This window comes from Schistocerca serialis, chromosome 9, assembly GCF_023864345.2.
Source record: "Schistocerca serialis cubense isolate TAMUIC-IGC-003099 chromosome 9, iqSchSeri2.2, whole genome shotgun sequence".
Lineage (NCBI taxonomy): Eukaryota > Metazoa > Arthropoda > Insecta > Orthoptera > Acrididae > Schistocerca > Schistocerca serialis.
Window position 1 is genome coordinate 540,757,949 of NC_064646.1, and position 72,089 is coordinate 540,830,037.

Consider the following 72,089-nt stretch of genomic DNA (forward strand, 5'->3'; position numbering starts at 1 on the left):
TTGTACTTAAGTCGGCATTGTGCCTTTTGTATTTAATTCCGATGCAATTTCTGTGTATCATCGTCAATAAGAAGGTCGAAGGGATACAGTAAACCTCAAGTGAAGCATCGGAATCTTTAACTAGTGTCACAGAAATGGTTCAAAACATAGTAAATAAGAAACGTCAGTCTTCTTGTACTTAAATCGGCATTGTGCCTTTTCTATTTAATTATGATGCAATTCCAGTGTTTCATCGTCAATAAGAAGGTCCCAGGGAAACAGTAAACCTGGTGTGAAGCACCGGAATCTATAACTAGTGTCACAGGAATGGTTCAAAACATAGACTGATAGAAGAGTCAGTCTTCTTGTACTTTAGTAGGCATTGTGCCTTTTGTATTTAATTCCGATGCAATTTCTGTGTTTCATCGTCTATAAGAAGGTCCAAGGGATACAGTAAACCTGGAGTGAAGAATCGGAATCTATAACTAGTGTCACAGGAATGGATCAAAACATTGACAGTAAGAAGAGTCAGTCTTCTTGTACTTAATTCTGCATTGTGCCTTTTGTATTTAATTCCGATGCAATCTATGTGTTTCATCGTCAATAAGAAGATCCAAGGGATACAGTAAACCTGAAGTGAAGCATCGATATTTATAACTAGTGTCACAGGAATGGATCATAACATAGTCAGTAATAAGAGTCAGTCTTCTTGTACTTAAGTCGGCATTGTGCCTTTTGTATTTAATTCCGATACAATATCTGTTTTTCATCGTCAATAAGAAGTTCAGAGGGATACAGTCATCCTAAAGTGAAGCATCGGAATCTATAACTAGTGTCACAGGTATGGTTCTAAGCATAGTCAGTAAGAATAGTCAGTCTTCTTGTACGTAAGTCATCATTGTGCATTTTCTATTTAATTCGGATGCAATTTCTGTGTTTCATCGTCAATAAGAAGGTCCAAGGGATACAGCAAACCTGGAGTGAAGCATCGGAATCCATAACTAGTGTCACAGGAATGGTTCAAATCATAGACAGTAAGAAGAGTCAGCCTCCTTTTACTTAAGTCGGCATTGTGTCTTTTGTATTTCATTCCGATGCAATTTCTGTGTTTCATCGTCAATAAGATGGTCCAAGGGATACAGTAAACCTGAACTGAAGCATCGGAATCTATAACTAGTGTCACAGGAATGGTTCAAATCATAGACAGTAGGCAGAGTCAGGCTTCTAGTACTTAAGTCGGCATTGTGCCTTTTCTATTTGATTCCGATGCAATTTCTGTGTTTCATCGTCAATAAGAAGGTCACATGGATACAGTAAACCTGAAGTGAAGCATCGGAATCTATAACTAGTGGCACAGGAATGGTTCAAAACATAGACAGTTGGATCAGTCAGTCTTCTGGTACTTATGTGGGCGTTGTGTCTTTTGTATTTAATTCCGATGCAATTTCTGTGTTTCATCGTCAATAAGAAGGTCCAAAAGAAACAGTAAACCTGAAGTGAAGCATCGGAATCTATAACTAGTGTCACATGAATGGTTCAAAACACAGTCAGTAAGAAGAGTCAGTCTTCTTGTTCTTAAGTCCTCATTGTGCCTTTCCTATTTAATTCCGATGCAATTTCTGTGTTTCATCGTCAATAAGAAGGTCCAAGGGATACAGTAAACCTGGAGTGAAGCATCGGAATCTATTACTAGTGTCAATGGAATGGTTCAAAACATAGACAGTAAGAAGAGTCAGTCTTCTTGTACTTAAGTCGGCATTGTGCCTTTTGTATTTAATTCCGATGCATTTTCTGTGTATCATCGTCAATAAGAAGGTCCAAGGGATACAGTAAACCTCAAGTGAAGCATCGGAATCTTTAACTAGTGTCACAGAAATGGTTCAAAACATAGTAAATAAGATACGTAAGTCTTCCTGTACTTAAATCGGCATTGTGCCTTTTCTATTTAATTATGATGCAATTCCAGTGTTTCATCGTCAATAAGAAGGTCCCAGGGAAACAGTAAACCTGGAGTGAAGCACCGGAATCTATAACTAGTGTCACAGGAATGGTTCAAAACATAGACTGATAGAAGAGGCAGTCTTCTTGTACTTTAGTCGGCATTGTGCCTTTTGTATTTAATTCCGATGCAATTTCTGTGTTTCATCGTCAATAAGAAGGTCCAAGGGATGCAGTAAACCTGGAGTGAAGAATCGGAATCTATAACTAGTGTCACAGGATTTGGATCAAAACATTGACAGTAAGAAGAGTCAGTCTTCTTGTACTTAACTCTGCATTGTGCCTTTTGTATTTAATTCCGATGCAATCTATGTGTTTCATCGTCAATAAGAAGATCCAAGGGATACAGTAAACCTGAAGTGAAGCATCGTTATTTATGACTAGTGTCACAGGAATGGATCGAAACATAGTCAGTAAGAAGAGTCAGACTTCTTGTACTTAAGTCGGCATTGTGCCTTTTGTATTTAATTCCGATACAATATCTGTGTTTCATCGTCAATAGGAAGTTCAGAGGGATACAGTCATCCTAAAGTGAAGCATCGGAATCTATAACTAGTGTCACAGGTATGGTTCAAAGCATAGTCAGTAAGAATAGTCCGTCTTCTTGTATGTAAGTCATCGTTGTGCATTTTCTATTTAATTCGGATGCAATATCTGTGTTTCATCGTCAATAAGAAGGTCCAAGGGATACAGCAAACCTGGAGTGAAGCATCGGAATCCATAACTAGTGTCACAGGAATGGTTCAAATCATAGACAGGAAGAAGAGTCAGCCTCCTTTTACTTAAGTCGGCATTGTGCCTTTTGTATTTCATTCCGATGCAATTTCTGTGTTTCATCGTCAATAAGAAGGTCCAAGGGATACAGTAAACCTGGAGTGAAGAATCGGAATCTATAACTAGTGTCACAGGAATGGATCAAAACATTGACAGTAAGAAGAGTCAGTCTTCTTGTACTTAATTCTGCATTGTGCCTTTTATATTTAATTCCGATGCAATCTATGTGTTTCATCGTCAATAAGAAGATCCAAGGGATACAGTAATCCTGAAGTGAAGAATCGGAATCTATAACTAGTGTCACAGGAATGGTTCAAAGCATAGTCAGTACGAAGAGTCAGTCTTCTTGTAGTTAAGTCGGCATTGTGCCATTTGTACTGAATTCCAATGCAATTTCTGTGTTTCATCCTCAATAAGATGGTCCAAGGGATACAGTAAACCTGAACTGAAGCATCGGAATCTATAACTAGTGTCACAGGAATGGTTCAAAACATAGACAGTTGGAACAGTCAGTCTTCTGGTACTTAAGTCGGCGTTGTGTCTTTTGTATTTAATTCCGATGCAATTTCTGTGTTTCATCGTCAATAAGAAGGTCCGAGGTATACAGTAAACCTGAAGTGAAGCATCGGAATTCTTTAGCTAGTGTCACAGGAATGGTTAAAACCGTAGTCAGTAAGAAGAGTCAGTCTTCTTTGCCTTATGTCGGCATTGTGCCTTTTGTATTTAATTCCGATGCAATTTCTGTGTTTCATCGTCAATAAGAAGGTCCAAGGGATACAGTAATCCTGGAGTGAAGCATCGGAATCTTTAACTAGTGTCACAGTAATGGTTCAAAGCATAGACAGTAGGAAGAATCAGACGTCTTGTACTTAAGTTGGCATTGTGCGTTTTGTATTTAATCCCGATGCAATGTCTGTGTTTCATCGGCAACAAGAAGGTCCAAGGGATACAGTAAACCTGGAGTGAAGCATCGGAATCTATAACTAGTGTCACAGGATTGGTTCAAAACATAGTCAGTAAGAAGAGTCAGTCTTCTTTTACTTAAGTCGGCATTGTGCCTTTTCTATTTAATTCCGATGCAATTTCTGTGTTTCATCGTCAATAAGAAGGTCCAAGGGATACAGTAAACCTGGAGTGAAGCATCGGAATCTATAACTAGTGTCACAGGAATGGTTCAAAACATAGACAATAAGAAGAGTCAGTCTTCTTGTACTTAAGTCGACATTGTGCCTTTTCTACTTAATTCCGATGCAATTTCTGTGTTTCATCGTCAATAAGAAGGTCCAAGGGATACAATAAACCGGAAGTGAAGCATCGGAATCTATAACTAGTGTCACAGGAATGGTTCAAAACATAGTCAGTAAGAAGAGTCAGTCTTCTTGTTCTTAATTCCTCATTGTGCCTTTCCTATTTAATTCCGATGCAATTTCTGTGTTTCATCGTCAATAAGAAGGTCAGAGGGATACAGTAAACCTGAAGTGTAGCATCGGAATCTATAGCTAGTGTCACTGGAATGGTTCAAAACATAGTCAATAAGAAGATTCAGTCTTCTTGTCCTTAAGTCGGCATTGTGCCTTTTGTATTTAATTCCGATGCAATTTCTGTGTTTCATAGTCAACAAGAAAGTCCAAGGGATAAAGTAAACCTGGAGTGAAGCATCGGAATCTATAACGAGTGTCACAGGAATGGTTCAAAACATAGACAGTAATAAGAGTCAGTCTTCTTGTACTTAGGTCGGCATTGTGCCTTTTGTATTTAATTCTGATGCAATTTCTGTGTTTCATCGTCAATAATAAGGTCCAGGGGATACAGTAAACCTCAAGTGAAGCATCGGAATCTATAACTAGTGTCACAGGAATGGTTCAAAACATATTCAGTAAGAAGCGTCAGTTTTCCTATACTTAAGTAGGAATTGTGCCTTTTCTATTTAATTATGATGCAATTCCTGTGTTTCATCGTCAATAAGAAGGTCTAAGGGAAACAGTAAACCTGGAGACAAGCAACGGAATCTATAACTAGTGTCACAGGAATGATTCAAAACATAGACAGTAAGAAGAGTCAGTCCTCTTGTACTTTAGTCGGCATTGTGCCTTTTGTATTAATTCCGATGCAATTTCTGTGTTTCATCGTCAATAAGAAGGTCCAAGGGATACAGTAAACCTGGAATGAAGCATCGGAATCTATAACTAGTGTCACAGGAATGGATCAAAACATAGACAGTAAGAAGAGTCAGTCTTCTTATAGTTAATTCTGCATTGTGCCTTTTGTATTTAATTCCGATGCTATTTCTGTGTTTCATCGTCAATAAGAAGATCCAAGGGATACAGCAAACCTGAAGTGAAGCATCGGAATTTATAACTAGTGTCACAGGAATGGATCAAAACATAGTCAGTAAGAAGAGGCAGTCTTTTTGTACTTAAGTCGGAATTTAGATTTTGGATTTAATTCCGATGCAATTTCTGTGTTTCATCGTCAATAAGAAGGACCAAGGGATACAGTAAACCTGGTGTGTAGCATCGGAATCTATAACTAGTGTCACAGGGATGGTTCAAAACATAGACAGTAATAAGAGTCAGTCTTCTTGTACTTAAGTCGGCATTGTGCCTTTTGTATTTAATTCCGATGCAATATCTGTGTTTCATCGTCAGTAAGAAGGTCAGAGGGATACAGTAATCCTAAAGTGAAGCTTCGGAATCTATAACAAGTGTCACAGGAATGGTTCAAAGCATAGTCAGTAAGAAGAGTCAGACTTCTTTCACTTAAGTCGGCATTGTGCCTTTTGTTTTTAATTCCGATGCAATTTCTGTGTTTCATCGACAATAAGAAGGCCAGAGGGATACAGTAAACCTGGAGTGAAGCATCGGAGTCTGTAACTAGTGTCACTGGATTGGTTCTAAAATAGACAGTAAGAAGAGTCAGTTTTCTTGTACTTAATTCGGCATTGTGTATTTTGTATTTAATTGCGATGCAATTTCTGTGTTTCATCGTCAATACGAAGGTCAGAGGGATACAGTAAACCTGAAGTGAAGCATCGGTATCCATAACTAGTGTCACAGGAATGGTTCAAAACATAGTCAGTAAGAAGAGTCAGCCTTCTTGTACTTAAGTCGGCATTGTGCCTTTTGTATTTAATTCCGATGCAATTTCTGTGTTTCATCGTCAATACGAATGTCCAAGGGATACAGTAAACCTGGAGTGAAGCATCGGAATCTATAAATAGTGTCACAGGAACGGTTCAAAACATAGACAGTAAGATGAGTCAGTATTCTTGTACTTAAGTCGGCATTGTGCTTTTTGTATTTAATTCCGATGCAGTTACTGTGTTTCATCGTCACTAAGAAGGCCAGAGGGATACAGTAATACTGAAGTTAAGCATCGGAATCTATAACTAGAGTTACAGGAATGGTTCAAAGCATAGTCAGTAAGAAGAGTCAATCTTCTTGTAGTTAAGTCGGCATTGTGCCTTTTGAACTGAATTCCAATGCAATTTCTGTGTTTCATCGTCATTAAGAAGGTCCAAGGGATACAGTAAACCTGAAGTGAAGCATCGGAATCTATAACTAGTGTCACAGGAATGGTTCAAAACATAGACAGTAGGAAGAGTCAGGCTTCTAGAACTTAAGTCGGCATTGTGCCCTTTCTATTTGATTCCGATGCAATTTCTGTGTTTAATCGTCAATAAGACGGTCAGAGGGATACAGTAAACCTGAAATGAGGCAAGGGAATCTATAACTAGTGTCACAGGAATGGTTCAAAACATAGACAGTTGGAACAGTCAGTCTTCTTGTACTTAAGTCGGCATTGTGCCTTTTGTATTTATTCCGATGCAATCTCTGTGTTTCATCGTCAATAAGTAGGTCCAAAAGAAACAGTAAACCTGAAGTGAAGCATCGGAATCTATAAATAGTGTCACAGGAATGGTTCAAAACATAGACAGTAAGAAGAGTCAGTCTTCTGGTCCTTAAGTCGGCATAGTGCCTTTTGTATTTAATTCCGATGCAATTTCTGTGTTTCATCGGCAATAAGGTCAGAGGGATACAGTAAACCTGAAGTGAAGCATCGGAATCTATAACTAGTGTCACAGGAATGGTTCAAAACACAGACAGTAGGAAGAGTCAGTCTTCTTGTACTTAAGTCGGCATTGTGCCTTTTGTATTTAATTCCGATGCAATTTCTGTGTTTCATCGTCAATAAGAAGGATCAAGGGATACAATAAACCTGGAGTGAAGCACCGGAATCTATAACTAGTGTCACAGGGATGGTTCAAATCATAGACAGTAAGAAGAGTCAGACTTCTTGTACTTTAGTCGGCATTGTGCATTTTGTATTTAATTCCGATGCAATTTCTGTGTTTCATCGTCAATAAGAAGGTCAGAGGGATACAGTAAACCTGAAGTGAAGCATCGGAATCTATAACTAGTGTCACAGGAATGGTTCAAAGCATAGTCAGTAAGAAGAGTCAGTCTTCTAGTACTTATGTCATCATTGTGCATTTTCTATTTAATTCTGATGCAATTTCTGTGTTTCATCGTCAATACGAAGGTCCAAGGGATACAGTAAACCTGGGGTGAAGCATCGGAATCTATAACTATTGTCACAGGAAAGGTTCAAAACATAGTCAGTAAGAAGAGTCAGTCTTCTTGTACTTAAGTTGGCATTGTGCCTTTCGTATTTTAATCCGATGCAATTTCTGTGTTTCACCGGCAATAAGAAGGTCAGAGGGATACAGTAAAGCTGAAGTCAAGCATCGGAATCTATAACTGGTGTCACAGGAATGGTTCAAACATAGACAGTAGGAAGAGTCAGTCTTCTTGTAAATAAGTCGGCATTGTGCCTTTTGTATTTAATTACGATGCAATCTCTGTGTTTCATCGCCAATAAGAAGGTCCAAAAGAAACAGTAAACCTGAAGTGAAGCATCGGAATCTATAACTAGTGTCACAGGAATGGTTCAAAACATAGACTGATAGAAGAGTCAGTCTTCTTGTACTTTAGTAGGCATTGTGCCTTTTGTATTTAATTCCGATGCAATTTCTGTGTTTCATCGTCAATAAGAAGGTCCAAGGGATACAGTAAACCTGGAGTGAAGAATCGGAATCTATAACTAGTGTCACAGGAATGGATCAAAACATTGACAGTAAGAAGAGTCAGTCTTCTTGTACTTAATTCTGCATTGTGCCTTTTGTATTTAATTCCGATGCAATCTATGTGTTTCATCGTCAATAAGAAGATCCAAGGGATACAGTAAACCTGAAGTGAAGCATCGATATTTATAACTAGTGTCACAGGAATGGATCATAACATAGTCAGTAAGAAGAGTCAGTCTTCTTGTACTTAAGTCGGCATTGTGCCTTTTGTATTTAATTCCGCTACAATATCTGTTTTTCATCGTCAATAAGAAGTTCAGAGGGATACAGTCATCCTAAAGTGAAGCATCGGAATCTATAACTAGTGTCACAGGTATGGTTCAAAGCATAGTCAGTAAGAATAGTCAGTCTTCTTGTACGTAAGTCATCATTGTGCATTTTCTATTTAATTCGGATGCAATTTCTGTGTTTCATCGTCAATAAGAAGGTCAAAGGGATACAGCAAACCTGGAGTGAAGCATCGGAATCCATAACTAGTGTCACAGGAATGGTTCAAATCATAGACAGTAAGAAGAGTCAGCCTCCTTTTACTTAAGTCGGCATTGTGTCTTTTGTATTTCATTCCGATGCAATTTCTGTGTTTCATCGTCAATAAGAAGGTCCAAGGGATACAGTAAACCTGGAGTGAAGCATCGGAATCTATAACTAGTGTCACAGGGACGGTTCAAAACGTAGACAGTAAGATGAGTCAGTATTCTTGTACTTAAGTCGGCATTGAGCTTTTTGTATTCAATTCCGATGCAATTTCTGTGTCTCATCGTCACTAAGAAGGTCAGAGGGATACAGTAATCCTGAAGTGAAGAATCGGAATCTATAACTAGTGTCACAGGAATGGTTCAAAGCATAGTCAGTACGAAGAGTCAGTCTTCTTGTATTTAAGTCGGCATTGTGCCTTTTGTACTGAATTCCAATGCAATTTCTGTGTTTCATCGTCAATAAGAAGGTCCAAGGGATACAGTAAACCTGGAGTGAAGCATCGGAATCCATAACTAGTGTCACAGGAATATTTCAAAACATTGTCAGTAAGAAGAGTCAGTTTTCTTGTCCTTAAGTCGGCATTGTGCCTTTTGTATTTAATTCCGATGCAATTTCTGTGTTTCATAGTCAACAAGAAGGTCCAAGGGATAAAGTAAACCTGGAGTGAAGCATCGGAATCTATAACTAGTGTCACAGGAATGGTTCAAAACATAGACTGTTAGAAGAGTCAGTCTTCTTGTACTTTAGTCGGCATTGTGCCTTTTGTATTTAATTCCGATGCAATTTCTGTGTTTCATCGTCAATGAGAAGGTCCAAGGGATACAGTAAACCTGGAATGAAGCATCGGAATCTATTATTAGTGTCACAGGAATGGATCAAATCATAGACAGTAAGAAGAGTCAGTCTTCTTGTACATAATTCTGCATTGTGCTTTTTGTATTTAATTCCGATGCAATTTCTGTGTTTCATCGTCAATAAGAAGATCCAAGGGACACAGCAAACCTGAAGTGAAGCATCGGAATTTATAACTAGTATCACAGGAATGGATCAAAACATAGTCAGTAAGAAGAGTCAGTCTTCTTGTACTTAAGTCATCATTGTGTATTTTCTATTTAATTCCGATGCAATTTCTGTATTTCATCGTCAATAAGAAGGTCCAAGGTATACAGTAAACCTGAAGTGAAGCGTCGTAATCTATAACTAGTGTCACAGGATTGGTTCAAAACATAGTCAGTTAGAAGAGTCAGTCTTCTTTTACTTAAGTCGGCATTGTGCCTTTTCTATTTAATTCCGATGCAATTTCTGTGTTTCATCGTCGATAAGAAGGTCCAAGGGATACAGTAAACCTGGAGTGAAGCATCGGAATCTATAACTAGTGTCACAGGAATGGTTCATAACATAGACAATAAGAAGAGTCAGTCTTCTTGTACTTAAGTCGACATTGTGCCTTTTCTACTTAATTCCGATGCAATTTCTGTGTTTCATCGTCAATAAGAAGGTCCAAGGGATACAATAAACCGGAAGTGAAGCATCGGAATCTATAACTAGTGTCACAGGAATGGTTCAAAACATAGTCAGTAAGAAGAGTCAGTCTTATTGTTCTTAATTCCTCATTGTGCCTTTCCTATTTAATTCCGATGCAATTTCTGTGTTTCATCGTCAATACGAAGGTCAGAGGGATACAGTAAACATGAAGTGTAGCATCGGAATCTATAGCTAGTGTCACTGGAATGGTTCAAAACATAGTCAATAAGAAGATTCAGTCTTCTTGTCCTTAAGTCGGCATTGTGCCTTTTGTATTTAATTCCGATGCAATTTCTGTGTTTCATAGTCAACAAGAAGGTCCAAGGGATAAAGTAAACCTGGAGTGAAGCATCGGAATCTATAACGAGTGTCACAGGAATGGTTCGAAACATAGACAGTAAGAAGAGTCAGTCTTCTTGTACTTAGGTCGGCATTGTGCCTTTTGTATTTAATTCCGATGCAATTTCTGTGTTTCATCGTCAATAATAAGGTCCAAGGGATACAGTAAACCTCAAGTGAAGCATCGGAATCTATAACTAGTGTCACAGGAATGGTTCAAAACATATTCAGTAAGAAGCGTCAGATTTCCTATACTTAAGTCGGACTTGTGCCTTTTCTATTTAATTATGATGCAATTCCTGTGTTTCATCGTCAATAAGAAGGTCTAAGGGAAACAGTAAACCTGGAGACAAGCAACGGAATCTATAACTAGTGTCACAGGAATGGTTCAAAACATAGACTGTTAGAAGAGTCAGTGTTCTTGTACTTTAGTCGGCATTGTGCCTTTTGTATTAATTCCGATGCAATTTCTGTGTTTCATCGTCAATAAGAAGGTCCAAGGGATACAGTAAACCTGGAATGAAGCATCGGAATCTATAACTAGTGTCACAGGAATGGATCAAAACATAGACAGTAAGAAGAGTCAGTCTTCTTATAGTTAATTCTGCATTGTGCCTTTTGTATTTAATTCCGATGCAATTTCTGTGTTTCATCGTCAATAAGAAGATCCAAGGGATACAGCAAACCTGAAGTGAAGCATCGGAATTTATAACTAGTGTCACAGGAATGGATAAAAACATAGTCAGTAAGAAGAGTCAGTCTTTTTGTACTTAAGTCGGAATTTAGATTTTGGATTTAATTCCGATGCAATTTCTGTGTTTCATCGTCAATAAGAAGGACCAAGGGATACAGTAAACCTGGTGTGTAGCATCGGAATCTATAACTAGTGTCACAGGGATGGTTCAAAACATAGACAGTAATAAGAGTCAGTCTTCTTGTACTTAAGTCGGCATTGTGCCTTTTGTATTTAATTCCGATGCAATATCTGTGTTTCATCGTCAGTAAGAAGGTCAGAGGGGTACAGTAATCCTAAAGTGAAGCATCGGAATCTATAACAAGTGTCACAGGAATGGTTCAAAGCATAGTCAGTAAGAATAGTTAGTCTTCTTGAACTTAAGTCATCATTGTGCATTTTCTATTTAATTCGGATGCAAGTTCTGTGTTTCATCGTCAATAAGAAGGTCCAAGGGATACAGTAAACCTGGAGAGAAGCATTGGAACCTATAACTAGTGTCACAGGAATGGTTCAAATCATAGACAGTAAGAAGAGTCAGACCTCTTTCACTTAAGTCGGCATTGTGCCTTTTGTATTTAATTCCGATGCAATTTCTGTGTTTCATCGACAATAAGAAGGTCCAAGGGATACAGTAAACCTGGAGTGAAGCATCGGAGTCTATAACTAGTGTCACTGGATTGGTTCTAAAATAGACAGTAAGAAGAGTCAGTTTTCTTGTACTTAATTCGGCATTGTGTATTTTGTATTTAATTGCGATGCAATTTCTGTGTTTCATCGTCAATACGAAGGTCAGAGGGATACAGAAAACTGAAGTGAAGCATCGGAATCCATAACTAGTGTCACAGGAATGGTTCAAAACATAGTCAGTAAGAAGAGTCAGTCTTCTTGTACTTAAGTCGGCATTGTGCCTTTTGTATTTAATTCCGATGCCATTTCTGTGATTCATCGTCAATACGAATGTCCAAGGGATACAGTAAACCTGGAGTGAAGCATCGGAATCTATAACTAGTGTCACAGGAACGGTTCCAAACATAGACAGTAAGATGAGTCAGTATTCTTGTACTTAAGTCGGCATTGTGCTTTTTGTATTTAATTCCGATGCAGTTTCTGTGTTTCATCGTCACTAAGAAGGCCAGAGGGATACAGTAATCCTGAAGTTAAGCATCGGAATCTATAACTAGAGTCACAGGAATGGTTCAAAGCATAGTCAGTAAGAAGAGTCAATCTTCTTGTAGTTAAGTTGGCATTGTGCCTTTTGAACTGAATTCCAATGCAATTTCTGTGTTTCATCGTCAATAAGAAAGTCCAAGGGATACAGTAAACCTGAAGTGAAGCATCGGAATCTATAACTAGTGTCACAGGAATGGTTCAAAACATAGACAGTAGGAAGAGTCAGTCTTTTTGTACTTAGGTCGGCATTGTGCCTTTTGTATTTAATTCCGATGCAATTTCTGTGTTTCATCGTCAATAATAAGGTCCAAGGGATACAGTAAACCTCAAGTGAAGCATCGGAATCTATAACTAGTGTCACAGGAATGGTTCAAAACATATTCAGTAAGAAGCGTCAGATTTCCTATACTTAAGTCGGACTTGTGCCTTTTCTATTTAATTATGATGCAATTCCTGTGTTTCATCGTCAATAAGAAGGTCTAAGGGAAACAGTAAACCTGGAGACAAGCAACGGAATCTATAACTAGTGTCACAGGAATGGTTCAAAACATAGACTGTTAGAAGAGTCAGTGTTCTTGTACTTTAGTCGGCATTGTGCCTTTTGTATTAATTCCGATGCAATTTCTGTGTTTCATCGTCAATAAGAAGGTCCAAGGGATACAGTAAACCTGGAATGAAGCATCGGAATCTATAACTAGTGTCACAGGAATGGATCAAAACATAGACAGTAAGAAGAGTCAGTCTTCTTATAGTTAATTCTGCATTGTGCCTTTTGTATTTAATTCCGATGCAATTTCTGTGTTTCATCGTCAATAAGAAGATCCAAGGGATACAGCAAACCTGAAGTGAAGCATCGGAATTTATAACTAGTGTCACAGGAATGGATAAAAACATAGTCAGTAAGAAGAGTCAGTCTTTTTGTACTTAAGTCGGAATTTAGATTTTGGATTTAATTCCGATGCAATTTCTGTGTTTCATCGTCAATAAGAAGGACCAAGGGATACAGTAAACCTGGTGTGTAGCATCGGAATCTATAACTAGTGTCACAGGGATGGTTCAAAACATAGACAGTAATAAGAGTCAGTCTTCTTGTACTTAAGTCGGCATTGTGCCTTTTGTATTTAATTCCGATGCAATATCTGTGTTTCATCGTCAGTAAGAAGGTCAGAGGGGTACAGTAATCCTAAAGTGAAGCATCGGAATCTATAACAAGTGTCACAGGAATGGTTCAAAGCATAGTCAGTAAGAATAGTTAGTCTTCTTGAACTTAAGTCATCATTGTGCATTTTCTATTTAATTCGGATGCAAGTTCTGTGTTTCATCGTCAATAAGAAGGTCCAAGGGATACAGTAAACCTGGAGAGAAGCATTGGAACCTATAACTAGTGTCACAGGAATGGTTCAAATCATAGACAGTAAGAAGAGTCAGACCTCTTTCACTTAAGTCGGCATTGTGCCTTTTGTATTTAATTCCGATGCAATTTCTGTGTTTCATCGACAATAAGAAGGTCCAAGGGATACAGTAAACCTGGAGTGAAGCATCGGAGTCTATAACTAGTGTCACTGGATTGGTTCTAAAATAGACAGTAAGAAGAGTCAGTTTTCTTGTACTTAATTCGGCATTGTGTATTTTGTATTTAATTGCGATGCAATTTCTGTGTTTCATCGTCAATACGAAGGTCAGAGGGATACAGAAAACTGAAGTGAAGCATCGGAATCCATAACTAGTGTCACAGGAATGGTTCAAAACATAGTCAGTAAGAAGAGTCAGTCTTCTTGTACTTAAGTCGGCATTGTGCCTTTTGTATTTAATTCCGATGCCATTTCTGTGATTCATCGTCAATACGAATGTCCAAGGGATACAGTAAACCTGGAGTGAAGCATCGGAATCTATAACTAGTGTCACAGGAACGGTTCCAAACATAGACAGTAAGATGAGTCAGTATTCTTGTACTTAAGTCGGCATTGTGCTTTTTGTATTTAATTCCGATGCAGTTTCTGTGTTTCATCGTCACTAAGAAGGCCAGAGGGATACAGTAATCCTGAAGTTAAGCATCGGAATCTATAACTAGAGTCACAGGAATGGTTCAAAGCATAGTCAGTAAGAAGAGTCAATCTTCTTGTAGTTAAGTTGGCATTGTGCCTTTTGAACTGAATTCCAATGCAATTTCTGTGTTTCATCGTCAATAAGAAAGTCCAAGGGATACAGTAAACCTGAAGTGAAGCATCGGAATCTATAACTAGTGTCACAGGAATGGTTCAAAACATAGACAGTAGGAAGAGTCAGGCTTCTAGAACTTAATTCGGCATTGTGCCCTTTCTATTTGATTCCGATGCAATTTCTGTGTTTAATCGTCAATAAGACGGTCAGAGGGATACAGTAAAACTGAAATGAGGCAAGGGAATCTATAACTAGTGTCACAGGAATGGTTCAAAACATAGACAGTTGGCACAGTCAGTCTTCTTGTACTTAAGTCGGCATTGTGCCTTTTGTATTTAATTCCGATGCAATCTCTGTGTTTCATCGTCAATAAGTAGGTCCAAAAGAAACAGTAAACCTGAAGTGAAGCATCGGAATCTATAAATAGTGTCACAGGGATGGGTCAAATCATAGACAGTAAGAAGAGTCAGACTTCTTGTACTTTAGTCGGCATTGTGCCTTTTGTATTTAATTCCGATGCAATTTCTGTGTTTCATCGTCAATAAGAAGGTCAGAGGGATACAGTAATCCTGAAGTGAAGCATCGGAATCTATAACTAGTGTCACAGGAATGGTTCAAAGCATAGTCAGTAAGAAGAGTCAGTCTTCTAGTACTTATGTCATCATTGTGCATTTTCTATTTAATTCTGATGCAATTTCTGTGTTTCATCGTCAATACGAAGGTCCAAGGGATACAGTAAACATGGGGTGAAGCATCGGAATCTATAACTAGTGTCACAGGAAAGGTTCAAAACATAGTCAGTAAGAAGAGTCAGTCTTCTTGTACATAAGTTGGCATTGTGCCTTTCGTATTTAAATCCGATGCAATTTCTGTGTTTCACCGGCAATAAGACGGTCAGAGGGATACAGTAAAGCTGAAGTCAAGCATCGGAATCTATAACTGGTGTCACAGGATTGGTTCAAACATAGACAGTAGGAAGAGTCAGTCTTCTTGTACTTAAGTCGGCATTGGGCCTTTTGTATTTAATTACGATGCAATCTCTGTGTTTCATCGTCAATAAGAAGGTCCAAAAGAAACAGGTAACCTGAAGTGAAGCATCGGAATCTATAACTAGTGTCACAGGAATGGTTCAAAACATAGACAGTAAGAAGAGTCAGTCTTCTTGTACTTAAGTCGGCATTGTGCCTTTTCTATTTATTTCCGATGCAATTTCTGTGTTTCATCGTCAATAAGAAGGCCCAAGGGATACAGTAAACCTGGAGTGAAGCATCGGAATCTATTACTAGTGTCAATGGAATGGTTCAAAACATAGACAGTAAGAAGAATCAGTCTTCTTGTACTTAAGTCGGCATTGTGCCTTTTGTATTTAATTCCGATGCAATTTCTGTGTATCATCGTCAATAAGAACGTCCAAGGGATACAGTAAACCTCAAGTGAAGCATCGGAATCTTTAACTAGTGTCACAGAAATGGTTCAAAACATAGTAAATAAGAAACGTCAGTCTTCTTGTACTTAAATCGGCATGTGAATTTTCTATTTAATTATGATGCAATTCCAGTGTTTCATCGTCAATAAGAAGGTCCCAGGGAAACAGTAAACCTGGTGTGAAGCACCGGAATCTATAACTAGTGTCACAGGAATGGTTCAAAACATAGACTGATAGAAGAGTCAGTCTTCTTGTACTTAAGTCGGCATTGTGCCTTTTGTATTTAATTCCGATGCAATTTCTGTGTTTCATCGTCAATAAGAAGGTCCAAGGGATACAGTAAACCTGGAGTGAAGAATCGGAATCTATAACTAGTGTCACAGGAATGGATCAAAACATTGACAGTAAGAAAGGTCAGTCTTCTTGTACTTAATTCTGCATTGTGCCTTTTATATTTAATTCCGATGCAATCTATGTGTTTCATCGTCAATAAGAAGATCCAAGGGATACAGTAAACCTGAAGTGAAGCATCGATATTATAACTAGTGTCACAGGAATGGATCAAAACATAGTCAGTAAGAAGAGTCAGTCTTCTTGTACTTAAGTCGGCATTGTGCCTTTTGTATTTAATTCCGATACAATATCTGTTTTTCATCGTCAATAAGAAGATCAGAGGGATACAGTCATCCTAAAGTGAAGCATCGGAATCTATAACTAGTGTCACAGGTATGGTTCAAAGCATAGTCAGTAAGAATAGTCAGTCTTCTTGTACGTAAGTCATCATTGTGCATTTTCTATTTAATTCGGATGCAATTTCTGTGTTTCATCGTCAATAAGAAGGTCCAAGGGATACAGCAAACCTGGAGTGAAGCATCGGAATCTATAACTAGTGTCACAGGGACGGTTCAAAACATAGACAGTAAGATGAGTCAGTATTCTTGTACTTAAGTCGGCATTGAGCTTTTTGTATTCAATTCCGATGCAATTTCTGTGCCTCATCGTCACTAAGAAGGTCAGAGGGATACAGTAATCCTGAAGTGAAGAATCGGAATCTTTAACTAGTGTCACAGAAATGGTTCAAAACATAGTAAATAAGAAACGTAAGTCTTCCTGTACTTAAATCGGCATTGTGCCTTTTCTATTTAATTATGATGCAATTCCAGTGTTTCATCGTCAATAAGAAGGTCCCAGGGAAACAGTAAACCTGGAGTGAAGCACCGGAATCTATAACTAGTGTCACAGGAATGGTTCAAAACATAGACTGATAGAAGAGACAGTCTTCTTGTACTTTAGTCGGCATTGTGCCTTTTGTATTTAATTCCGATGCAATTTCTGTGTTTCATCGTCAATAAGAAGGTCCAAGGGATACAGTAAACCTGGAGTGAAGAATCGGAATCTATAACTAGTGTCACAGGAATGGATCAAAACATTGACAGTAAGAAGAGTCAGTCTTCTTGTACTTAATTCTGCATTGTGCCTTTTGTATTTAATTCCGATGCAATCTATGTGTTTCATCGTCAATAAGAAGATCCAAGGGATACAGTAAACCTGAAGTGAAGCATCGATATTTATAACTAGTGCCACAGGAATGGATCAAAACATAGTCAGTAAGAAGAGTCAGTCTTCTTGTACTTAAGTCGGCATTGTGCCTTTTGTATTTAATTCCGATACAATATCTGTGTTTCATCGTCAATAGGAAGTTCAGTGGGATACAGTCATCCTAAAGTGAAGCATCGGAATCTATAACTAGTGTCACAGGTATGGTTCAAAGCATAGTCAGTAAGAATAGTCCGTCTTCTTGTATGTAAGTCATCATTGTGCATTTTCTATTTAATTCGGATGCAATTTTTGTGTTTCATCGTCAATAAGAAGGTCCAACGGATACAGCAAACCAGGAGTGAAGCATCGGAATCCATAACTAGTGTCACAGGAATGGTTCAAATCATAGACAGGAAGAAGAGTCAGCCTCCGTTTACTTAAGTCGGCATTGTGCCTTTTGTATTTCATTCCGATGCAATTTCTGTGTTTCATCGTCAATAAGAAGGTCCAAGGGATACAGTAAACCTGGAGTGAAGCATCGGAATCTATAACTAGTGTCACAGGGACGGTTCAAAACATAGACAGTAAGATGAGTCAGTATTCTTGTACTTAAGTCGGCATTGAGCTTTTTGTATTCAATTCCGATGCAATTTCTGTGTCTCATCGTCACTAAGAAGGTCAGAGGGATACAGTAATCCTGAAGTGAAGAATCGGAATCTATAACTAGTGTCACAGGAATGGTTCAAAGCATTGGCAGTACGAAGAGTCAGTCTTCTTGTATTTAAGTCGGCATTGTGCCTTTTGTTCTGAATTCCAATGCAATTCTTGTGTTTCATCGTCAATAAGATGGTCCAAGGGATACAGTAAACCTGAACTGAAGCATCGGAATCTATAACTAGTGTCACAGGAATGGTTCAAAACATAGACAGTTGGATCAGTCAGTCTTCTGGTACTTATGTGGGCGTTGTGTCTTTTGTATTTAATTCCGATGCAATTTCTGTGTTTCATCGTCAATAAGAAGGTCCAAAAGAAACAGTAAACCTGAAGTGAAGCATCGGAATATATAACTAGTGTCACATGAATGGTTCAAAACACAGTCAGTAAGAAGAGTCAGTCTTCTTGTACTTAAGTCCTCATTGTGCCTTTCCTATTTAATTCCGATGCAATTTCTGTGTTTCATCGTCAATAAGAAGGTCCAAGGGATACAGTAAACCTGGAGTGAAGCATCGGAATCTATTACTAGTGTCAATGGAATGGTTCAAAACATAGACAGTAAGAAGAGTCAGTCTTCCTATACTTAAGTCGGCATTGTGCCTTTTGTATTTAATTCCGATGCAATTTCTGTGTATCATCGTCAATAAGAAGGTCCAAGGGATACAGTAAACCTCAAGTGAAGCATCGGAATCTTTAACTAGTGTCACAGAAATGGTTCAAAACATAGTAAATAAGAAACGTAAGTCTTCCTGTACTTAAATCGGCATTGTGCCTTTTCTATTTAATTATGATGCAATTCCAGTGTTTCATCGTCAATAAGAAGGTCCCAGGGAAACAGTAAACCTGGAGTGAAGTACCGGAATCTATAACTAGTGTCACAGGAATGGTTCAAAACATAGACTGATAGAAGAGACAGTCTTCTTGTACTTTAGTCGGCATTGTGCCTTTTGTATTTAATTCCGATGCAATTTCTGTGTTTCATCGTCAATAAGAAGGTCCAAGGGATACAGTAAACCTGGAGTGAAGAATCGGAATCTATAACAAGTGTCACAGGAATGGATCAAATCATTGACAGTAAGAAGAGTCAGTCTTCTTGTACTTAATTCTGCATTGTGCCTTTTGTATTTAATCCCGATGCAATGTCTGTGTTTCATCGGCAACAAGAAGGTCCAAGGGATACAGTAAACCTGCAGTGAAGCATCGGAATCTATAACTAGTGTCAAAGGAATGGTTCAAAGTATAGACAGTAAGAAGAGTTAGTCTACTTGTACTTAAGTCTGCATTGTGTCTTTTGTATTTAATTCCGATGCAATTTCTGTGTTTCATCGTCATTGAGAAGGTCCATGGGATACAGTAATCCTGGAGTGAAGCATCGGAATCTATAACTAGTGTCACAGTAATGGTTCAAAACATAGACAGTAGGAAGAATCAGACGTCTTGTACTTAAGTCGGCATTGTGCGTTTTGTATTTCATCCCGATGCAATGTCTGTGTTTCATCGGCAACAAGAAGGTCCAAGGGATACAGTAAACCTGAAGTGAAGCATCGGAATCCAAAACTAGTGTCACAGGAATGGCTCAAAACATAGACAGTAGAAAGTGTCAGTCTTCTTGTACTTAAGTCGGCATTGTGCCTTTTGTATTTAATTCCGATGCAATTTCTGTGTTTCATCGTCAATAACAAGGTCCATGGGATACAGTTAACCTGGAGTGTAGCATCGGAATCTATAACTAGTGTCACAGGAATGGTTCAAAACATAGACAATAAGAAGAGTCAGTCATCTTTTACTTAAGTCGGCATTGTGCCTTTTGTATTAAATTCCGATGCAATTTCTGTATTTCATCGTCAATAAGAAGGTCCAAGGGATACAGTAAACCTCAAGTGAAGCATCGGAATCTATAACTAGTGTCACAGGAATGGTTCAAAACATAGTCAGTAGGAAGAGTCGGTCTTCATGTACTTATGTCGGCATTGTGCCTTTTGTATTTAATTCCGACGCAATTTCTGTGTTTCATTGTCAATAAGGAGGTCCAAGGGATACAGTAAACGTGACGTGAAGCATCATAATCTATAACTAGTGTCACAGGAATGGTTGAAAACATAGACAGTAGGAAGCGTCAGTCTTCTTGTACTTAAGTCGGCATTGTGCCTTTTGTATTTAATTCCGATGCAATTTCTGTGTTTCATCGTCAATAAGAAGGTCCAAGGGATACAGTAAATCTGAAGTAAAGCATCGGAATCTATAACTAGTGTCACAGGAATGGTTCAAAACATAGACAGTAAGAAGAGTCAGTCGTCTTGTACTTAAGTCGGCATTGTGTCTTTTGTATTTAATTCCGATGCAATTTCTGTGTTTCATCGTCAATAAGAAGGTCAGAGGGATACAATAAACCTGAAATGAAGCATCGTAATCTATAACTAGTGTCACAGGAATGGTTCAAAACATAGTCAGTAAGAAGAGTCAGTCTTCATGTCCTTAAGTCGGCATTGTGCCTACTGTATTTAATTCCGATGCAATTTCTGTGTTTCATCGTCAATAAGAAGGACCAAGGGATACAGTAAACCTCGAGTGTAGCATCGGAATCTATAACTAGTGTCACAGGAATGGTTCAAAACATAGACAGTAAGAAGAGTCAGTTTTCGTGTACTTAAGTAGGCATTTTGCCTTTTTTATTTAATTCCGATGCAATGTCTGTGTTTCATCGTCAATAAGAAGGTCCAAGGGATACAGTAGACCTGAGGTGAAGCATCGGAATCTATATCTAGTGTCACAGGAATGGTTCAAAACATAGACAGTAAGAAGAGTCAGTCTTCGTGTACTTAAGTCGGCATTTTGCCTTTTTTATTTAATTCCGATGCAATTTCTGTGTTTCATCGTCAATAATAAGGTCCAAGGGATTCAGTAATTCAGAAGTGAAGCATCGGAATCTATACCTAGTGTCACAGGAATGGTTCAAAACATAGACAGTAGGAAGAGTCACTCTTCTTGTACTTAAGTCGTCATTGAGCCTTTTGTATTTGATTCCGATGCAATATCTGTGTTTCATCGGCAATAAGGTCAGAGGGATACAGTAAACCTGAAGTGAAGTATCGGAATCTATAACTAGTGTCACAGGAATGGTTCAAAACATAGACAGTAGGAAGAGTCAGTCGTCTTGTACTTAGGTCGGCATTGTGCCTTTTGTATTTAATTCCGATGCAATTTCTGTGTTTCATCGTCAATAAGAAGGTCAGAGGGATACAGTAAACCTGAAGTGAAGCTTCGGAATCCAAAACTAGTGTCACAGGAATGGTTCAAAACATAGACAGTTGGAAGAGTCAGTCTTCTTGTACTTCAGTCGGCATTGTACCTTTTGTATTTAATTCCGATGCAATTTCTGGGTTTCATCGTTAATAAGAAGGTCCAAGGGATCCAGTAAACCTGGAGTGAAGCATCGGAATCTATAACTAGTGTCACAGGAATGGTTCATAACATAGACAGTAAGAAGAGTAAGTCTTCTTGTACTTAAGTCGGCATTGTGCCTTTTGTATTTAATTCCGATACAATATATGTTTTTCATCGTCAATAAGAAGGTCAGAGGGATACAGTAATCCTAAAGTGAAGCATCGGAACCTATAACTAGTGTCACAGGAATGGTTCAAAGCATAGTCAGTTAGAATAGTCAGTCTTCTTGTACTTAAGTCATCATTGTGCATTTTCTATTTAATTCGGATGCAATTTCTGTGTTTCATAGTCAATAAGAAGGTCCAAGGGATACAGTAAACCTGGAGTGAAGCATCGGAATCCATAACTAGTGTTACAGGAATGGTTCAAATCATAGACAGTAAGAAGAGTCAACCTCCTTTTACTTAAGTCGGCAATGTGCCTTTTGTATTTCTTACCGATGCAATTTCTGTGTTTCATCGTCAATAAGAAGGTCCAAGGGATACAGTAAACCTGGAGTGAAGCATCGGAATCTATTACTAGTGTCACAGGGACGGTTCAAAACATAGACAGTAAGATGAGTCAGTATACTTGTACTTAAGTCGGCATTGTGCTTTTTGTATATAATTCCGATGCAATTTCTGTGTTTCATCGTCAATAAGATGGTCCAAGGGATACAGTAAACCTGAAGTGAAGCATCGGAATCTATAACTAGAGTCACAGGAATGGTTCAAAACATAGACAGTAGGAAGAGTTAGGCTTCTAGTACTTAAGTCGGCATTGTGCCTTTTCTATTTGATTCCGATGCAATTTCTGTGTTTCATCGTCAATAAGACGGTCAGATGGATACAGTAAACCTGAAGTGAAGCATTATAATCTATAACTAGTGTCACGGGAATGGTTCAAAACATAGACAGTTGGAACAGTCAGTCTTCTGGAACTTAAGTCGGCGTTGTGTCTTTTGTATTTAATTCCGATGCAATTTCTGTGTTTCATCGTCAATAAGAAGGTCCGAGGTATACAGTAAACCTGAAGTGAAGCATCGGAATTCTTTAGCTAGTGTCACAGGAATGGTTAAAACCGTAGTCAGTAAGAAGAGTCAGTCTTCTTTGCCTTATGTCGGCATTGTGCCTTTTCTGTTTAATTCCGATGCAATTTCTGTGTTTCATCGTCAATTAGAAGGTCCAAGGGATACAGTAATCCTGGAGTGAAGCATCGGAATCTATAACTAGTGTCACAGTAATGGTTCAAAACATAGACAGTAGGACGAATCAGACGTCTTGTACTTAAGTCGGCATTGTGCGTTTTGTATTTAATCCCGATGCAATGTCTGTGTTTCATCGGCAACAAGAAGGTCCAAGGGATACAGTAAACCTGAAGTGAAGCATCGGATTCCAAAACTAGTGTCACAGGAATGGCTCAAAGCATAGACAGTAGGAAGAGTCAGTCTGCTTGTACTTAAGTCGGCATTGTGCGTTTTGTATTTAATCCCGATGCAATGTCTGTGTTTCATCGGCATCAAGAAGGTCCAAGGGATACAGTAAACCTGCAGTGAAGCATCGGGATCAATAACTAGCGTGAAAGGAATGGTTCAAAGTATAGACAGTAAGAAGAGTTAGTCTACTTGTACTTAAGTCTGCATTGTGCCTTTTGTATTTAATTCCGATGCAATTTCTGTGTTTCATCGTCATTGAGAAGGTCCAAGGGATACAGTAATCCTGGAGTGAAGCATCGGAATCTATAACTAGTGTCACAGTAATGGTTCAAAGCATAGACAGTAGGAAGAATCAGACGTCTTGTACTTAAGTCGGCATTGTGCGTTTTGTATTTAATCCCGATGCAATGTCTGTGTTTCATCGGCAACAAGAAGGTCCAAGGGATACAGTAAACCTGGAGTGTAGCATCGGAATCTATAACTAGTGTCACAGGAATGGTTCAAAACATAGACAGTAAGAAGAGTCAGTCATCTTGTACTTATGTCGGCATTGTACCTTTTGTATTAAATTCCGATGCAATTACTGTGTTTCATCGTCAATAAGAAGGTCCAAGGGATACAGTAAACCTCAAGTGAAGCATCGGAATCTATAACTAGTGTCACAGGATTGGTTCAAAACATAGTCAGTAGGAAGAGTCGGTCTTCTTGTACTTAAGTCGGCATTGTGCCATTTGTATTTAATTCCGATGCAATTTCTGTGTTTCATCGTCAATAATAAGGTCCAAGGGATTCAGTAATTCTGAAGTGAAGCATCGGAATCTATATCTAGTGTCACAGGAATGGTTCAAAACATAGACAGTAGGAAGAGTCAGTCTTCTTGTACTTAAGTCGTCATTGAGCCTTTTGTATTTGATTCCGATGCAATATCTGTGTTTCATCGGCAATAAGGTCAGAGGGATACAGTAAACCTGAAGTGAAGTATCGGAATCTATAACTAGTGTCACAGGAATGGTTCAAAACGTAGACAGTTGGAAGAGTCAGTCGTCTTGTACTTAAGTCGGCATTGTGCCTTTTGTATTTAATTCCGATGCAATATCTGTGTTTCATCGTCAATAAGAAGGTCAGAGGGATACAGTAAACCTGAAGTGAAGCATCGGAATCCAAAACTAGTGTCACAGGAATGGTTCAAAACATAGACAGTAGGAAGAGTCAGTCTTCTTGTACTTCAGTCGGCATTGTGCCTTTTGTATTTAATTCCGATGCAATTTCTGTGTTTCATCGTTAATAAGAAGGTCCAAGGGATCCAGTAAACCTGGAGTGAAGCATCGGAATCTATAACTAGTGTCACAGGAATGGTTCATAACATAGACAGTAAGAAGAGTAAGTCTTCTTGTACTTAAGTCGGCATTGTGCCTTTTGTATTTAATTCCGATACAATATCTGTGTTTCATCGTCAATAAGAAGGTTAGAGGGATACAGTAATCCTAAAGTGAAGCATCGGAATCTATAACTAGTGTCACAGGAATGGTTCAAAGCTTACTCAGTTAGAATAGTCAGTCTTCTTGTACTTAAGTCATCATTGTGCATTTTCTATTTAATTCGGATGCAATTTCTGTGTTTCATAGTCAATAAGAAGGTCCAAGGGATACAGTAAACCTGGAGTGAAGCATCGGAATCCATAACTAGTGTTACAGGAATGGTTCAAATCATAGACAGTAAGAAGAGTCAGCCTCCTTTTACTTAAGTCGGCATTGTGCCTTTTGTATTTCTTTCCGATGCAATTTCTGTGTTTCATCTTCAATAAGAAGGTCCAAGGGATACAGTAAACCTGGAGTGAAGCATCGGAATCTATAACTAGTGTCACAGGGACGGTTCAAAACATAGACAGTAAGATGAGTCAGTATACTTGTACTTAAGTCGGCATTGTGCTTTTTGTATATAATTCCGATGCAATTTCTGTGTTTCATCGTCACTAAGAAGGTCAGCGGGATACAGTAATCCTGAAGTGAAGAATCAGAATCTATAACTAGTGTCACAGGAATGGTTCAAAGCATAGTCAGTACGAAGAGTCAGTCTTCTTGTAGTTAAGTCGGCATTGTGCCTTTTGTACTGAATTCCAATGCAATTTCTGTGTTTCATCGTCAATAAGAAGGTCAGAGGGATACAGTAAACCTGAAGTGAAGCATCGGAATCGAAAACTAGTGTCACAGGAATGGTTCAAAACATAGACAGTAGCAAGGGTCAGTCTTCTAGTACTTAAGTCGGCATTGTGCCTTTTCTATTTGATTCCGATGCAATTTCTGTGTTTCATCGTCAATAAGACGGTCAGATGGATACAGTAAACCTGAAGTGAGCATTAGAGTCTATAACTAGTGTCACGGGAATGGTTCAAAACATAGACAGTTGGAAGAGTCAGTCTTCTTGTACTTAAGTCGGCATTGTGCCTTTTGTATTTAATTCCGATGCTATTTCTAGGTTTCATCGTCAATAACAAGGTCCAAGGGAAACAGTAAACCTGGAGTGTAGCATCGGAATCTATAACTAGTGTCACAGGAATGGTTCAAAACATAGACAGTAAGAAGAGTCAGTCATCTTGTACTTATGTCGGCATTGTACCTTTTCTATTAAATTCCGATGCAATTTCTGTGTTTCATCGTCAATAAGAAGGTCCAAGGGATACAGTAAACCTCAAGTGAAGCATCGGAATCTATAACTAGTGTCACAGGATTGGTTCAAAACATAGTCAGTAGGAAGAGTCGGTCTTCATGTACTTAAGTCGGCATTGTGCCATTTGTATTTAATTCCGATGCAATTTCTGTGTTTCATCGTCAATAAGAAGGTCAAAGTTATACAGTAAACGTGAAGTGAAGCATCGTAATCTATAACTAGTGTCACAGGAATGGTTGAATACATAGACAGTAGGAAGCGTCAGTCTTCTTGTACTTAAGTCGGTATTGTGCCTACTGTATTTAATTCCGATGCAATTTCTGTGTTTCATCGTCAATAAGAAGGACCAAGGGATACAGTAAACCTCGAGTGTAGCATCGGAATCCATAAGTAGTGTCACATGAATGGTTCAAAACATAGACAGTAAGAAGAGTCAGTCTTCGTGTACTTAAGTCGGCATTTTGCCTTTTTTATTTAATTCCGATGCAATTTCTGTGTTTCATCGTCAATAATAAGGTCCAAGGGATACAGTAAACCTGAGGTGAAGCATCGGAATCTATATCTAGTGTCACAGGAATGGTTCAAAACATAGACAGTAAGAAGAATCAGTCTTCGTGTACTGAAGTCGGCATTTTGCCTTTTTTATTTAATTCCGATGCAATTTCTGTGTTTCATCGTCAATAATAAGGTCCAAGGGATACAGTAATTCTGAAGTGAAGCATCGGAATCTATATCTAGTGTCACAGGAATGGTTCAAAACATAGACAGTAGGAAGAGTCAGTCTTCATGTACTTAAGTCGGCATTGAGCCTTTTGTATTTGATTCCGATGCAATATCTGTGTTTCATCGGCAATAAGGTCAGAGGGATACAGTAAACCTGAAGTGAAGTATCGGAATCTATAACTAGAGTCACAGGAATGGTTCAAAACATAGACAGTAGGAAGAGTCAGTCGTCTTGTACTTAAGTCGGCATTGTGCCTTTTGTATTTAATTCCGATACAATTTCTGTGTTTCATCGTCAATAAGAAGGTCATAGGGATACAGTAAACCTGAAGTGAAGCATCGGAATCCAAAACTAGTGTCACAGGAATGGTTCAAAACATAGACAGTAGGAAGAGTCAGTCTTCTTGTACTTCAGTCGGCATTGTGCCTTTTGTATTTAATTCCGATGCAATTTCTGTGTTTCATCGTCAATAAGAAGGTCCAAGGGATCCAGTAAACCTGGAGTGAAGCATCGGAATCTATAACTAGTGTCACAGGAATGGTTCATAACATAGACAGTAAGAAGAGTAAGTCTTCTTGTACTTAAGTCGGCATTGTGCCTTTTGTATTTAATTCCGATACAATATCTGTGTTTCATCGTCAATAAGAAGGTCAGAGGGATACAGTAATCCTAAAGTGAAGCATCGGAATCTATAACTAGTGTCACAGGAATGGTTGAAAAGCATAGTCAGTTAGAATAGTCAGTCTTCTTGTACTTAAGTCATCATTGTGCATTTTCTATTTAATTCGGATGCAATTTCTGTGCTTCATCGTCAATAAGAAAGTCCAAGGGATACAGTAAACCTGGAGTGAAGCATCGGAATCCATAACTAGTGTTACAGGAATGGTTCAAACCATAGACAGTAAGAAGAGTCAGCCTCCTTTTCCTTAAGTCGGCATTGTGCCTTTTGTATTTCTTTCCGATGCAATTTCTGTGTTTCATCGTCAATAAGAAGGTCCAAGGGATACAGTAAACCTGGAGTGAAGCATCGGAATCTATAACTAGTGTCACAGGGACGGTTCAAAACATAGACAGTAAGATGAGTCAGTATTCTTGTACTTAAGTCGGCATTGTGCTTTTTGTATTTATTTCCGATGCAATTTCTGTGTTTCATCGTCACTAAGAAGGTCAGCGGGATACAGTAATCCTGGAGTGAAGCATCGGAATCTATAACTAGTGTCACAGTAATGGTTCAAAACATAGACAGTAGGAAGATTCAGACGTCTTGTACTTAAGTCGGCAATGAGCGTTTTGTATTTAATCCCGATGCAATGTCTGTGATTCATCGGCAACAAGACGGTCCAAGGGATACAGTAAACCTGAAGTGAAGCATCGGAATCCAAAACTAGTGTCACAGGAATGGCTCAAATCATAGACAGTATGAAGAGTCAGTCTTCTTGTACTTAAGTCGGCATTGTGCCTTTTGTATTTAATTCCGATGCAATTTCTGTGTTTCATCGTGAATAAGAAGGTCCAAGGTATACAGTAAACCTGAAGTCAAGCATCGGAATCTATAACTAGTGTCACAGGAATGGTTCAGAACATAGTCAGTATGAAGAGTCAGTATTTTTGTACTTAAGTCGGCATTGTGCATTTGTGTTTAATTCCGATGCAATTTATATGTATCAGCGTCAATAACAAGGTCCAAGGGATACAGTAAACCTGAAGTGAAACATCGGAATCTATAACTAGTGTCACAGGAATGGTTCAAAACATAGACAGTAAGATGAGTCAGTCTCCTTGTACTTAAGTCGACATTGTGCCTTTTCTATTTAATTCCGATGCAATTTCTGTGTTTCATCGTCAATAAGAAGGTCAGAGGGATACAATAAACCTGAAGTGAAGCATCGGAATCTATAACTAGTGTCACAGGAATGGTTCAAAACATAGTCAGTAAGAAGGGTCAGTCTTCTTGTCCTTAAGTCGGCATTGTGTCTATTGTATTTAATTCCGATGCAATTTCTGTGTTTCATCGTCAATAATAACGTCCAAGGGATACAGTAAACCTGAAGTGAAGCATCGGAATCTATATCTAGTATCACAGGAATGGTTCAAAACATAGACAGTAGGAAGAGTCAGTCTTCTTGTACTTAAGTCGGCATTGAGCCTTTTGTATTTGATTCCGATGCAATAGCTGTGTTTCATCGGCAATAAGAAGGTCCAAGGGATACAGTAAACGTGAAGTGAAGCATCGTAATCTATAACTAGTGTCACAGGAATGGTTGAAAACATAGACAGTAGGAAGCGTCAGTCTTCTTGTACTTAAGTCGGCATTGTGCCTTTTGTATTTAATTCCGATGCAATTTCTGTGTTTCATCGTCAATAAGAAGGTCCAAGGGATACAGTAAATCTGAAGTGAAGCATCGGAATCTATAACTAGAGTCACAGGAATGGTTCAAAACATAGACAGTAAGAAGAGTCAGTCTTCTTGTACTTAAGTCGGCATAGTGCCTTTTGTATTTAATTCCGATGCAATTTCTGTGTTTCATCGTCAATAAGAAGGTCAAAGGGATACAATAAACCTGAAGTCAAGCATCTAAACCTATAACTAGTGTCACAGGAATGGTTCAATACATAGTCAGTAAGAAGAGTCAGTCTTCTTGTACTTTAGTCGGCATTGTGCCTATTGTGTTTAATTCCAATGCAATTTCTGTGTTTCATCGTCAATAAGAACTACCAAGGGATACAGTAAACCTCGAGTGTAGCATCGGAATCTATGACTAGTGTCACAGGAATGGTTAAAACCATAGACAGTAAGAAGAGTCAGTCTTCGTGTACTTAAGTAGGCATTTTGCCTTTTTTATTTAATTCCGATGCAATTTCTATGTTTCATCGTCAATAATACGGTCCAAGGGATACAGTAATTCTGAAGTGAAGCATCGGAATCTATATCTAGTGTCACAGGAATGGTTGAAAACATAGACAGTAGGAAGCGTCAGTCTTCTTGTACTTAAGTCGGCATTGTGCCTTTTGTATTTAATTCCGATGCAATTTCTGTGTTTCATCGTCAATAAGAAGGTCCAAGGGATACAGTAAATCTGAAGTGAAGCATCGGAATCTATAACTAGAGTCACAGGAATGGTTCAAAAGCATAGACAGTAGGAAGAGTCAGTCTTCTTGTACTTAAGTCGGCATTGAGCCTTTTGTATTTGATTCCGATGCAATATCTGTGTTTCATCGGCAATAAGGTCAGAGGGATACAGTAAACCTGAAGTGAAGTATCGGAATCTGTAACTAGTGTCACAGGAATGGTTCAAAACATAGACAGTAGGAAGAGACAGTCGTCTTGTACTTAAGTCGGCATTGTGCCTTTTGTATATAATTCCGATGTAATTTCTGTGTTTCATCGTCAATAAGAAGGTCAGAGGGATACAGTAAACCTGAAGTGAAGCGTCGGAATCCAAAACTAGTGTCACAGGAATGGTTCAAAACATAGACAGAAGGAAGTGTCAGTCTTCTTGTACTTCAGTCGGCATTGTGCCTTTTGTATTTAATTCCGATGCAATTTCTGTGTTTCATCGTCAATAAGAAGGACCAAGGGATCCAGTAAACCTGGAGTGAAGCATCGGAATCTATAACTAGTGTCACAGGAATGGTTCATAACATAGACAGTAAGAAGAGTCAGTCTTCTTGTACTTAAGTCGGCATTGTGCCTTTTGTATTTAATTCCGATACAATATCTGTGTTTCATCGTCAATAAGAAGGTCAGAGGGATACAGTAATCCTAAAGTGAAGCATCGGAATCTATAACTAGTGTCACAGGAATGTTCAAAGCATAGTCAGTAAGAATAGTCAGTCTTCTTGTACTTAAGTCATCATTGTGCATTTTCTATTTAATTCGGATGCAATTTCTGTGTTTCATCGTCAATAAGAAGGTCCAAGGGATACAGTAAACTTTTAGTGAAGCATCGGAATCCATAACTAGTGTTACAGGAATGGTTCAATCATAGACAGTAAGAAGAGTCAGCCTCCTTTTACTTAAGTCGGCATTGTGCCTTTTGTATTACATTCCGATGCAATTTCTGTGTTTCATCGTCAATAAGAAGGTCCAAGGGATACAGTAAACCTGGAGTGAAGTATCGGAATCTATAACTAGTGTCACAGGGACGGTTCAAAACATAGACAGTAAGATGAGTCAGTATACTTGTACTTAAGTCGGCATTGTGCTTTTTGTATTTAATTCCGATGCAATATCTGTGTTTCATCGTCACTAAGAAGGTCAGCTGGATACAGTAATCCTGAAGGGAAGAATCGTAATCTATAACTAGTGTCACAGGAATGGTTCAAAGCATAGTCAGTACGAAGAGTCAGTCTTCTTGTAGTTAAGTCGGCATTGTGCTTTTTGTACTGAATTCCAATGCAATTTCTGTGTTTCATCGTCAATAAGAAGGTCCAAGGGAAACAGTGATACTGAAGTGAAGCATCGGAATCTATAACTAGTTTCACAGAAATGGTTCCAAATATAGACAGTAGGAAGAGTCAGTCTTCTTGTACTTAAGTCGGCATTGTGCCTTTTGTATGTAATTCCGATGCAATTTCTGTGTTTCATCGTCAATAAGAAGGTCCAAGGGAAACAGTAATACTGAAGTGAAGCATCGGAATCTATAACTAGTGTCACAGGAATGGTTCAAAACATAGTCAGTAAGAAGAGTCAGTCTTCTTGCCCTTAAGTCGGCATTGTGCCTTTTGTATTTAATTCCGATGCAATTTCTGTGTTTCATCGGCAATAAGGTCAGAGGGATACAGTAAACCTGAAGCGAAGTATCTGAATCTATAACTAGTGTCACAGGAATGGTTCAAAACATAGACAGTAGGAAGAGTCAGTCGTCTTGTACTTATGTCGGCATTATGCCTTTTGCATTTAATTCCGATGCAATTTCTGTGTTTCATCGTCAATAAGAAGGTCAGAGGGATACAGTAAACCTGAAGTGAAGCATCGGAATCCTAAACTAGTGTCACAGGAATGGCTCAAAACATAGACATTAGGAAGAGTCAGTCTTCTTGTACTTAAGTCGGCATTGTGTCTTTTGTATTTAATTACGATGCAATTTCTGTGTTTCATCGTCAATAAGAAGGTCCAAGGGATACAGTAATTCTGGAGTGTAACACCGCAATCTATAACTAGTGTCACAGGAATGGTTCAAAACATAGACAGTAAGAAGAAACAGTCTTCGTGTACTTAAGTCGGCATTTTGCCTTTTTTATTTAATTCCGATGCAATTTGTGTGTTTCATCGTCAATAATAAGGTCCAAGGGATACAGTAAACCTGAAGTGAAGCATCGGAATCAATAACTAGTGTCACAGGGATGGTTCAAAACATAGTCAGTAAGAAGAGTCAGTCTTCTAGTCCTTAAGTCGGCATTGTGCCTTTTGTATTTAATCCCGATGCAATTTCTGTGTTTCATCGTCAATAAGAAGGTCCAAGGGATACAGTAAACATCAAGTGAAGCATCGGAATCTATAACTAGTATCACAGGAATGGTTCAAAACATAGTCAGTAGGAAGAGTCGGTCTTCAAGTACTTAAGGCGGCATTGTGCCTTTTGTATTTAATTCCGATGCAATTTCTGTGTTTCATCGGCAATAAGGTCACAGGGATACAGTAAACCTGAAGCGAAGTATCTGAATCTATAACTAGTGTCACAGGAATGGTTCAAAACATAGACAGTAGGAAGAGTCAGTCGTCTTGTACTTATGTCGGCATTATGCCTTTTGCATTTAATTCCGATGCAATTTCTGTGTTTCATCGTCAATAAGAAGGTCAGAGGGATACAGTAAACATGAAGTAAAGCATCGGAATCCTAAACTAGTGTCACAGGAATGGCTCAAAACATAGACAGTAGGAAGAGTCAGTCTTCTTGTACTTAAGTCGGCATTGTGTCTTTTGTATTTAATTCCGATGCAATTTCTGTGTTTCATCGTCAATAAGAAGGTCCAAGGTATAGAGTAAACCTGAAGTCAATCATCGGAATCTATAACTAGTGTCACACGAATGGTTCAAAACATAGTCAGTAAGAAGAGTCAGTCTTCTTGTACTTACGTCGGCATTGTGCCTTTTCTATTTAATTCCGATGCAATTTCTGGGTTTCATCGTCAATAAGAAGGTCCAAGGGATCCAGTAAACCTGGAGTGAAGCATCGGAATCTATAACTAGTGTCACAGGTATGGTTCATAACATAGACAGTAAGAAGAGTCAGTCTCCTTGTACTTAAGTCGACATTGTGCCTTTTCTATTTAATTCCGATGCAATTGCTGTGCTTCATCGTCAATACGAAGGTTAGAGGGATACAATAAACCTGAAGTGAAGCATCGGATTCTATAACTAGTGTCACAGGAATGGTTCAAAACATAGTCAGTAAGAAGAGTCAGTCTTCTTGTACTTAAGTCGGCATTGTGCCTTTTGTATTTAATTCCGATGCAATTTCTGTGTTTCATCGTCAATAAGAAGGTCCAAGGGATACAGTAATTCTGGAGTGTAACACCGCAATCTATAACTAGTGTCACAGGAATGGTTCAAAACATAGACAGTAAGAAGAGTCAGTCTTCGTGTACTTAAGTCGGCATTTTGCCTTTTTTATTTAATTCCGATGCAATTTGTGTGTTTCATCGTCAACAATAAGGTCCAAGGGATACAGTAAACCTGAAGTGAAGCATCGGAATCAATAACTAGTGTCACAGGGATGGTTCAAAACATAGTCAGTAAGAAGAGTCAGTCTTCTAGTCCTTAAATCGGCATTGTGCCTTTTGTATTTAATCCCGATGCAATTTCTGTGTTTCATCGTCAATAAGAAGGTCCAAGGGATACAGTAAACATCAAGTGAAGCATCGGAATCTATAACTAGTATCACAGGAATGGTTCAAAACATAGTCAGTAGGAAGAGTCGGTCTTCAAGTACTTAAGTCGGCATTGTGCCTTTTGTATTTAATTCCGATGCAATTTCTGTGTTTCATCGTCAATAAGAAGGTCCAAGGGATACTGTAAACCTGAAGTGAAGCATCGGAATCAATAACTAGTGTCACAAGGTTGGTTCAAAGCATAGTCAGTAAGAAGAGTCAGTCTTCTAGTCCTTATGTCGGCATTGTGCCTTTTGTATTTAATTCCGATGCAATTTCTGTGTTTCATCGTCAATAAGAAGGTCCAAGGGATACAGTAAACCTGGAGTGGAGCATCGGAATCTATAACTAGTGTCACAGGAATGGTTCAAAACATAGACAGTAATAAGAGTAAGTCTTCTTGTACTTAAGTCGGCATTGTGCCTTTTGTATTTAATTCTGATACATTATCTGTGTTTCATCGTCAATAAGAAGGTCAGAGGTATACAGTAATCCTAAAGTGAAGCATCGGAATCTATAACTAGTGTCACAGGAATGGTTCAAAGCATAGTCAGTTAGAATAGTCAGTCTTCTTGTACTCAAGTCATCATTGTGCATTTCCTATTTGATTCGGATGCAATTTCTGTGTTTCATCGTCAATAAGAAGGTCCAAGGGATACAGTAAACCTGGAGTGAAGCATCGGAATCCATAACTAGTGTTACAGGAATGGTTCAAATCATAGACAGTAAGAAGAGTCAGCCTCCTTTTACTTATGTCGGCATTGTGCCTTTTGTATTTCATTCCGATGCAATTTCTGTGTTTCATCGTCAATAAGAAGGTCCAAGGGATACAATAAACCTGAAGTGAAGCATCGGATTCTATAACTAGAGTCACAGGAATGCTTCAAAACATAGTCAGTAAGAAGAGTCAGTCTTCTTGTACTTAAGTCGGCATTGTGCCTTTTGTATTTAATTCCGATGCAATTTCTGTGTTTCATCGTCAATAAGAAGGTCCAAGGGATACAGTAATTCTGGAGTGTAACACCGCAATCTATAACTAGTGTCACAGGAATGGTTCAAAACATAGACAGTAAGAAGAGTCAGTCTTCGTGTACTTAAGTCGGCATTTTGCCTTTTTAATTTAATTCCGATGCAATTTGTGTGTTTCATCGTCAAGAATAAGGTCCAAGGGATACAGTAAACCTGAAGTGAAGCATCGGAATCAATAACTAGTGTCACAGGGATGGTTCAAAACATAGTCAGTAAGAAGAGTCAGTCTTCTAGTCCTTAAGTCGGCATTGTGCCTTTTGTATTTAATCCCGATGCAATTTCTGTGTTTCATCGTCAATAAGAAGGTCCAAGGGATACAGTAAACCTGGAGTGTAGCATCGGAATCTATAACTAGTGTCACAGGAATGGTTCAAAACATAGACAGTAAGAAGAGTCAGTCATCTTGTACATAAGTCGGCATTGTGCATTTTGTATTAAATTCCGAAGCAAATTCTGTGTTTCATCGTCAATAAGAAGGTCCAAGGGATACAGTAAACATCAAGTGAAGCATCGGAATCTATAACTAGTATCACAGGAATGGTTCAAAACATAGTCAGTAGGAAGAGTCGGTCTTCAAGTACTTAAGTCGGCATTGTGCCTTTTGTATTTAATTCCGATGCAATTTCTGTGTTTCATCGTCAAAAAGAAGGTCCAAGGGATACAGTAAACCTGAAGTGAAGCTTTGGAATCAATAACTAGTGTCACAAGGATGGTTCAAAGCATAGTCAGTAGGAAGAGTCAGTCTTCTAGTCCTTATGTCGGCATTGTGCCTTTTGTATTTAATTCCGATGCAATTTCTGTGTTTCATCGTCAATACGAAGGTCCAAGGGATACTGTAAACCTGGAGTGTAGCATCGGAATCTATAACTAGTGTCACAGGAATGGTTCAAAACATAGACAGTAATAAGAGTAAGTCTTCCTGTACTTAAGTCGGCATTGTGCCTTTTGTATTTAATTCTGATACAATATCTGTGTTTCATCGTCAATAAGAAGGTCAGAGGGATACATTAATCCTAAAGTGAAGCATCGGAATCTATAACTAGTGTCACAGGAATGGTTCAAAGCATAGTCAGTTAGAATAGTCAGTCTTCTTGTACTTAAGTCATCATTGTGCATTTTCTATTTAATTCGGATGCAATTTCTGTGTTTCATCGTCAATAAGAAGGTCCAAGGGATACAGTAAACCTGGAGTGAAGCATCGGAATCCATAACTAGTGTTACAGGAATGGTTCAAATCATAGACAGTAAGAAGAGTCAGCCTCCTTTTACTTATGTCGGCATTGTGCCTTCTGTATTTCATTCCGATTCAATTTCTGTGTTTCATCGTCAATAAGAAGGTCCAAGGGATACAGTAAACCTAAAGTGAAGAATCGGAATCTATAACTAGTGTCACAGGGACGGTTCAAAACATAGACATTAAGATGAGTCAGTATACTTGTACTTAAGTCGGCATTGTGCTTTTTGTATTTAATTCCGATGCAATTTCTGTGTTTCATCGTCACTAAGAAGGTCAGCGGGATACAGTAATCCTGATGTGAAGAATCGGAATCTATAACTAGCGTCACAGGAATGGTTCAAAGCATAGTCAGTACGAAGAGTCAGTCTTCTTGTACTTAAGTCGGCATTGTGCCTTTTGTACTGAATTGCAATGCAATTTCTGTGTTTCATCGTCAATAAGATGGTCCAAGGATACAGTAAACCTGAAGTGAAGCATCGGAATCTATAACTAGTGTCACAGGAATGGTTCAAAACATAGACAGTAGGAAGAGTCAGGCTTCTAGTACTTAAGTCGGCATTGTGCCTTTTCTATTTGATTCCGATGCAATTTCTGTGTTTCATCGTCAATAAGACGGTCAGATGGATACAGTAAACCTGAAGTGAAGTATTGGAATCTATAACTAGTGTCACAGGAATGGTTTCTAAACATAGACAGTTGGAACAGTCAGTCTTCTGGTACTTATGTCGGCGTTGTGTCTTTTGTATTTCATTCCGATGCAATTTCTGTGTTTCATCGTCAATAAGAAGGTCCGAGGTATACAGTAAACCTGAAGTGAAGCATCGGAATTCTTTAGCTAGTGTCACAGGAATGGTTAAAACCGTAGTCAGTAAGAAGAGTCAGTCTTCTTTGCCTTATGTCGACATTGTGCCTTTTGTATTTAATTCCGATGCAATTTCTGTGTTTCATCGTCAATATGAAGGTCCAAGGGATACAGTAATCCTGGAGTGAAGCATCGGAATCTATAACTAGAGTCACAGTAATGGTTCAAAACAAAGACAGTAGGAAGAATCAGACATCTTGTAATTAAGTCGGCATTGTGCGTTTTGTATTTAATCCCGATGCAATGTCTGTGTTTCATCGGCAACAAGAAGGTCCAAGGGATACAGTAATCCTGGAGTGAAGCATCGGAATCTATAACTAGTGTCACAGTAATGGTTCAAAACATAGACAGTAGGATGAATCAGACGTTTTGTACTTAAGTCGGCATTGTGCGTTTTGTATTTAATCCCGATGCAATGTCTGTGTTTCATCGGCAACAAGAAGGTCCAAGGGATACAGTAAACCTGAAGTGAAGCATCGGAATCCAAAACTAGTGTCACAGGAATGGCTCAAAACATAGACAGTAGGAAGAGTCAGTCTTCTTGTACTTAAGTCGGCATTGTGCCTTTTGTATTTATTTCCGATGCAATTTCTGTGTTTCATCGTGAATAAGAAGGTCCAAAGTATACAGTAAACCTGAAGTGAAGCATCGGAATCTATAACTAGTGTCACACGAATGGTTCAAAACATAGTCAGTAAGAAGAGTCAGTCTTCTTGTACTTAAGTCTGCATTGTGCCTTTTCTTTTTAATTCCGATGCAATTTCTGTGTTTCATCGTCAATAAGAAGGTCCAAGGGATCCAGTAAACCTGGAGTGAAGCATCGGAATCAATAACTAATGTCACAGGGATGGTTCAAAACGTAGTCAGTAAGAAGAGTCAGTCTTCTAGTCCTTAAGTCGGCATTGTGCCTTTTGTATTTAATTCCGATGCAATTTCTATGTTTCATCGTCAATAAGAAGGTCCAAGGGATACAGTAAACCTGGAGTGTAGCATCGGAATCTATAACTTGAGTCACAGGAATGGTTCAAAACATAGACAGTAAGAAGAGTCAGTCATCTTGTACATAAGTCGGCATTGTGCCTTTTGTATTAAATTCCGATGCAATTTCTGTGTTTCATCGTCAATAAGAAGGTCCAAGGGATACAGTAAACATCAAGTGAAGCATCGGAATCTATAACTAGTATCACTGGAATGGTTCAAAACATAGTCAGTAGGATGAGTCGGTCTTCGAGTACTTAAGTCGGCATTGTGCCTTTTGTATTTAATTCCGATGCAATTTCTGTGTTTCATCGTCAATAAAAAGGTCCAAGGGATACAGTAAACGTGAAGTTAAGCATTGTAATCTATAACTAGTGTCACAGGAATGGTTGATAACATAGACAGTAGGAAGCGTCAGTCATTTTGTCCTTAAGTCGGCATTGTGCCTTTTGTATTTAATTCCGATGCAATTTCTGTGTTTCATCGTCAATAAGAAGGTCCAAGGGATACAGTAAATCTGAAGTGAAGCATTGGAATCTATAACTAGTGTCACAAGAATGGTTCAAAACATAGACAGTAAGAAGAGTCAGTCTTCTTGTACTTAAGTCGGCATAGTGCCTTTTGTATTTAATTCCGATGCAATTTCTGTGTTTCATCGTCCATAAGATGGTCAGTGGGATACAGTAAACCTGAAGTAAAGCATCGCAATCTATAACTAGTGTCACAGGAATGGTTCAAAACATAGTCAGTAAGAAGAGTCAGTATTTTTGTACTTAAGTCGTCATTGTGCCTTATGTGTTTAATTCCGATGCAATTTCTGTGTTTCAGCGTCAATAACAAGGTCCAAGGGATACAGTAAACCTGAAGTGTAGCATCGGAATCTATAACAAGTGTAGCAGGAATGGTTCAAAACATAGACAGTAAGATGAGTCAGTCTCCTTGTACTTAAGTCGACATTGTGCCTTTTCTATTTAATTCCGATGCAATTTCTGTGTTTCATCGTCAATATGAAGGTCAGAGGGATACAATAAACCTGAAGTGAAGCATCGGAATCTATAACTAGTGTCACAGGAATGGTTCATAACATAGTCAGTAAGAAGGGTCAGTCTTCTTGTCCTTAAGTCGGCATTGTGTCTATTGTATTTAATTCCGATGCAATTTCTGTGTTTCATCGTCAATAAGAAGGTCCAAGGGATACAGTAAACCTGGAGTGTAGCATCGGAATCTATAACTAGTGTCACAGGAATGGTTCAAAACATTGACAGTAAGAAGAGTCAGTCTTCGTGTACTTATGTCGGCATTTTGCCTTTTTTATTTAATTCCGATGCAATTTCTGTGTTTCATCGTCAATAATCACGTCCAAGGGATACAGTAAACCTGAAGTGAAGCATCGGAATCTATATCTAGTGTCACAGGAATGGTTCAAAACATAGACAGTAGGAAGAGTCAGTCTTCTTGTACTTAAGTCCGCATTGAGCCTTTTGTATTTGATTCCGATGCAATATCTGTGTTTCATCGGCAATAAGAAGGTCCAAGGGATACAGTAAACGTGAAGTGAAGCATCGTAATCTATAACTAGTGTCACAGGAATGGTTGAAAACATAGACAGTAGGAAGCGTCAGTCTTCTTGTACTTAAGTCGGCATTGTGCCTTTGGTATTTAATTCCGATGCAATTTCTGTGTTTCATTGTCAATAAGAAGGTCCAAGGGATACAGTAAATCTGAAGTGAAGCATCGGAATCTATAACTAGTGTCACAGGAATGGTTCAAAACATAGACAGTAAGAAGAGTCAGTCTTCTTGTACTTAAGTCGGCATAGTGCCTTTTGTATTTAATTCCGATGCAATTTCTGTGTTTCATCGTCAATAAGAAGGTCAGAGGGATACAATAAACCTGAAGTCAAGCATCTAAATCTATAACTAGTGTCACAGGAATGGTTCAAAACATAGACAGTAGGAAGAGTCAGTCTTCTTGTACTTAAGTCGGCATTGAGCCTTTTGTATTTGATTCCGATGCAATATCTGTGTTTCATCGGCAATAAGGTCAGAGGGATACAGTAAACCTGAAGAGAAGTATCGGAATCTATAACTAGTGTCACAGGAATGGTTCAAAACATAGACAGTAGGAAGAGTCAGTCGTCTTGTACTTAAGTCGGCATTGTGCCTTTTGTATTTAATTCAGATGCAATTTCTGTGTTTCATCGTCAATAAGAAGGTCAGAGGGATACAGTAAACCTGAAGTGAAGCGTCGGAATCCAAAACTAGTGTCACAGGAATGGTTCCAATCATAGACAGTAGGAAGAGTCAGTCTTCTTGTACTTCAGTCGGCATAGTGCCTTTTGTATTTAATTCCGATGCAATTTCTGTGTTTCATCGTCAATAAGAAGAACCAAGGGATCCAGTAAACCTGGAGTGAAGCATCGGAATCTATAACTAGTGTCACAGGAATGGTTCATAACATAGACAGTAAGAAGAGTCAGTCTTCTTGTACTTAAGTCGGCATTGTGCCTTTTGTATTTAATTCCGATACAATATCTGTGTTTCATCGTCAATAAGAAGGTCAGAGGGATACAGTAATCCTAAAGTGAAGCATCGCAATCTATAACTAGTGTCACAGGAATGGTTCAAAGCATAGTACGTAAGAATAGTCAGTCTTCTTGTACTTAAGTCATCATTGTGCATTTCCTATTTAATTCGGATGCAATTTCTGTGTTTCATCATCAATAAGAAGGTCCAAGGGATACAGTAAACCTGGAGTGAAGCATCGGAATCCATAACTAGTGTTACAGGAATGGTTCAAATCCTAGACAGTAAGAAGAGTCAGCCTCCTTTTACTTAAGTCGGCATTGTGCCTTTTGTATTTCATTCCGATGCAATTTCTGTGTTTTATCGTCAATAAGAAGGTCCAAGGGATACAGTAAACCTGAAGTGAAGCATCGGAATCTATAACTAGTGTCACAGGGACGGTAAAAACATAGACAGTAAGATGAATCAGTATACTTGTACTTAAGTCGGCATTGTGCTTTTTGTATTTAATTCCGATGCAATATCTGTGTTTCATCGTCACTAAGAAGGTCAGCGGGATACAGTAATCCTGAAGTGAAGAATCGGAATCTATAACTAGTGTCACAGGAATGGTTCAAAGCATAGTCAGTATGAAGAGTCAGTCTTCTTGTAGTTAAGTCGGCATTGTGCCTTTTATACTGAATTCCAATGCAATTTCTGTGTTTCATCGTCAATAAGATGGTCCAAGGGATACAGTAAACCTAAAGTGAAGAATCGGAATCTATAACTAGTGTCACAGGGACGGTTCAAAACATAGACAGTAAGATGAGTCAGTATACTTGTACTTAATTCGGCATTGTGCTTTTTGTATTTAATTCCGATGCAATTTCTGTGTTTCATCGTCACTAAGAAGGTCAGCGGGATACAGTAATCCTGATGTGAAGAATCGGAATCTATATCTAGCGTCACAGGAATGGTTCAAAGCATAGTCAGTACGAAGAGTCAGTCTTCTTGTACTTAAGTCGGCATTGTGCCTTTTGTACTGAATTCCAATGCAATTTCTGTGTTTCATCGTCAATAAGATGGTCCAAGGATACAGTAAACCTGAAGTGAAGCATCGGAATCTATAACTAGTGTCACAGGAATGGTTCAAAACATAGACAGTAGGAAGAGTCAGGCTTCTAGTACTTAAGTCGGCATTGTGCCTTTTCTATTTGATTCCGATGCAATTTCTGTGTTTCATCGTCAATAAGACGGTCAGATGGATACAGTAAACCTGAAGTGAAGCATTGGAATCTATAACTAGTGTCACAGGAATGGTTTCTAAACATAGACAGTTGGAACAGTCAGTCTTCTGGTACTTATGTCGGCGTTGTGTCTTTTGTATTTCATTCCGATGCAATTTCTGTGTTTCATCGTCAATAAGAAGGTCCGAGGTATACAGTAAACCTGAAGTGAAGCATCGGAATTCTTTAGCTAGTGTCACAGGAATGGTTAAAACCGTAGTCAGTAAGAAGAGTCAGTCTTCTTTGCCTTATGTCGACATTGTGCCTTTTGTATTTAATTCCGATGCAATTTCTGTGTTTCATCGTCAATATGAAGGTCCAAGGGATACAGTAATCCTGGAGTGAAGCATCGGAATCTATAACTAGAGTCACAGTAATGGTTCAAAACAAAGACAGTAGGAAGAATCAGACATCTTGTAATTAAGTCGGCATTGTGCGTTTTGTATTTAATCCCGATGCAATGTCTGTGTTTCATCGGCAACAAGAAGGTCCAAGGGATACAGTAAACCTGCAGTGAAGCATCGGAATCTATAACTAGTGTCAAAGGAATGGTTCAAAGTATAGACAGTAAGAAGAGTTAGTCTTCTCGTTCTTAAGTCTGCATTGTGCCTTTTGTATTTAATTCCGATGCAATTTCTGTGTTTCATCGTCATTAAGAAGGTCCAAGGGATACAGTAATCCTGGAGTGAAGCATCGGAATCTATAACTAGTGTCACAGTAATGGTTCAAAACATAGACAGTAGGATGAATCAGACGTTTTGTACTTAAGTCGGCATTGTGCGTTTTGTATTTAATCCCGATGCAATGTCTGTGTTTCATCGGCAACAAGAAGGTCCAAGGGATACAGTAAACCTGAAGTGAAGCATCGGAATCCAAAACTAGTGTCACAGGAATGGCTCAAAACATAGACAGTAGGAAGAGTCAGTCTTCTTGTACTTAAGTCGGCATTGTGCCTTTTGTATTTATTTCCGATGCAATTTCTGTGTTTCATCGTGAATAAGAAGGTCCAAAGTATACAGTAAACCTGAAGTGAAGCATCGGAATCTATAACTAGTGTCACACGAATGGTTCAAAACATAGTCAGTAAGAAGAGTCAGTCTTCTTGTACTTAAGTCGGCATTGTGCCTTTTCTTTTTAATTCCGATGCAATTTCTGTGTTTCATCGTCAATAAGAAGGTCCAAGGGATCCAGTAAACCTGGAGTGAAGCATCGGAATCAATAACTAATGTCACAGGGATGGTTCAAAACGTAGTCAGTAAGAAGAGTCAGTCTTCTAGTCCTTAAGTCGGCATTGTGCCTTTTGTATTTAATTCCGATGCAATTTCTATGTTTCATCGTCAATAAGAAGGTCCAAGGGATACAGTAAACCTGGAGTGTAGCATCGGAATCTATAACTTGAGTCACAGGAATGGTTCAAAACATAGACAGTAAGAAGAGTCAGTCATCTTGTACATAAGTCGGCATAGTGCATTTTCTATTAAATTCCGATGCAATTTCTGTGTTTCATCGTCAATAAGAAGGTCCAAGGGATACAGTAAACATCAAGTGAAGCATCGGAATCTATAACTAGTATCACTGGAATGGTTCAAAACATAGTCAGTAGGATGAGTCGGTCTTCGAGTACTTAAGTCGGCATTGTGCCTTTTGTATTTAATTCCGATGCAATTTCTGTGTTTCATCGTCAATAAGAAGGTCCAAGGGATACAGTAAACGTGAAGTTAAGCATTGTAATCTATAACTAGTGTCACAGGAATGGTTGATAACATAGACAGTAGGAAGCGTCAGTCTTTTTGTCCTTAAGTCGGCATTGTGCCTTTTGTATTTAATTCCGATGCAATTTCTGTGTTTCATCGTCAATAAGAAGGTCCAAGGGATACAGTAAATCTGAAGTGAAGCATTGGAATCTATAACTAGTGTCACAAGAATGGTTCAAAACATAGACAGTAAGAAGAGTCAGTCTTCTTGTACTTAAGTCGGCATAGTGCCTTTTGTATTTAATTCCGATGCAATTTCTGTGTTTCATCGTCCATAAGATGGTCAGTGGGATACAGTAAACCTGAAGTAAAGCATCGCAATCTATAACTAGTGTCACAGGAATGGTTCAAAACATAGTCAGTAAGAAGAGTCAGTATTTTTGTACTTAAGTCGGCATTGTGCCTTATGTGTTTAATTCCGATGCAATTTCTGTGTTTCAGCGTCAATAACAAGGTCCAAGGGATACAGTAAACCTGAAGTGTAGCATCGGAATCTATAACAAGTGTAGCAGGAATGGTTCAAAACATAGACAGTAAGATGAGTCAGTCTCCTTGTACTTAAGTCGACATTGTGCCTTTTCTATTTAATTCCGATGCAATTTCTGTGTTTCATCGTCAATAAGAAGGTCAGAGGGATACAATAAACCTGAAGTGAAGCATCGGAATCTATAACTAGTGTCACAGGAATGGTTCATAACATAGTCAGTAAGAAGGGTCAGTCTTCTTGTCCTTTAGTCGGCATTGTGTCTATTGTATTTAATTCCGATGCAATTTCTGTGTTTCATCGTCAATAAGAAGGTCCAAGGGATACAGTAAACCTGGAGTGTAGCATCGGAATCTATAACTAGTGTCACAGGAATGGTTCAAAACATAGACAGTAGGAAGAGTCAGTCTTCTTGTACTTAAGTCCGCATTGAGCCTTTTGTATTTGATTCCGATGCAATATCTGTGTTTCATCGGCAATAAGAAGGTCCAAGGGATACAGTAAACGTGAAGTGAAGCATCGTAATCTATAACTAGTGTCACAGGAATGGTTGAAAACATAGACAGTAGGAAGCGTCAGTCTTCTTGTACTTAAGTCGGCATTGTGCCTTTGGTATTTAATTCCGATGCAATTTCTGTGTTTCATTGTCAATAAGAAGGTCCAAGGGATACAGTAAATCTGAAGTGAAGCATCGGAATCTATAACTAGTGTCACAGGAATGGTTCAAAACATAGACAGTAAGAAGAGTCAGTCTTCTTGTACTTAAGTCGGCATAGTGCCTTTTGTATTTAATTCCGATGCAATTTCTGTGTTTCTTCGTCAATAAGAAGGTCAGAGGGATATAATAAACCTGAAGTCAAGCATCTAAATCAATAACTAGTGTCACAGGAATGGTTCAAAACATAGACAGTAGGAAGAGTCAGTCTTCTTGTACTTAAGTCGGCATTGAGCCTTTTGTATTTGATTCCGATGCAATATCTGTGTTTCATCGGCAATAAGGTCAGAGGGATACAGTAAACCTGAAGAGAAGTATCGGAATCTATAACTAGTGTCACAGGAATGGTTCAAAACATAGACAGTAGGAAGAGTCAGTCGTCTTGTACTTAAGTCGGCATTGTGCCTTTTGTATTTAATTCAGATGCAATTTCTGTGTTTCATCGTCAATAAGAAGGTCAGAGGGATACAGTAAACCTGAAGTGAAGCGTCGGAATCCAAAACTAGTGTCACAGGAATGGTTCAAAACATAGACAGTAGGAAGAGTCAGTCTTCTTGTACTTCAGTCGGCATTGTGCCTTATGTATTTAATTCCGATGCAATTTCTGTGTTTCATCGTCAATAAGAAGAACCAAGGGATCCAGTAAACCTGGAGTGAAGCATCGGAATCTATAACTAGTGTCACAGGAATGGTTCATAACATAGACAGTAAGAAGAGTCAGTCTTCTTGTACTTAAGTCGGCATTGTGCCTTTTGTATTTAATTCCGATACAATATCTGTGTTTCATCGTCAATAAGAAGGTCAGAGGGATACAGTAATCCTAAAGTGAAGCATCGCAATCTATAACTAGTGTCACAGGAATGGTTCAAAGCATAGTACGTAAGAATAGTCAGTCTTCTTGTACTTAAGTCATCATTGTGCATTTCCTATTTAATTCGGATGCAATTTCTGTGTTTCATCATCAATAAGAAGGTCCAAGGGATACAGTAAACCTGGAGTGAAGCATCGGAATCCATAACTAGTGTTACAGGAATGGTTCAAATCCTAGACAGTAAGAAGAGTCAGCCTCCTTTTACTTAAGTCGGCATTGTGCCTTTTGTATTTCATTCCGATGCAATTTCTGTGTTTCATCGTCAATAAGAAGGTCCAAGGGATACAGTAAACCTGAAGTGAAGCATCGGAATCTATAACTAGTGTCACAGGGACGGTAAAAACATAGACAGTAAGATGAATCAGTATACTTGTACTTAAGTCGGCATTGTGCTTTTTGTATTTAATTCCGATGCAATATCTGTGTTTCATCGTCACTAAGTAGGTCAGCGGGATACAGTAATCCTGAAGTGAAGAATCGGAATCTATAACTAGTGTCACAGGAATGGTTCAAAGCATAGTCAGTATGAAGAGTCAGTCTTCTTGTAGTTAAGTCGGCATTGTGCCTTTTATACTGAATTCCAATGCAATTTCTGTGTTTCATCGTCAATAAGATGGTCCAAGGGATACAGTAAACCTGAAGTGAAGCATCGGAATCTATAACTAGTGTCACAGGAATGGCTCAAAACATAGACAGTAGGAAGAGTCAGGCTTCGAGTACTTAAGTCGGCATTGTGCCTTTTCTATTTGATTCCGATGCAATTTCTGTGTTTCATCGTCAATAAGACGGTCAGATGGATACAGTAAACCTGAAGTGAAAAATCGGAATCTATAACTAGTGTCACAGGAATGGTTCAAAACATAGACAGTTGGAACAGTCAGTCTTCTGGTACTTAAGTCGGCGTTGTGTCTTTTGTATTTAATTCCGATGCAATTTCTGTGTTTCATCGTCAATAAGAAGGTCCGAGGTATACAGTAAACCTGAAGTGAAGCATCGGAATTCCTTAGCTAGTGTGACAGGAATGGTTAAAACCGTAGTCAGTAAGAAGAGTCAGTCTTCTTTGCTTATGTCGGCATTGTGCCTTTTGTATTTAATTCCGATGCAATATCTGTGTTTCATCGTCAATAAGAAGGTTCAAGGGATACAGTAATCCTGGAGTGAAGCATCGGAATCTATAACTAGTGTCACAGTAATGGTTCAAAACATAGACAGTAGGAAGAATCAGACGTCTTGTACTTAAGTCGGCATTGTGCGTTTTGTATTTAATCCCTATGCAATGTGTGTGTTTCATCGGCAACAAGAAGGTCCAAGCGATACAGTAAACCTGAAGTGAAGCATCGGACTCTATAACTAGTTTCACAGAAATGGTTCAAAACATAGACAGTAGGAAGAGTCAGTCTTCTTGTACTTAAGTCGGCATTGTGCCTTTTGTATTTAATTCCGATGCAATTTCTCTGTTTCATCGTCAATAAGAAGGTCCAAGGGAAACAGTAATACTGAAGTGAAGCATCGGAATATATAACTAGTGTCACAGGAATGGTTCAAAACATAGTCAGTAAGAAGAGTCAGTCTTCTTGTCTTTATGTCGGCATTGTGCCTTTTGTATTTAATCCCGATGCAATGTCTGTGTTTCATCGGCAACAAGAAGGTCCAAGGGATACAGTAAACCTGAAGTGAAGCATCGGAACCCAAAACTAGTGTCACAGGAATGGCTCAAAACATAGACAGTAGGAAGAGTCAGTCTTCTTGTACTTAAGTCGGCATTGTGATTTTTGTATTTATTTCCGATGAAATTTCTGTGTTTCATCGTGAATAAGAAGGTCCAAAGTATACAGTAAACCTGAAGTGAAGCATCGGAATCTATAACTAGTGTCACAGGAATGGTTCAAAACATAGTCAGTAAGAAGAGTCAGTCTTCTTGTACTCAAGTCGGCATTGTGCCTTTTCTTTTTAATTCCGATGCAATTTCTGTGTTTCATCGTCAATAAGAAGGTCCAAGGGATCCAGTAAACCTCGAGTGAAGCATCGGAATCTATAACTAGTGCCACAGGAATGGTTCATAACATAGACAGTAAGAAGAGTCAGTCTCCTTGTACTTAAGTCGACATTGTGCTTTTCTATTTAATTCCGATGCAATTTCTGTGTTTCATCGTCAATACGAAGGTTAGAGGGATACAATAAACCTGAAGTGAAGCATCGGATTCTATAACTAGTGTCACAGGAATGGTTCAAAACATAGTCAGTAAGAAGAGTCAGTATTTTTGTACTTAAGTCGGCACTGTGCCTTTTGTGTTTAATTCCGATGCAATTTCTGTGTTTCAGCGTCAATAACAAGGTCCAAGGGATACAGTAAACCTGAAGTGAAGCATCGGAATCTATAACTAGTGTCACAGGAATGGTTCAAATCATAGACAGTAAGATGAGTGAGTCTCCTTGTACTTAAGTCGACATTGTGCCTTTTCTATTTAATTCCGATGCAATTTCTGTGTTTCATCGTCAATAAGAAGGTCCAAGGGATACAGTAAACCTGGAGTGTAGCATTGGAATCTATAACTAGTGTCACAGGAATGGTTCAAAACATAGACAGTAAGAAGAGTCAGTCTTCGTGTACTTAAGTCGGCATTTTGCCTTTTTTATTTAATTCCGATGCAATTTCTGTGTTTCATCGTCAATAATGACGTCCAAGGGATACAGTAAACCTGAAGTGAAGCATCGGATCTATATCTAGTGTCACAGGAATGGTTCAAAACATAGACAGTAGGAAGAGTCAGTCTTCTTGTACTTAAGTCCGCATTGAATCTTTTGTATTTGATTCCGATGCAATATCTGTGTTTCATCGGCAATAAGAAGGTCCAAGGGATACAGTAAACGTGAAGTGAAGCATCGTAATCTATAACTAGTGTCACAGGAATGGTTGAAAACATAGACAGTCGGAAGCGTCAGTCTTCTTGTACTTAAGTCGGCATTGTGCCTTTGGTATTTAATTCCGATGCAATTTCTGGTTTCATCGTCAATAAGAAGGTCCAAGGGATACAGTAAATCTGAAGTGAAGCATCGGAATCTATTACTAGTGTCACAGGAATGGTTCAAAACATAGACAGTAAGAAGAGTCAGTCTTCTTGTACTTAAGTCGGCATAGTGCCTTTTGTATTTAATTCCGATGCAATTTCTGTGTTTCATCGTCAATAAGAAGGTCAGAGGGATACAATAAACCTGAAGTCAAGCATCTAAATCTATAACTAGTGTCACAGGAATGGTTCATAGCATAGTCAGTAAGAAGAGTCAGTCTTCTTGTCCTTAAGTCGGCATTGTGTCTATTGTATTTAATTCCGATGCAATTTCTGTGTTTCATCGTCAATAAGAAGGACCAAGGGATACAGTAAACCTCGAGTGTAGCATCGGAATCTATAACTAGTGTCACAGGAATGGTTCAAAACATAGACAGTAAGAATAGTCAGTCTTCGTGTACTTAAGTCGGCATTTTGCCTTTTTTATTTAATTCCGATGCAATATCTGTGTTTCATCGTCAATAAGAAGGTCCACGGGATACAGTAAACCTGCAGTGAAGCATCGGAATCTATATCTAGTGTCACAGGAATGGTTCAAAACATAGACAGTAAGAAGAGTCAGTCTTCCTTTACTTACGTCGGCATTTTGCCTTTTTTATTTAATTCCGATGCAATTTCTGTGTTTCATCGTCAATAATAAGGTCCAAGGGATACAGTAATGATGAAGTGAAGCATCGGAATCTATGTCTAGTGTCACAGGAATGGTTCAAAACATAGACAGTAGGAAGAGTCAGTCTTCTTGTACTTAAGTCGGCATTGAGCCTTTTGTATTTGATTCCGATGCAATATCTGTGTTTCATCGGCAATAAGGACAGAGGGTTACAGTAAACCTGAAGAGAAGTATCGGAATCTATAACTAGTGTCACAGGAATAGTTCAAAACATATACAGTAGGAAGAGTCAGCCGTCTTGTACTTAAGTCGGCATTGTGCCTTTTGTATTTAATTCAGATGCAATTTCTGTGTTTCATCGTCAATAAGAAGTTCAGAGGGATACAGTAAACCTGAAGTGAAGCGTCGGAATCCAAAACTAGTGTCACAGGAATGGTTCAAAACATAGACAGTAGGAAAAGTCAGTCTTCTTGTACTTCAGTCGGCATTGTGCCTTTTGTATTTAATTCCGATGCAATTTCTGTGTTTCATCGTCAATAAGAAGGACCAAGGGATGCAGTAAACCTGGAGTGAAGCATCGGAATCTAAAACTAGTGTCACAAGAATGGTTCATAACATAGACGGTAAGAAGAGTCAGTCTTCTTGTACTAAAGTCGGCATTGTGCCTTTTGTATTTAATTCCGATACAATATCTGTGTTGCATCGTCAATAAGAAGGTCAGAGGGATACAGTAATCCTAAAGTGAAGCATCGCAATCTATAACTAGTGACACCGGAATGGTTCAAAGCATAGTCAAAAAGAATAGTCAGTCTTCTTGTACTTAAGTCATCATTGTGCATTTCCTACTTAATTCGGATGCAATTTCTGTGTTTCATCGTCAATAAGAAGGTCCAAGGGATACAGTAAACCTGGAGTGAAGCATCGGAATCCATAACTAGTGTTACAGGATTGGTTCAAATCATAGACAGTAAGAAGAGTCAGCCTCCTTTTACTTAAGTCGGCATTGTGCCTTTTGTATTTCTTTCCGATGCAATTTCTGTGTTTCTTCGTCAATAAGAAGGTCCAAGGGATACAGTAAACCTGGAGTGAAGCATCGGAATCTATAACTAGTGTCACAGGGACGGTTCAAAACATAGACAGTAAGATGAGTCGGTATACTTGTACTTAAGTTGGCATTTTGCTTTTTGTATTTAATTCCGATGCAATATCTGTGTTTCATCGTCACTAAGAAGGTCAGCGGGATACAGTAATCCGGAAGTGAAGAATCGGAATCTATAACTAGTGTCACAGGAATGGTTCAAAGCATAGTCAGTATGAAGAGTCAGTCTTCTTGTAGTTAAGTCGGCATTGTGCCTTTTGTACTGAATTCCAATGCAATTTCTGTGTTTCATCGTCAATAAGATGGTCCAAGGGATACAGTAAACCTGAAGTGAAGCATCGGAATCTATAACTAGTGTCACAGGAATGGTTCAAAACATAGACAGTAGGAAGAGTCAGGCTTCTAGTACTTAAGTCGGCATTGTGCCTTTTCTATTTGATTCCGATGCAATTTCTGTGCTTCATCGTCAATAAGACGGTCAGATGGATACAGTAAACCTGAAGTGAAGCATCGGAATTCTTTAGCTAGTGTGACAGGAATGGTTAAAACCGTAGTCAGTAAGAAGAGTCAGTCTTCTTTGCTTATGTCGGCATTGTGCCTATTGTATTTAATTCCGATGCAATTTCTCTGTTTCATCGTCAATAAGAAGGTCCAAGGGCAACAGTAATACTGAAGTGAAGCATCGGAATCTATAACTAGTGTCACAGGAATGGTTCAAACCATAGTCAGTAAGAAGAGTCAGTCTTCTTGTCCTTAAGTCGGCATTGTGCCTTTTGTATTTAATTCCGATGCTATTTCTGTGTTTCATCGGCAATAAGGTCAGAGGGATACAGTAAACCTGAAGTGAAGTATCTGAATCTATAACAAGTGTCACAGGAATGGTTCAAAACATAGACAGTAAGATGAGTCGGTATACTTGTACTTAAGTTGGCATTGTGCTTTTTGTATTTAATTCCGATGCAATTTCTGTGTTTCATCGTCAATAAGAAGGTCAGAGGGATACAGTAATCCTAAAGTGAAGCTTCGGAATCTATAACTAGTGTCGCAGGAATGGTTCAAAGCTTAGTCAGTAAGAATAGTCAGTGTTCTTGTACTTAAGTCATCATTGTGCATTTTCTATTTGATTCGGGTGCAATTTCTGTGTTTCATCGTCAATAAGAAGGTCGAAGGGATACAGTAAACCTGGAGTAAAGCATCGGAATCTATAACTAGTGTCACAGGAATGGTTCAAAACATAGACAGTAAGAAGAGTCAGTCATCTGTACATAAGTGGGCATTGTGCCTTTTGTATTAAATTCCGATGCAATTTCTGTGTTTCATCGTCAATAAGAAGGTCAGAGGGATACAGTAAACCTGAAGTGAAGCATCGGAATCCAAAACTAGTGTCACAGGAATGGCTCAAAACATAGACAGTAGGAAGAGTCAGTCTTCTTGTACTTAAGTCGGCATTGTGCCTTTTGTATTTAATCCCGATGCAATTTCTGTGTTTCATCGTCAATAAGAAGGTCAGAGGGATACAGTAAACCTGAAGTGAAGCATCGGAATCCAAAACTAGTGTCACAGGAATGGCTCAAAACATAGACAGTGGGAAGAGTCAGTCTTCTTGTACTTAAGTCGGCATTGTGCCTTTTGTATGTAATCCCGATGCAATTTCTGTGCTTCATCGGCAACAAGAAGGTCCAAGGGATTCAGTAAACCTGAAGTGAAGCTTCGTAATCTATAACTAGTGTCACAGGAATGGTTCAAAGTATAGACAGTAAGAAGAGTCAGTCTTCTTGTACTTAAGTCTGCATTATGCCTTTTGTATTTAATTCCGATGCAATTTCTGTGATTCATCGTCAATAAGAAGGCCCAACGGATACAGTAAACCTGCAGTGAAGCATCGGACTCTATAACTAGTTTTACAGAAATGGTTCAAAACATAGACAGTAGGAAGAGTCAGTCTTCTTGTACTTAAGTCGGCATTGTGCCTTTTGTATTTAATTCCGATGCAATTTCTCTGTTTCATCGTCAATAAGAAGGTCCAAGGGCAACAGTAATACTGAAGTGAAGCATCGGAATCTATAACTAGTGTCACAGGAATGGTTCAAAACATAGTCAGTAAGAAGAGTCAGTCTTCTTGTCCTTAAGTCGGCATTGGGCCTTTTGTATTTAATTCCGATGCAATTTCTGTGTTTCATCGGCAATAAGGTCAGAGGGATACAGTAAACCTGAAGTGAAGTATCTGAATCTATAACAAGTGTCACAGGAATGGTTCAAAACATAGACAGTAGGAAGAGTCAGTCGTCTTGTACTTAAGTCGGCATTGTGCCTTTTGTATTTAATTCCGATGCAATTTCTGTGTTTCATCGTCAATAAGAAGGTCAGAGGGATACAGTAAACCTGAAGTGAAGCATCGCAATCCAAAACTAGTGTCACAGGAATGGCTCAAAACATAGACAGTAGGAAGAGTCAGTCTTCTTGTACTTAAGTCGGCATTGTGCCTTTTGTATTTAATTCCGATGCAATTTCTGTGTTTCATCGTCACCAAGAAAGTCAGAGGGATACAGTAAACCTGAAGTGAAGCATCGGAGTCCAAAACTAGTGTCACAGGAATGGTTCAAAACATAGACAGTAGGAAGAGTCAGTCTTCTTGTACTTAAGTCGGCATTGTGCCTTTTGTATTTAATTCCGATGCAATTTCTGTGTATCATCGTCAATAAGAAGGTCAGAGGGATACAGTAATCCTAAAGTGAAGCTTCGGAATCTATAACTAGTGTCGCAGGAATGGTTCAAAGCTTAGTCAGTAAGAAAAGTCAGTGTTCTTGTACTTAAGTCATCATTGTGCATATTCTATTTAATTCGGATGCAATTTCTGTGTTTCATCGTCAATAAGAAGGTCGAAGGGATACAGTAAACCTGGAGTAAAGCATCGGAATCTATAACTAGTGTCACAGGAATGGTTCAAAACATAGACAGTAAGAAGAGTCAGTCATCTGTACATAAGTGGGCATTGTGCCTTTTGTATTAAATTCCGATGCAATTTCTGTGTTTCATCGTCAATAAGAAGGTCAGAGGGATACAGTAAACCTGAAGTGAAGCATCGGAATCCAAAACTAGTGTCACAGGAATGGCTCAAAACATAGACAGTAGGAAGAGTCAGTCTTCTTGTACTTAAGTCGGCATTGTGCCTTTTGTATTTAATCCCGATGCAATTTCTGTGTTTCATCGTCAATAAGAAGGTCAGAGGGATACAGTAAACCTGAAGTGAAGCATCGGAATCCAAAACTAGTGTCACAGGAATGGCTCAAAACATAGACAGTAGGAAGAGTCAGTCTTCTTGTACTTAAGTCGACATTGTGCCTTTTGTATGTAATCCCGATGCAATTTCTGTGCTTCATCGGCAACAGGAAGGTCCAAGGGATTCAGTAAACCTGAAGTGAAGCTTCGTAATCTATAACTAGTGTCACAGGAATGGTTCAAAGTATAGACAGTAAGAAGAGTCAGTCTTCTTGTACTTAAGTCTGCATTATGCCTTTTGTATTTAATTCCGATGCAATTTCTGTGATTCATCGTCAATAAGAAGGCCCAACGGATACAGTAAACCTGCAGTGAAGCATCGGACTCTATAACTAGTTTCACAGAAATGGTTCAAACATAGACAGTAGGAAGAGCCAGTCTTCTTGTACTTAAGTCGGCATTGTGCCTTTTGTATTTAATTCCGATGCAATTTCTCTGTTTCATCGTCAATAAGAAGGTCCAAGGGAAACAGTAATACTGATGTGAAGCATCGGAATCTGTAACTAGTGTCACAGAAATGGTTCAAAACATAGTCAGTAAGAAGAGTCAGTCTTCTTGTGCTTAAGTCGGCATTGTGCCTTTTGTATTTAATTCCGATGCAATTTCTGTGTTTCATCGTCAATAAGAAGGTCAGAGGGATTCAGTAAACCTGAAGTGAAGCATCGGAATCCAAAACTAGTGTCACAGGAATGGCTCAAAACATAGACAGTAGGAAGAGTCAGTCTTCTTCTACTTAAGTCGGCATTGTGCCTTTTGTATTTAATTCCGATGCAATTTGTGTGTTTCATCGTCAACAAGAAGGTCAGAGGGATACGGTAAACCTGAAGTGAAGCATCGGATTCCAAAACTAGTGTCACAGGAATGGTTCAAAACATAGACAGTAGGAAGAGTCAGTCTTCTTGTACTTAAGTCGGCATTGTGCCTTTTGTATTTAATTCCGATTCAATTTCTGTGTTTCATCGTCAATAAGAAGGTCAGAGGGATACAGTAATCCTAAAGTGAAGCTTCGGAATCTATAACTAGTGTCGCAGGAATGGTTCAAAGCTTAGTCAGTAAGAATAGTCAGTGTTCTTGTACTTAAGTCATCATTGTGCATTTTCTATTTAATTCGGATGCCATTTCTGTGTTTCATCGTCAATAAGAAGGTCGAAGGGATACAGTAAACCTGGAGTAAAGCATCGGAATCTATAACTAGTGTCACAGGAATGGTTCAAAACATAGACAGTAAGAAGAGTCAGTCATCTGTACATAAGTGGGCATTGTGCCTTTTGTATTAAATTCCGATGCAATTTCTGTGTTTCATCGTCAATAAGAAGGTCAGAGGGATACAGTACACCTGAAGTGAAGCATCAGAATCCAAAACTAGTGTCACAGGAATGGCTCAAAACATAGACAGTAGGAAGAGTCAGTCTTCTTGTACTTAAGTCGGCATTGTGCCTTTTGTATTTAATCCCGATGCTATTTCTGTGTTTCATCGTCAATAAGAAGGTCAGAGGGATACAGTAAACCTGAAGTGAAGCATCGGAATCCAAAACTAGTGTCACAGGAATGGCTCAAAACATAGACAGTAGGAAGAGTCAGTCTTCTTGTACTTAAGTCGGCATTGTGCCTTTTTTATTTAATCCCGATGCAATTTCTGTGCTTCATCGGCAACAAGAAGGTCCAAGGGATTCAGTAAACCTGAAGTGAAGCATCGTAATCTATAACTAGTGTCACAGGAATGGTTCAAAGTATAGACAGTAAGAAGAGTCAGTCTTCTTGTACTTAAGTCTGCATTATGTCTTTTGTATTTAATTCCGATGCAATTTCTGTGATTCATCGTCAATAAGAAGGCCCAAGGGATACAGTAAACCTGCAGTGAAGCATCGGACTCTATAACTAGTTTCACAGAAATGGTTCATAACATAGACAGTAGGAAGAGTCAGACTTCTTGTACTTAAGTCGGCATTGTGCCTTTTGTATTTAATTCCGATGCAATTTCTCTGTTTCATCATCAATAAGAAGGTCCAAGGGAAACAGCAATACTGAAGTGAAGCATCGGAATCTATAACTAGTGTCACAGGAATGGTTCAAAACATAGTCAGTAAGAAGAGTCAGTCTTCTTGTGCTTAAGTCGGCATTGTGCCTTTTGTATTTAATTCCGATGCAATTTCTGTGTTTCATCGGCAATAAGGTCACAGGGATACAGTAAACCTGAAGTGAAGTATCGGAATCTATAACTAGTGTCACAGGAATGGTTCAAAACATAGACAGTAGGAAGAGTCAGTCGTCTTGTACTTAAGTCGACATTGTGCCTTTTGTATTTAATTCCGTTGCAATTTCTGTGTTTCATCGTCAATAAGAAGGTCAGAGGGATACAGTAAACCTGAAGTGAAGCATCGGAATCCAAAACTAGTGTCACAGGAATGGTTCAAAACATAGACAGTAGGAAGAGTCAGTCTTCTTGTACTTAAGTCGACATTGTGCCTTTTCTATTTAATTCCGATGCAATTTCTGTGCTTCATCGTCAATACGAAGGTTAGAGGGATACAATAAACCTGAAGTGAAGCATCGGATTCTATAACTAGTGTCACAGGAATGGTTCAAAACATTGTCAGTAAGAACAGTCAGTCTTCTTGTCCTTAAGTCGGCATTGTGCCTTTTGTATTTAATTCCGATGCAATTTCTGTGTTTCATCGTCAATAAGAAGGTCCAAGGGATACAGTAAACCTGGAGTGTAACACCGGAATCTATAACTAGTGTCACAGCAATGGTTCAAAACATAGACAGTAAGAAGAGTCAGTCTGCGTGTACTTAAGTCGGCATTTTGCCTTTTTTATTTAATTCCGATGCAATTTGTGTGTTTCATCGTCAATAATAAGGTCCAAGGGATACAGTAAACCTGAAGTGAAGCATCGGAATCAATAACTAGTGTCACAGGGATGGTTCAAAACATAGTCAGTAAGAAGAGTCAGTCTTCTAGTCCTTAAGTCGGCATTGTGCCTTTTGTATTTAATTCCGATGCAATTTCTGTGTTTCATCGTCAATAAGAAGGTCCAAGGGATACAGTAATCCTGGAGTGTAGCATCGGAATCTATAACTAGTGTCACAGGAATGGTTCAAAACATAGACAGTAAGAAGAGTCAGTCATCTGTACATAAGTCGGCATTGTGTCTTTTGTATTAAATTCCGATTCAATTTCTGTGTTTCATTGTCAATAAGAAGGTCCAAGGGATACAGTAAACATCAAGTGAAGCATCGGAATCTATAACTAGTATCACAGGAATGGTTCAAAACATAGTCAGTATAAAGAGTCGGTCTTCAAGAACTTAAGTCGGCATTGTGCCTTTTGTATTTAATTCCGATGCAATTTCTGTGTTTCATCGTCAATAAGAAGGTCCAAGGGATACAGTAAACGTGAAGTGAAGCATCGTAATCTATAACTAGTGTCACAGGAATGGTTGAAATCATAGATGTTAGGAAGCGTCAGTCTTCTTGTACTTAAAACGGCATTGTGCCTTTTGTATTTAATTCCGATGCAATTTTTGTGTTTCATCGTCAATAAGAAGGTCCAAGGGATACAGTAAATCTGAAGTGAAGCATCGGCATCTATAACTAGTGTCACAGGAATGGTTCAAAACATAGACAGTAAGAAGAGTCAGTCTTCTTGTACTTATGGGGGCATAGTGCCATTTGTATTTAATTCCGATGCAATTTCTGTGTTTCATCGTCAATAAGATGGTCAGAGGGAGACAGTAAACCTGAAGTGAAGCATCGGAATCTATATCTAGTGTCACAGGAATGGTTCAAAACATAGACAGTAAGAAGAGTCAGTCTTCGTGTACTTAAGTCGGCATTTTGCCTTTTTTATTTAATTCCGATGCAATTTGTGTGTTTCATCGTCAATAATAAGGTCCAAGGGATACAGTAAACCTGAAGTGAAGTATCGGAATCTATAACTAGTGTCACAGGAATGGTTCAAAACATAGACAGTAGGAAGAGTCAGTCGTCTTGTACTTAAGTCGGCATTGTGCCTTTTGTATTTAATTCCGATGCAATTTCTGTGTTTCATCGTCAACAAGAAGGTCAGAGGGATACAGTAAACCTGAAGTGAAGCATCGGAGTCCAAAACTAGTGTCACAGGAATGGTTCAAAACATAGACAGTAGGAAGAGTCAGTCTTCTTGTACTTAAGTCGGCATTGTGCCTTTTGTATTTAATTCCGATGCAATTTCTGTGTTTCATCGTCAATAAGAAGGTCCAAGGGATCCAGTAAACCTGGAGTGAAGCATCGGAATCTATAACTAGTGTCACAGGAATGGTTCATAACATAGACAGTAAGTAGAGTCAGTCTTCTTGTACTTAAGTCGGCATTGTGCCTTTTGTATTTAATTCCGATACAATATCTGTGTTTCATCGTCAATAAGAAGGTCAGAGGGATACAGTAATCCTAAAGTGAAGCATCGGAATCTATAACTAGTGTCACAGGAATGGTTCAAAGCATAGTCAGTAATAATAGTCAGTGTTCCAGTACTTAAGTCATCATTGTGCATTTTCCATTTAATTCGGATGCAATTTCAGTGTTTCATCGTCAATAAGAAGGTCCAAGGGATACAGTAAACCTGTTGTGAAGCAAGTGAATCTATAACTAGTGTCACAGGGACGGTTCAAAACATAGACAGTAAGATGAGTCAGTATTCTTGTACTTAAGTCGGCATTGTGCCTTTTGTATTTCATTCTGATGCAATTTCTGTGTTTCATCGTCAATAAGAAGGTCAGAGGGATACAGTAATCCTGAAGTGAAGAATCGGAATCTATAACTAGTGTCACAGGAATGGTTCAAAGCATAGTCAGTACGAAGAGCCAGTCTTCTTGTAGTTAAGTCGGCATTGTGCCTTTTGTACTGAATTCCAATGCAATTACTGTGTTTCATCGTCAATAAGATGGTCCAAGCGATACAGTAAACATGAAGTGAAGCATCGGAATCTATAACTAGTGTCACAGTAATGGTTCAAAACATAGACAGTAGGAAGAATCAGACGTCTTGTACTTAAGCAGGCATTGTGCCTTTTGTATTTAATCCCGATGCAATTTCTGTGCTTCATCGGCAACAAGAAGGTCCAAGGGATTCAGTAAACCTTAAGTGAAGCATCGTAATCTATAACTAGTGTCACAGGAATGATTCAAAATATAGACCGTAAGAAGAGTCAGTCTTCTTGTACTTAAGTCTGCATTATGCCTTTTGTATTTAATTCCGATGCAATTTCTGTGATTCATCGTCAATAAGAAGGCCCAAGGGATACAGTAAACCTGCAGTGAAGCATCGGAATCTATAACTAGTGTCACAGGAATGGTTCAAAACATAGTCAGTAAGAAGAGTCAGACTTCTTGTGCTTAAGTCGGCATTGTGCCTTTTGTATTTAATTCCGATGCAATTTCTGTGTTTCATCGGCAACAAGAAGGTCCAATGGATACAGTAAACCTGGAGTGTAACATCGGAATTTATAACTAGTGTCACAGGAATGGTTCAAATCATAGACAGTAAGAAGAGTCAGTCTTCGTGTACTTAAGTCGGCATTTTGCCTTTTTATTTTATTCCGATGCAATTTCTGTGTTTCATCGTCAATAATAAGGTCCAATGGAAACAGTAAATCTGAAGTGAAGCATCGTCATCAATAACTAGAGTCACAGGGATGGTTCAAAACATAGTCAGTAAGAAGAGTCAGTCTTCTAGTCCTTAAGTCGGCATTGTGCCTTTTGTATTTAATTCCGATGCAATTTCTGTGTTTCATCGTCAATAAGAAGGTCCAAGGGATACAGTAAACCTGGAGTGTAGCATCGGAATCTATAACTAGTGTCACAGGAATGGTTCAAAACATAGACAGTAAGAAGAGTCAGTCATCTTGTACATAAGTCGGCATTGTGCCTTTTGTATTAAATTCCGATGCAATTTCTGTGTTTCATCGTCAATAAGAAGGTCCAAGGGATACAGTAAACCTCAAGTGAAGCATCGGAATCTATAACTAGAGTCACAGGAATGGTTCAAAACATAGTCAGTAGGAAGAGTCGGTCTTCATGTACTTAAGTCGGCATTGTGCCTTTTGTATTTAATTCCGATGCAATTTCTGTGTTTCATCGTCAATAAGAAGGTCCAAGGGATACAGTAAACGTGAAGTGAAGCATCGTAATGTATAACTAGTGTCTCAGGAATGGTTGAAAACATAGATGGTAGGAAGCGTCAGTCTTCTTGTACTTAAGTCAGCATTGTGCCGTGCCTTTTGTATTTAATTCCGATGCAATTTCTGTGTTTCATCGTCAATAAGAAGGTCCAAGGGATACAGTAAACCTGAAGTGAAGCATCGGAATCTATATCTAGTGTCGCAGGAATGGTTCAAAACATAGACAGTAGGAAAAGTCAGTCTTCTTGTACTTAAGTCGGCATTGAGCCTTTTGTATTTGATTCCGATGCAATATCTGTGTTTCATCGGTAATAAGGTCTGAGGGATACAGTAAACCTGAAGTGAAGTATCGGAATCTATAACTAGTGTCACAGGAATGGTTCAAAACATAGACAGTAGGAAGAGTCAGTCGTCTTGTACATAAGTCGGCATTGTGTCTTTTGTATTTAATTCCGATGCAATTTCTGTGTTTCATCGTCAACAAGAAGGTCAGAGGGATACAGTAAACCTGAAGTGAAGCATCGGAGACCAAAACTAGTGTCACAGGAATGGTTCAAAACATAGACAGTAGGAAGAGTCAGTCTTCTTGTACGTAAGTCGGCATTGTGCCTTTTGTATTTAATTCCGATGCAATTTCTGTGTTTCATCGTCAATAAGAAGGTCCAAGGGATCCAGTAAACCTGGTGTGAAGCATCGGAATCTATAACTAGTGTCACAGGAATGGTTCATAACATAGACAGCAAGAAGAGTCAGTCTTCTTGTACTTAAGTCGGCATTGTGCCTTTTTTATTTAATTCCGATACAATATCTGTGTTTCATCGTCAATAAGAAGGTCAGAGGGATACAGTAATCCTAAAGTTAAGCATCGGAATCTATAACTAGTGTCACAGGAATGGTTCAAAGCATAGTCAGTAAGAATAGTCAGTGTTCTTGTACTTAAGTCATCGTTGTGCATTTTCTATTTAATTCGGATGCAATTTCTGTGTTTCATCGTCAATAAGAAGGTCCAAGGGATACAGTAAACCTGGTGTGAAGCATCGGAATCTATAACTAGTGTCACAGGGACGGTTCAAAACATAGACAGCAAGATAGGTCAGTATTCTTGTACTTAAGTCGGCATTGTGCCTTATGTATTTCATTCCGATTCAATTTCTGTGTTTCATCGTCAATAAGAAGGTCCAAGGGATACAGTAAACCTGGTGTGAAGCATCGGAATCTATAACTAGTGTCACAGGGGCGGTTCAAAACATAGACAGTAAGATGAGTCAGTATTCTTGTACTTAAGTCGGCATTGTGCTTTTTGTATTTAATTCCGATGCAATTTCTGTGTTTCATCGTCACTAAGAAGGTCAGAGGGATACAGTAATCCTGAAGTGAAGAATCGGAATCTATAACTAGTGTCACAGGAATGGTTCAAAGCATAGTCAGTACGAAGAGCCAGTCTTCTTGTAGTTAAGTCGGCATTGTGCCTTTTGTACTGAATTCCAGTGCAATTTCTGTGTTTCATCGTCAATAAGATGGTCCAAGCGATACAGTAAACCTGAAGTGAAGCATCGGAATCTATAACTAGTGTCACAGGAATGGTTCAAAATATAGACAGTAGGAAGAGTCAGACTTCTAGTACTTAAGTCGGCATTGTGCCTTTTCTATTTGATTCCGATGCAATTTCTGTTTTCATCGTCAATAAGACGGTCAGATGGATACAGTAAACCTGAAGTGAAGCATCGGAATCTATAACTGGTGTCACCGGAATGGTTCAAACATAGACAGTTGGAACAGTCAGTCTTCTGGTACTTAAGTCGGCGTTGTGTCTCTTGTATTTAATTCCGATGCAATTTCTGTATTTCATCGTCAATAAGAAGGTCCGAGGTATACAGTAAACCTGAAGTGAAGCATCGGAATTCTTTAGCTAGTGTCACAGTAATGGTTAAATCCGTAGTCAGTAAGAAGAGTCAGTCTTCTTTGCCTTATGTCGGCATTGTGCCTATTGTATTTAATTCCGATGCAATTTCTGTGTTTCATCGTCAACAAGAAGGTCCAAGGGATACAGTAAACCTAAAGTGAAGCATCGGACTCTATAACTAGTTTCACAGAAATGGTTCAAAACATAGACAGTAGGAAGAGACAGTCTTCTTGTACCTAAGTCGGCATTGTGCCTTTTGTATTTAATTCCGATGCAATTTCTCTGTTTCATCGTCAATAAGAAGGTCCAAGGGAAACAGTAATACTGAAGTGAAGCATCGGAATCTATAACTAGTGTCAATGGAATGGTTCAAAGCATAGTCAGTAAGAAGAGTCAGTCTTCTTGTTCTTAAGTCGGCATTGTGCCTTTTGCATTTAATTCCGATGCAATTTCTGTGTTTCATCGGCAATAAGGTCACAGGGATACAGTAAACCTGAAGTGAAGTATCGGAATCTATAACTAGTGTCACAGGAATGGTTCAAAACATAGACAGTAAGAAGAGTCAGTCGTCTTGTACTTAAGTCTGCAATTGTGCCTTTTGTATTTAGTTCCGATGCAATTTCTGTGTTTCATCGTCAATAAGAAAGTCAGAGGGATACAGTAAACCTGAAGTGAAGCATCAGAATCCAAAACTAGTGTCGAAGGAATGGTTCAAAACATAGACAGTAGGAAGAGTCAGTCTTCTTGTACTTAAGTCGGCATTGTGCCTTTTGTATTTAATCCCGATGCAATTTCTGCGTTTCATCGTCAATAAGAAGGTCCAATGGATACAGTAAACCTGGAGTGTAACATCGGAATTTATAACTAGTGTCACAGGAATGGTTCAAATCATAGACAGTATGAAGAGTCAGTCTTCGTGTACTTAAGTCGGCATTGTGCCTTTTTTATTTAATTCCGATGCAATTTCTGTGTTTCATCGTCAATAAGAAGGTCCAAGGGATACAGTAAACCTCAAGTGAAGCATCGGAATCTATAACTAGAGTCACAGGAATGGTTCAAAACATAGTCAGTAGGAAGTGTCGGTCTTCATGTACTTAAGTCGGCATTGTGCCTTTTGTATTTAATTCCGATGCAATTTCTGTGTTTCATCGTCAATAAGAAGATCCAAGGGATACAGTAAACGTGAAGTGAAGCATCGTAATCTGTAACTAGTGTCACAGGAATGGTGGAAAACATAGACAGTAGGAAGCGTCAGTCTTCTTGTACTTAAGTCGGCATTGTGCCCTTTGTATTTCATTCCGATGCAATTTCTGTGTTTCATCGTCAATACGAAGGTCCAAGGGATACAGTAAATCTGAAGTGAAGCGTCGGAATCTATAACTAGTGTCACAGGAATGGTTCAAAACATAGACAGTAAGAAGAGTCAGTCTTCGTGTACTTAAGTCGTCATTTTGCATTTTTTATTTAATTCCGATGCAATTTCTGTGTTTCATCGTCAATAATAAGGTCCAATGGATACAGTAAACCTGAAGTGAAGCATTGGCATCAATAACTAGAGTCACAGGGATGGTTCAAAACATAGTCAGTAAGAAGAGTCAGTCTTCTAGTCCTTAAGTCGGCATTGTGCCTTTTGTATTTAACTCCGATGCAATTTCTGTGTTTCATCGTCAATAAGAAGGTCCAAGGTATACAGTAAACCTGAAGTGAAGCATCGGAATCTATAACTAGTGTCACAGGAAAGGTTCAAAACATAGTCAGTTAGAAGAGTCAGTTTTCTTGTACTTAAGTCGGCATTGTGCCTTTTGTATTTAATTCCGATGCAATTTCTGTGTTTCATCGTCAATAAGAAGGTCCAAGGGATACAGTAAACGTGAAGTGAAGCATCGTAATCTATAACTAGTGTCACAGGAATGGTTGAAAACATAGACTGTAGGAAGCGTCAGTCTTCTTGTTCTTAAGTCGGCATTGTGCCTTTTGTATTTAATTCCGATGCAATTTCTGTGTTTCATCGTCAATAAGAAGATCGAAGGAATACAGTAAATCTGAAGTGAAGCATCGGAATCTATAACTAGTGTCACAGGAATGGTTAAAAACATAGACAGTAAGAAGAGTCAGTCTTCATGTACTTAAGTCGGCATAGTGCCTTTTGTATTTAATTCCGATGCAATTTCTGTGTTTCATCGTCAATAAGAAGGTCCAAGGGATACAGTAAACCTGGAGTGTAGCATCGGAATCTATAACTAGTGTCACAGGAATGGTTCAAAACAATGGCAGTAAGAAGAGTCAGTCTTCGTGTACTTAAGTCGGCATTTTGCCTTTTTTATTTAATTCCGATGCAACTTATGTGTTTCATCGTCAATAAGAAGGTCCAAGGGATACAGTAAACGTGAAGTGAAGCATCGTAATCTATAACTAGTGTCACAGGAATGGTTCAAAACATAGACAGTAAGAAGAGCCAGTCATCTTGTACTTAAGTCGGCATTGTGCCTTTTGTATTAAATTCCGATGCAATTCCTGTGTTTTTTCGTCAATAAGAAGGTCCAAGGGATACAGTGAACCTCAAGTGAAGCATCGGAATCTGTAACTAGTGTCACAGGAATGGTTCAAAACATAGTCAGTAGGAAGAGTCGGTCTTCATGTACTTAAGTCGGCATTGTGCCTTTTGTATTTAATTCCGATGCAATTTCTGTGTTTCATCGTCAATAAGAAGGTCCAAGGGATACAGTAAACGTGAAGTGAAGCATCGTAATCTATAACTAGTGTCACAGGAATGGTTGAAAACATAGACTGTAGGAAGCGTCTGTCTTCTTGTACTTAAGTCGGCATTGTGCCTTTTGTATTTAATTCCGATGCAATTTCTGTGTTTCATCGTCAATAAGAATGTCCAAGGGATACAGTAAACCTGGAGTGTAGCATCGGAACCTATAACTAGTGTCACAGGAATGGTTCAAAACATAGTCAGTAAGAAGTGTCAGTCTTCGTGTACTTAAGCCCGCATTTTGCCTTTTGTATTTAATTCCGATGCAATTTCTGTGTTTCATCGTCAATAATAAGGTCCAAGGGATACAGTAAACCTGAAGTGAAGCATCGGAATCTATATCTATTGTCACAGGAATGGTTCAAAACATAGACAGTAAGAAGAGTCAGTCTTCGTGTACTTAAGTCGGCATTGTGCTTTTTGTATTTAATTCCGATGCAATTTCTGTGTTTCTTCGTCAATAAGAAGTTCCAAGGGATCCAGTAAACCTGGAGTGAAGCATCGGAATCTATAACTAGTGTCACAGGAATGGTTCATAACATAGACAGTAAGAAGAGTCAGTCTTCTTGTACTTAAGTCGACATTGTGCCTTTTCTATTTAATTCCGATGCAATTTCTGTGTTTCATCGTCAATAAGAAGGTCAGAGGGATACAATAAACCTGAAGTGAAGCATCGGAATCTATATGTAGTGTCACAGGAATGGTTCAAAACATAGACAGTTAGAAGAGTCAGTCTTCGTGTACTTAAGTCGGCATTTTGCCTTTTTTATTTAATTCCGATACAATTTCTGTGTTTCATCGTCAATAATAAGGTACAAGGGATACAGTAAACCTGAAGTGAAGCATCGGAATCTATATCTATTGTCACAGGAATGGTTCATAACATAGACAGTAAGAAGAGTCAGTCTCCTTGTACATAAGTCGGCATAGTGCCTTTTGTATTTAATTCCGATGCAATTTCTGTGTTTCATCGTCAATAAGATGTTCAGAGGGATACAGTAAACCTGAAGTGAAGCATCGCAATCTATAACTAGTGTCACAGGAATGGTTCAAAACATAGTCAGTAAGAAGAGTCAGTCTTCTTGCCCTTCAGTCGGCATTGTGCCTATTGTATTTAATTCCGATGCAATTTCTGTGTTTCATCGTCAATAAGAATGTCCAAGGGATACAGTAAACCCGGAGTGTAGCATCGGAACCTATAACTAGTGTCACAGGAATGGTTCAAAGCATAGACAGTAAGAAGTGTCAGTCTTCGTGTACTTAAGCCCACATTTTGCCTTTTTTATTTAATTCCGAAGCAATTTCTGTGTTTCATCGTCAATAATAAGGTCCAAAGGATACAGTAAACCTGAAGTGAAGCATCGGAATCTATATCTATTGTCACAGGAATGGTTCAAAACATAGACAGTAAGAAGAGTCAGTCTTCGTGTACTTAAGTCGGCATTTTGCATTTTTATTTTATTCCGATGCAATTTCTGTGTTTCATCGTCAATAATAAGGTCCAAGGGATACAGTAAACCTAGAGTGAAGCATCGGAATCTATAACTAGTGTCACAGGAATGGTTCATAACATAGACAGTAAGAAGAGTCAGTCTCCTTGTACATAAGTCGACATTATGCCTTTTCTATATAATTACGATGCAATTTCTGTGTTTCATCGTCAATAAGAAGGTCAGAGGGATACAATAAACCTGAAGTGAAGCATCGCAATCTATAACTAGTGTCACGGGAATGGTTCAAAGCATAGTCAGTAAGAACAGTCAGTCTTCTTGTCCTTAAGTCGGCATTGTGCCTTTTGTATTTAATTCCGATGCAATTTCTGTGTTTCATCGTCAATAAGAAGGTCCAAGGGATACAGTAAACCTGGAGTGTAGCATCGGAATCTATAACTAGTGTCACAGGAATGGTTCAAAACATAGACAGTAAGAAGAGTCAGTCTTCGTGTACTTAAGTCGGCATTTTGCCTTTTTTATTTAATTCCGATGCAATTTCTGTGTTTCATCGTGAATAATAAGGTCCAAGGGATACAGTAAACCTGAAGTGAAGCATCGGAATCAGTAACTAGTGTCACAGGAGTGGTTCATAACATAGACAGTAAGAAGAGTCAGTCTCCTTGTACATAAGTCGGCATAGTGCCTTTTGTATTTAATTCCGATGCAATTTCTGTGTTTCATCGTCAATAAGATGGTCAGAGGGATACAGTAAACCTGAAGTGAAGCATCGCAATCTATAACTAGTGTCACAGGAATGGTTCAAAACATAGTCAGTAAGAAGAGTCAGTCTTCTTGTCCTTCAGTCGGCATTGTGCCTATTGTATTTAATTCCGATGCAATTTCTGTGTTTCATCGTCAATAAGAATGTCCAAGGGATACAGTAAACCTGGAGTGTAGCATCGGAACCCATAACTAGTGTCACAGGAATGGTTCAAAGCATAGACAGTAAGAAGTGTCAGTCTTCGTGTACTTAAGCCCACATTTTGCCTTTTTTATTTAATTCCGATGCAATTTCTGTGTTTCATCGTCAATAATAAGGTCCAAGGGATACAGTAAACCTGAAGTCAAGCATCGGAATCAATAACTAGTGTCACAGGAGTGGTTCAAAGCATAGTCAGTAAGAAGAGCCAGTCTTCTAGTCCTTAAGTCGGCATTTGCCTTTTGTATTAAATTCCGATGCAATTTCTGTGTTTCATCGTCAATAAGAATCTCCAAGGGATACAGTAAACCTCAAGTGAAGCATCGGAATCCATAACTAGTGTCACAGGAATGGTTCATAACATAGTCATTAGGAAGAGTCGGTCTTCATGTACTTAAGTCGGCATTGTGTCTTTTGTATTTAATTCCGATGCAATTTCTGTGTTTCATCGTCAATAAGAAGGTCCAAGGCATACAGTAAACGTGAAGTGAAGCATCGTAATCTATAACTAGTGTCACAGGAATGGTTGAAAACATAGACAGTAGGAAGAGTCAGTCTTCTTGTACTTAAGTCGGCATTGTGCCTTTTGTATTTAATTCCGATGCAATTTCTGTGTTTCATCGTCAATAAAAAGGTCCGAGGGATACAGTAAATCTGAAGTGAAGCATCGGAATCTATAACTAGTGTCACAGGAATGGTTCAAAACATAGACAGTAAGAAGAGTCAGTCTTCTTGTACTTAAGTCGGCATAGTGCCTTTTGTATTTAATTCCGATGCAATTTCTGTGTTTCATCGTCAATAAGATGGTCAGAGGGATACAGTAAACCTGAAGTGAAGCATCGCTATCTATAACTAGTGTCACAGGAATGGTTCAAAACATAGTCAGTAAGAAGAGTCAGTATTTTTGTACTTAAGTCGGCATTGTGCCTTTTGTGTTTAATTCCGATGCAATTTTTGTGTTTCAGCGTCAATAACAAGGTCCATGGGATACAGTAAACCTCAAGTGAAGCATCGGAATCTATAACTAGTGTCACAGGAATGGTTCGAAACTAAGTCAGTAGGAAGAGTCGGTCTTCATTTACTTAAGTCGGCATTGTGCCTTTTGTATTTAATTCCGATGCAATTTCTGTGTTTCATCGTCAATAAGAAGGTCCAAGGGATACAGTAACCGTGAAGTGAAGCATTGGAATCGATAACTAGTGTCACAGGAATGGTTCAAAACATAGACAGTAGGAAGAGTCAGTCTTCCTGTACTTAAGTAGGCATTGTGCCTTTTGCATTTAATTCCGATGCAATTTCTGTGTTTCATCGTCAATAAGAAGGTCCAAGGGATACAGTAAACCTGGAGTGTAGCATCGGAATCTATAACTAGTGTCTCAGGAATGGTTCAAAGCAATGGCAGTAAGAAGAGTCAGTCTTCGTGTACTTAAGTCGGCATTTGGCCTTTTTTATTTAATTCCGATGCAATTTATGTGTTTCATCGTCAATAATAAGGTCCAAGGGATACAGTAAACCTGGAGTGTAGCATCGGAATCTATAACTAGTGTCACAGGAATGGTTCAAAACATAGACAGTAAGAACAGTCAGTCTTCTTGTCCTTAAGTCGGCATTGTGCCTTTTGTAAATAATTCCGATGCAATTTCTGTGTTTCATCGTCAATAAGAAGGTCCAAGGGATACAGTAAACCTGGAGTGTATCATCGGAATCTATAACTAGTGTCACAGGAATGGTTCAAAACATAGACAGTAAGAAGAGTCAGTCTTCGTGTACTTAAGTCGGCATTTTGCCTTTTTTATTTAATTCCGATGCAATTTCTGTGTTTCATCGTGAATAATAAGGTCCAAGGGATACAGTAAACCTGAAGTGAAGCATCGGAATCAATAACTAGTGTCACAGGGGTGGTTCAAAACATAGTCAGTAAGAAGAGTCAGTCTTCTAGTCCTTAAGTCGGCATTGTGGCTTTTGTATTTAATTCCGATTCAATTTCTGTGTTTCATCGTCAATAAGAAGGTCCAAGGGATACAGTAAACCTGGAGTGTAGCATCAGAATCTATAACTAGTGTCACAGGAATGGTTCAAAACATAGACAGTAAGAAGAGTCAGTCATCTTGTACGTAAGTCGGCATTGTGCCTTTTGTATTAAATTCCGATGCAATTTCTGTGTTTCATCGTTAATAAGAATCTCCAAGGGATACAGTAGACCTCAAGTGAAGCATCGGAATCTATAACTAGTGTCACAGTAATGGTTCATAACATAGTCATTAGGAAGAGTCGGTCTCATTGTACTTAAGTCGGCATTGTGTCTTTTGTATTTAATTCCGATGCAATTTCTGTGTTTCATCGTCAATAAGAAGGTCCAAGGCATACAGTAAACGTGAAGTGAAGCATCGTAATCTATAACTAGTGTCACAGGAATGGTTGAAAACACAGACAGTAGGAAGACTCAGTCTTCTTGTACTTAAGTCGGCATTGTGCCTTTTGTATTTAATTCCGATGCAATTTCTGTGTTTCATCGTCAATAAAAAGGTCCGAGGGATACAGTAAATCTGAAGTGAAGCATCGGAATCTATAACTAGTGTCACAGGAATGGTTCAAAACATAGACAGTAAGAAGAGTCGGTCTTCTTGTACTTAACTCGGCATAGTGCCTTTTGTATTTAATTCCGATGCAATTTCTGTGTTTCATCGTCAATAAGATGGTCAGAGGGATACAGTAAACCTGAAGTGAAGCATCGCTATCTATAACTAGTGTCACAGGAATGGTTCAAAGCATAGTCAGTAAGAAGAGTCAGTATTTTTGTCCTTAAGTCGGCATTGTGCCTTTTGTGTTTAATTACGATGCAATTTTTGTGTTTCAGCGTCAATAACAAGGTCCATGGGATACAGTAAACCCGAAGTGAAGCATCCGAATCTATAACTAGTGTCACAAGAATGGTTCAAAACATAGACAGTAAGAAGAGTCAGTCTCCTTGTACTTAAGTCGACATTGTGCCTTTTCTATTTAATTCCGATGCAATTTCTGTGTTTCATCGTCAATAAGAAGGTCAGAGGGATACAATATACCTGAAGTGAAGCATCGGAATCTATAACTAGTGTCTCAGGAATGGTTCAAAATATAGTCAGTAAGAAGAGTCAGTCTTCTTGTCCTTAAGTCGGCATTGTGCCTATTGTATTTAATTCCGATGCAATTTCTGTGTTTCATCGTCAATAAGAAGGTCCAAGGGATACAGTAAAACCTGGAGTGTAGCATCGGAATCTATAACTAGTGTCACAGGAATGGTTCAAAACATAGACAGTAAGAAGAGTAAGTCTGCGTGTACTAAAGTCGGCAATTTGCCTTTTTTATTTAATACCGATGCAATTTATGTGTTTCGTCGTAAATAATAAGGTCCAAGGGATACAGTAAACCTGAAGTGAAGAATCGGAATCAATAACTAGTGTCACATGAATGGTTCAAAACACAGTCAGTAAGAAGATTCAGTCTTCTAGTCCCTAAGTCGGCATTGTGCCTTTTGTATTTAATTCCAATGCAAATTCTGTGTTTCATCGTCAATAAGAAGGTCCAAGGGGTTCAGTACACCTGGAGTGTAGAATCGGAATCTATAACTAGTGTCACAGGAATGGTTCAAACATAGACGGTAAGAAGAGTCAGTCTTCGTGTACTTAACTCGGCATTTTGCCTTTTGTATTTAATTCCGATGCAATTTCTGTGTTTCATCGTCAATAAGAAGATCGAAGGAATACAGTAAATCTGAAGTGAAGCATCGGAATCTATAACTAGTGTCACAGGAATGGTTAAAAACATAGAAAGTAAGAAGAGTCAGTCTTCATGTACTTAAGTCGGCATAGTGCCTTTTGTATTTAATTCCGATGCAATTTCTGTGTTTCATCGTCAATAAGAAGGTCCAAGGGATACAGTAAACCTGGAGTGTAGCATCGGAATCTATAACTAGTGTCACAGGAATGGTTCAAAACAATGGCAGTAAGAAGAGTCAGTCTTCGTGTACTTAAGTCGGCATTTTGCCTTTTTTATTTAATTCCGATGCAATTTATGTGTTTCATCGTCAATAAGAAGGTCCAAGGGATACAGTAAACGTGAAGTGAAGCATCGTAATCTATAACTAGTGTCACAGGAATGGTTCAAAACATAGACAGTAAGAAGAGCCAGTCATCTTGTACTTAAGTCGGCATTGTGCCTTTTGTATTAAATTCCGATGCAATTTCTGTGTTTTTTCGTCAATAAGAAGGTCCAAGGGATACAGTGAACCTCAAGTGAAGCATCGGAATCTGTAACTAGTGTCACAGGAATGGTTCAAAACATAGTCAGTAGGAAGAGTCGGTCTTCATGTACTTAAGTCGGCATTGTGCCTTTTGTATTTAATTCCGATGCAATTTCTGTGTTTCATCGTCAATAAAAAGGTCCAAGGGATACAGTAAACGTGAAGTGAAGCATCGTAATCTATAACTAGTGTCACAGGAATGGTTGAAAACATAGACTGTAGGAAGCGTCAGTCTTCTTGTACTTAAGTCGGCATTGTGCCTTTTGTATTTAATTCTGATGCAATTTCTGTGTTTCATCGTCAATAAGAATGTCCAAGGGATACAGTAAACCTGGAGTGTAGCATCGGAACCTATAACTAGTGTCACAGGAATGGTTCAAAACATAGTCAGTAAGAAGTGTCAGTCTTCGTGTACTTAAGCCCGCATTTTGCCTTTTTTATTTAATTCCGATGCAATTTCTGTGTTTCATCGTCAATAATAAGGTCCAAGGGATACAGTAAACCTGAAGTGAAGCATCGGAATCTATATCTATTGTCACAGGAATGGTTCAAAACATAGACAGTAAGAAGAGTCAGTCTTCGTGTACTTAAGTCGGCATTGTGCTTTTTGTATTTAATTCCGATGCAATTTCTGTGTTTCTTCGTCAATAAGAAGTTCCAAGGGATCCAGTAAACCTGGACTGAAGCATCGGAATCTATAACTAGTGTCACAGGAATGGTTCATAACATAGATAGTAAGAAGAGTCAGTCTTCTTGTACTTAATTCGACATTGTGCCTTTTCTATTTAATTCCGATGCAATTTCTGTGTTTCATCGTCAATAAGAAGGTCAGAGGGATACAATAAACCTGAAGTGAAGCATCGGAATCTATATGTAGTGTCACAGGAATGGTTCAAAACATAGACAGTTAGAAGAGTCAGTCTTCGTGTACTTAAGTCGGCATTTTGCCTTTTTTATTTAATTCCGATACAATTTCTGTGTTTCATCGTCAATAATAAGGTACAAGGGATACAGTAAACCTGAAGTGAAGCATCGGAATCTATATCTATTGTCACAGGAATGGTTCATAACATAGACAGTAAGAAGAGTCAGTCTCCTTGTACATAAGTCGGCATAGTGCCTTTTGTATTTAATTCCGATGCAATTTCTGTGTTTCATCGTCAATAAGATGGTCAGAGGGATACAGTAAACCTGAAGTGAAGCATCGCAATCTATAACTAGTGTCACAGGAATGGTTCAAAACATAGTCAGTAAGAAGAGTCAGTCTTCTTGCCCTTCAGTCGGCATTGTGCCTATTGTATTTAATTCCGATGCAATTTCTGTGTTTCATCGTCAATAAGAATGTCCAAGGGATACAGTAAACCCGGAGTGTAGCATCGGAACCTATAACTAGTGTCACAGGAATGGTTCAAAGCATAGACAGTAAGAAGTGTCAGTCTTCGTGTACTTAAGCCCACATTTTGCCTTTTTTATTTAATTCCGAAGCAATTTCTGTGTTTCATCGTCAATAATAAGGTCCAAAGGATACAGTAAACCTGAAGTGAAGCAACGGAATCTATATCTATTGTCACAGGAATGGTTCAAAACATAGACAGTAAGAAGAGTCAGTCTTCGTGTACTTAAGTCGGCATTTTGCATTTTTATTTTATTCCGATGCAATTTCTGTGTTTCATCGTCAATAATAAGGTCCAAGGGATACA